The 70251-nt window shown below is 51.3% G+C and overlaps 1 protein-coding gene and 1 long non-coding RNA gene across 4 annotated transcripts; both read left to right on the top strand.

Moving 5' to 3' along the window:
• Nucleotides 1-21887: 21887 nt before the first annotated feature.
• LOC117015432 (uncharacterized) lies at nt 21888-32782 on the top strand. The gene is made up of 3 exons (XR_004421710.1): nt 21888-21950; nt 22584-22711; nt 32230-32782. It is a non-coding gene; the product is annotated as an uncharacterized LOC117015432 (long non-coding RNA).
• A 9111-nt stretch (nt 32783-41893) lies between these two features.
• Nucleotides 41894-66378, top strand: CDK18 (cyclin dependent kinase 18). 3 transcript variants are annotated; one of them, XM_033092973.1, is made up of 17 exons: nt 41894-42069; nt 46167-46286; nt 57593-57729; nt 57965-58041; nt 58629-58754; nt 59555-59611; nt 60448-60562; nt 60735-60829; nt 61075-61137; nt 61860-61983; nt 62084-62204; nt 62945-63042; nt 63269-63374; nt 63499-63541; nt 64237-64327; nt 64683-64760; nt 65386-66378. In XM_033092973.1, the coding sequence occupies exons 3-17, from the start codon at nt 57618-57620 to the stop codon at nt 65418-65420; spliced, it is 1341 nt and encodes a 446-aa protein (XP_032948864.1). In that variant the 5' UTR covers nt 41894-42069; nt 46167-46286; nt 57593-57617; the 3' UTR covers nt 65421-66378. The 3 variants fall into 3 exon arrangements, with proteins under 3 accessions (XP_032948864.1, XP_032948862.1, XP_032948863.1); XM_033092971.1 differs by having other exon boundaries at nt 41895-42069; nt 57902-58041; XM_033092972.1 differs by lacking the exon at nt 46167-46286 and having other exon boundaries at nt 41895-42069; nt 57902-58041.
• The last annotated feature ends 3873 nt before the right edge of the window (nt 66379-70251 follow it).

The following is a 70251-nucleotide window of genomic DNA, read 5'->3' as shown; positions in this document are numbered from 1 at the left end:
CAGCGCGTCGGAGAGGCAACTTCGCGCCCAGGCGCCCGCGCCTCGCAGCCGGGCGGGCGGGAGACAAAAGCTGCGGCGCCGCCGGAGGCCGCGCGGCCAAGGTGTGCTCGCTAATTGTCAGGAAATGTGTGTGTGCGCGCCGGGAGCCGGGGGGCGGGGAGGGGGCGGCGGGCGGGAGGGGGAGAGCAGAAGAGGAGACCCACCCCCCAGCCCCACCACTCGCCCGCGCGGGGCACCCGAACCCGGATTAGAGAATAAATTATCTGCTCTCTTCTCATTGGGCTGTGGCTGAAGCCGCCGTCTGGGAGCCCGCCCGGCTCTTTGCATTCACCGCACAGCTCCGGCTCGCCTCGCTTCGCGAGGGCCGAGAGCCCAGGGCCTTGGCTCCAGACCCCAGAGGACATCAGCCGGCTTCCCGCGCCGCCCCTCGCCCCCACCGGCCGGCTCAGCCGCACCCTTCGCCCCTCCCAATTCTGGCTCGTGTCTTGAAGAAGAGACTGGGAAAAGGGACCCCAGAGAATGGAGATCTCAAACTCCCTCCCCTCCACCCCCCTTATTTCATCCACTCTCCAAGAAGGAGGCGGGGGAGGGGGGTTTGGGGAGGCATCTGGGGTCAGTCACCTGAGCCAATACCACCTTTGAGAGCCCTTGGAGAGGATCCCTTTAGTGACCAAGACCCCTTCGTCCGGGACCATCCCCTGCCCTCCACACAGCAGCAATAACAAAGAGTAGATGGCACTAAGGCTCTTTGCTTTCTCTGACCCCATCAGCTCTAGCCCAATCTTATTCCCCATTTCCTGGACCTTTCCATGGCCCACCTGGAGACAGCTCCTTAACTGTCTGCAAAGGAAATGTCCTCGGGTCCAAAACAACTTCCTGCCAAGAATTCATTCATTCATATATTAAGTAAGTAAGTAATATGCAGGACCACCCTTATGCCAGGACATGGGCTGGGTACCAGGAATACAAAGGGAAAAGATTCATATGAGGCAGTCATGAAATAAATAAAATAAAATAAAATTACAACTGTGTGACAGGTCCTACACCAAGGTACAGGTAAGTTTTGAATGGAAAGGCAGGAGTAACTAACTTTAGCAATTCATTCAACAAATGATTTAGCATGTCTTAGGTGCCAGGCTCTGTGCTGGGTATTAGGATGCATAGGTGACTCAGTGGACATAGTGCCCACTTCCCTGGAGTGGACAGTGTGCTGACAAGATGGACACTGACTGGTGTGAAAAGAGCTAAGCGGTAGACATGTGGCGTGATGGGGAATAGCAGGAGTTCTACTCTGGGGGGCCCAGGAAGGCTTCTCTGAGGAAAGGAAATCTAAGTGGAGGCCTAAAGGATATAAAAGAGATAGCTGGTGAAGGTGGACTGGAGAAGGGCAAGACAAGAATTCTGGGCGGAAGGAACTTGTAGAAAGGTTTGTTGAGCTGCTGGTAACTGCCTTTAGAAGACAAGTAAACATCTACCTTGCAGGGAGCAAGGTGGGTCTGGGAAGGTCCAGGCCCTTGCTACCTGGGGAACTAAAAGAACTGCCCAGAGTAGTATTTACAGGTATAACCCAAGGTAGACTTTTCCAGGTCCTACAGCCTAATATTTTGGAAGAGGCTCACTTGTGTGTTGTTATCTCTTATTTGAGGCCAACACCACACCCTATCCCATTTTACTTCTAGTCACTGTCTGTTGCAACGAGACCAAATCTGTGCCTGCTAAAGAAAACCCTAAAATAAAGAACATAGTTGATGACATTCCTGCTTCATCTTATCACTTCCCAGAGGTGTGCATCACTCTGTTTAAGTCTTCATTAAGTGACACTTGGCCCTCACATGTGGAAGCTGTCCCTAGGACCAGGCGAGACTCCTTTCTACATACTGTGATTGTACGCTTTCCAAGCACTTCCACATTTATTATCCCTAGATTCTCACAACAACCCTGTAAGTTAAGTTTATCTCCATCCAACAGATGGGAAAACTGAGAGTCAGAAAGGGGGTGTGGCCTATCTAGTGCCACATACAAATTCCCTAGCCAAGCAGAGTTTATGGCTCCCTGACTTCTCTCTACTAGACTTCAAGTATTTGCCGTCCTCCCCAACTCATTGGTGAGCCCCATGAGGGTCGGGGCTAAACCATCCCCTGCCTCTATGAAAGCCTTCAGCACCTAGGACAGGGCCCTGCACACCCAGGTTCTCCAGCCAACGGTTGAGTGAGTGGCTGTGGTGGAAGGGAAGGAAATGATTAAATGGCAGAAACTGCATGGACTTTGGATTTACACACACCTCAATTGGAACTGTTACGGCTACTAACACATTCTGTGCACTCTACTCAGACGTTCTGAGCCATAGTTTTCTCATCTTCCAAACAGTATTCACATTACCCACCTGAGAAGGCTATTGGGAAGATTAAGTGAAATGACATGTGTGTAGAATATCTGTGGAAAAATACACAAGACATTGGTAACAGCAATTACGGCTGGGAAGGGGAACTGATTGGATGGGGCACTGGAGTTAAAAAAAGAAACTCACTTTTCATGGTTTACCCTCTAGTAGTTGTGATACTGTACCATGTGCATGTATTACCTGTCCAAAAAATAATGAAATATTTTAATGAGATAATGTGTGTAGCAACATAACAACAAGAACCAAATACGGACTCTATACACAGTTATTGAACTGAATTGAGTTTTGCAGTTTGAAACACAAGAATGTGTTATCAAAGAAAATTGTAGTCTCCTTCAGAAATGAGTCTGGCCTGAAGGTTTGCATACGGCCCTGTCTACAGGCAAAGGTGAAGATGTTTTACAGCCCAGAAATTTTACAGTTCAAACCCTCTGTCACAGAGGGAAACAGCATCCCAGCAGACTCATTGTTCTATTGAGAGACCAAATCCCTAGAAGTAACATGAGATGGGTGGGGATGGAGCAGAGGCGATGGGGAGGAAAGGCCATGAGGTCTGGGCAACCCCTCGGCAGGCCCCATTCTGTCCGGAGAAGACAGGGCAGGAAGGACTCCTGGACCTACTTCCTTAGTGTCTCTCTTCTAAGGTTTAGCAAGTGAGCTACTCGCCTTGGGCTCCCTGTGGCCCCCGAGGGAAGCTGAGAGCAGCAGGTGCAGAGCCTAAGGCGGGGAGTGGGCTTTCTCCTGTTACCCCCCAGGTATTGAGGTCCAGGAGAGGACAGGGCAGCCGTTCATCAGCCACACAGACACCAGGCCAGGTCACCTCAGACACTGGTGCACAACATCACTTGGAACTTTAGAGGCCTCTTTAAAAAAGCTTTGGACATCTAGTGCTATTGGGGGAAGGGTTGAGACAGGAAGCATTTTCTGGGAGATTCTGGGGAGGAAAAGACAGAGATAGTGGCCCCAGCCTCAGTGAAACAAAGGGGAGGGCAAACAGGATCAGAAAGGCTAGAAAAATAGGAATCAAGAGAAATAGAAATGATTTCTTCTGGAGGAGCCGCAGCTAAAGGAGAAAAGGAAGGAAAGTCAAATACCAGGGCTGGAGTAGCCACTTTCAGTCTAAAGGAGGATGTGGCGGCTCCTTTTCCTGCTGAGTTTTCAGAGAAGGGCCTGGAATGAGGGTGTGGGGATTTTTCAGTCTGAGGTAGGGGCTGGGGCACAGGGATGTCCTGCAACTCCAACCTTCAAGACGTCACCTTCCTGGCTCCCACCTTTGCCTACTGTCTACTTCTTCCTAATTAAGGCAGAACACAATTACAGTCCAGTCCCTGGACTGGACCTTCATCAGAAGGGACAAAGTGCAAAAATATTTCCATATTAAGCAATCAAAGGTAGTTAGAGATTATCATAACCCACCCACAAATTCTGAGACCTGTTGTACGCCGTGTGCTGGGTTATGGCTCGCTCCTAATACACTTATCAGAGCATCACATACACGCCGTTTTAACCAATCAGTGAATACACCATGTACCTGGCAGAGCACTAGACATATCAAGGATGCAGGATTCGTTTCATTCACCCTTTTCTTTGGTAGACTTCTCGCACTTGCCAGCTAAATACCGTGGACTGTGTGTAGCTTTAACCAAACACCCACCTTCCTCAATGACAATGTCAGGACATGCCCCATCATGCCTCATATCACAAATCCTTACCACACACATCATCCACAGTCCCATAGACTGGACTCCAAACCAGCTACTAATTGAACTTCATCTACCACGTCTCCCCTCCCTCCAAACCTTTCCACTGTATCCCCCGGAACGCAATCTGCCACCAGCCAGTGCCTCTCTATCCTTAAACCGTTAAACCCTTCCCAAGCATTCCCTTCACTGTCTTGCTCTACTGACATTTGGCTGTCCCCTGAAGACACTGCCTCCCCTGCAGCCCTGCCTGCAGGCAAAGATGAAGGGTGAAGACTCACAGATCTCAGGGTCTACAGATGGGCTTCCAAACTGTTTCTCCTTCCTTCTGAAAAAACTCCAGCCTCTTTGATATGAGTGGGGTTAGACCCCATCTCTTGCTACCTTAGTAGCAAGTAGGTAGGTCTTCTCTACCTACTCACATGATCATACCCTAAATTTTTTCCTCACCAGTATCTGCACCTCCAATGATATTATTTTCAAGCATCTCAGTGACTGATGCCTTCTATCCTTCCCATTAACTTTCTTTGGGACCCCCATTTAAACTATTCTTTGATCTCATAGGGACCTAATCCCCTGAACCCATTTTTATCGTCCACCATGTCCTACATGGGACCACATCTCCCTTTCTCTAGCTTAATTTTTATATTTCATTACTATGATCTCTCTTTTACAAACACCCTCTTCTTCTTTGTCTCTCTTTTCCTTTGTTGTACTTATCTGGCAAAACTCCAATCCTATTTAAACCCAGCTAGACACCTACCCAAGCAGCTGAACATTACTGAAGAAAACCATACAACCATGCTTATTGACTGGTCTCACTCTAAACTTATGACTTTAAATCTCAAAACAGCACTCAAATTTACCCCACAAACCTTCTATATTTCCATGGTGTTCCCCTCAAAGGACTACTTCATACCGTTCTCTCTCTCTCTTCAAACCTCTAGCACCACCCCTCCATATGACTCTACCCCATACTCCACTGATACAAGAAATACAAAGAAATGCAAACAAATGAGAAATGCTTTGTCTTCCCACCAACCCATATGCATGATCTCTACTCATATTCTCTGCAATCCCTGAACTTCTAACAAATGAAGAGGCGCTGTTCCTACCTGGGGCCAGTTCCCCCTTTTGGGTACTAACCCCATCCACTCTTGCTTCTTCCATTATATTGCAGATGACAATTCTTCTATCTTCTGAATTACTGGTCTCCCCTTAGGTCATACCCGCTGACATGAAAATATGCCTTGGCCTCACATCTTTTTCTAGGTAAGGCCCCATTTCTCTGTCATTTTACAGCAAAACTCAAAACTGTTCTCTGTAATTACACTTCTTTACCTACTTTCTCTCCTCAACTCACTCCAGTTTGACTTTCTGTCTCCATCGCCTGCTGACATCTTCTTATCAGGATCATCAGTAACTTCCCTCTTTTTTTTTTTTTTAAAGCCTCCCTCTTACCAAATCAAAAGGCCAAACAAAGCCAGTGTGACTTGATCTATCATCAGTGTTTGACAGGAATGACTATTCTCTTCTCCTTGAAACACTCTCTTCCCTAGAAACGCCTCCCACCCTACCTCACTGGCCACCCTCGTCTCTGCACGGGTTCTCTTCTCTCAATTCTGACTCACTTTCTAGTTAAGCTCATCTAGTCCTTTGGCTTTAAAAAGCAACCTCTCCCCTGAACTTCAGGCCTGCGTATCCAATGCCCACTTGACCTCTCCATTTGGATGCTGTGTCCGTTTCCTAGGACTGCTATAACAAAGTACCACAAATTGGATGGCTTGAAACAACAGAACTTTATTGTCTCTTAGTCTGGAGGCCAGAAGTCCGAAATCAAGGTGTTGGCAGGGACACACTCCCTCTGCCCCCTCTAGAGGAGGATCCTTCCTTGCCTCTTCTGTCCTGTAGTCCCAGACATCCCTGGGCTTGTAGCGGCACCACTCCTATCTCTGCCTCCATCTTCACATGGTTGTCTTCCCTCTGTATCTGTGTTTTCATGTGGTGTTCTCCTCTGTGATGTTCTCCTTTATATATGTGTCCCCAGTTTTCTTTTTCTTTTAAGGACACTAGTAAGATTGGATTAGGGCCATTCTAATGACTTCATCTTAACTTGATTACATCTGCAAAGATGCTATTTCCAAATAAGGTCACATTCACAGGTATTGGAGATTAAGATTTCAATTTATCTTTTTGTGGGACACAAATCAACCCAGTATTTCAAATCTAACATGTCCGTCATGGAATCCTTCATTTCTATGCCTCTGGCCCCCAACCTGTTCCTCTTCCACTTTTCCCCCATCTCAGTAAAGAGCATCATCAGCTCTGTCCAAAAGCCTAGAGAACATTGTTGGTTCCTCTCTTTTCCTCACCCTCTACATAGAATCTATCAGCAAGCCCCATCGCCCAAATCCAACCTCTCTCTTCCTCTCCCCTGCCACCACTTGAGTCTAGTAATCTCACCTCTGTCTGCACCAGCCTCTTAACTGGTCTCCCTGTTTCTCCCTTCCCACTACAGTCACGTTCCATCTAAAAGCCAGAGTGATCGTTTTAGAGCATAAATCAGATCACATCCCTCGCACTGCTTAAAATCTTCCAAAGACTTCTTACTGGAATTAGAATAAAATCCAAGCTTCTGAACTTGTCTTATGAGATTTTATATGATCCAACCCCTCTTGTCTCATTTCCTACAACTCTCCCCACACTCACCTTCTCACCAATTGCACAGCTTTCCTTCTGTGCCCCTTGAACTTTCTGAGCTTATTCCTGCTTCTGGGTTTTGCACTTGCTCTTCCTTTTGCCTACAGCACTCCTCCCCCATCTTGGCATGAATAGCTTGTTCTCCCATTCCAGTCATACCTCAGTGTCGCCTCCTGAGAAAAACCGTCCACTACAATAGGCACTCTCTCTCCCATGACTCTATTTTTTCTGTTCCGACATTTATTGCTATCTGAGATTGTTTTATTTGTTTTATGTATTTCTGTGTTTATAATCTGTTTCTCCTATTAGACCATGAATGTCATAAGGGCAAGGTCCAATTTGCTGGCTCCCCAGCACCTACAACAGAGCCAGGGCATGGTAGGTGCTCCAGGATATGTATTAAATAAACATTACTACTATATGCCAGGCACTGTGCTAGGGTCTGGGGATTCAGGGATGAGCACAAAACAAAATCTGTGCCTTCTTCATGAATTGGACAGTGACCCTCCCCCTGAGGAGCATGTCACAGAGATAACCAACTCTTGACAACACTCTCTCTGAGGATGGCTAGGCGCCCCCCTCTGTACCCAAAGAAGCTTCTTCCAATGTACACCACTGCTGACGCTTCCGGGCCTCCTTGTCTCCGTGGATGATCTTTTTCTTTATCTCACAGAGAAAACTGAGGCTAGACCAGGAACTCATGCCCTCTCCTCCTCTTCCCTTCCCTTTTGTCCTTTCTGCTTACCTTTCTGGGAAGAGTGTGGGCTTTGCATTCAGGCAGACATGAGTGCCAACTCCGGGTCTGTGAGTGACTTTGGACAAATTACTTAACTTCTGAGTCTCAGTTTCCTCGTCTGTAAAATGGCCATGATAACACTTCCCTCTTTGATTGTCCTGAGAATTAAACAAGATACCCTATGTCACATGCCTGCCTTTTCACGGATGCTCAGTAAATGTTTCATTTCCTTCCCTGCTCTTCTCTGTCCTCACCACCTTATAAGTGTCATCATTCCTGTTTCACAGATGGGAAAACTGAAGGCAAGTCTACTGATGTTCAAGTCTACTGGTTAATTTACCCAAAGTCACACCCTGCTGAGTAGCAGACCCCAAATTAAATCCCGGATCTCAGCCTCCAGGCCCAGGGCTTTTTGCACTGCTGCAAAAAAAGAAACATAAATATAATCTAGTGACTTTTTAATAAAACCAAATTAATTCAAGTTAAAGGATTGCCCTTCATTCAGTCTGACATTTTGTTCTCTTTGTCTTTCTCTCTCCTTTAGTGTTAGAATGTCCTTTATTTTAATAAATGATTGTTGTATTTTTTCCTCATTTGGAAAGAAAATTAACTATACAACATCCATCCCCACTGTTACAAAACTGCCTCAACTATCCCAATGGGCTGCTACTCTTCCCCCTCTGGCAGAGGGCTGGCCCCAGGATTTCTGCGTTACAGGGGCTAACAGTGGAGGTTTGGTTGGAAGAAAGAGGTTGAGGAATTGATGAGAAGCTGGTTGCATAACTATTAACCTTGGTTTGGAAGGATTAGTGGAGACTTCGGAGACATTAGGACCCCAGCCCAGTCACCTCCATCATTGCAGTGTCCTAGCACACAGCTACAGCCTCTTCTGAGAAGGACCATAAACTCCTCGGGCATGCTGCACGCTCCCAGTAGTCCTTCTTCCCTAGCCAGTTCTATGATGGTCTCTCCCTTTTTCCTCTGAATAATTCTGAGCACACCCCATGAGGAAAATTTTGGATTTGAGTGAAGAGTATAAAAATGTAACCAGCATATTGACCCTGATATTTTATTATTTTTTTCTTTGCAACTGGTCCCAGGAGGTGACTGACAAGTTGGCCAAGTGAACTGAAAGCCCCGTTCCTGTGCACCATAACTCTTGAGCCACACAGACCCCCGAGGACCCCGCAAGACGGCAGAGAGCCATAAATCCGGCCAGCTGGAGGCTGGGAGCTCACTAACTGCACTGGGGAAACAGCGGCCTGATTTGATTGCTACATGAGCTGGAGAGAGAAAGGGTGGTAACTGGAGTGCTAGAAATACAACCACTTTGGAACAAAATGAAGCAACAGAGGGGTGGCAGGAGGGACTCTGGCTTTTTCATCTGTACAACAAAGGGACCAGATTAGACTGAATCTAAGGCCCTTTCATCACAGAAATTCTGGGTTCTACTTTGCAACAAAGGGCAAGCGTGATGTAGCAGATGTGAGAGATGTCAGGGCAGGAAAGTAGGATTGGGGGACCCAGAGAAGCCAGAAGGAGGCAAGGAGGAGAAGGAGACATTCACTGACCAGTTATCATCACATTTACTCTTCGAAATAACAAGTAAGGTTGATAAAGTAATTCTCGTTTTATAGGGAAGAACAGAGGCACAGAGGCTAAATTAATTTCCCAAGGTCACAGAGCCAGGAGCTCAGGCTGGGATTCTAGCCCAGGAAGTCTGACCCACAGCCTGCCCTCTTGGGGATGAAACCGTCTTGCCTGACTCTGAGATGTGACCAGGAGAACACTGGAAGAAGCAGGTCACAACTCCTCTTTCTCCACTTTGTAGAAAAGGAATGGAAAACAGATGGTCCCCAAGGAGTGCGCTGTCCAAAATATATACCTGTGTTCCAGAGGAGAGAAGTGTATGTGAGTGTGTGTCTGTCTGTAGGGAATGTGGCAGACAGAACCACAAAGCACACTGGTGAAAATATCAGATGAATGAAAACTCCTATACCTGGGCACAGAATCCCCATTATATAGAATAGGATGGGGACATTAAGACCAAAAAGCATCCATTTAGGGTTTCACCTGACAGCAAGCTCAAGTTGAGTCACAGGTGTGATGAGGTTTCCAGAAAAGCCCACCACAGAGCTGCGTCAACAGAAGGGTAGTGCCTTGAGTGAGAGTGGTGAGAATCCCCCGGGACCCCCACGTTGGATTCAGTTCCAGGCCCCTTCCTATAAGAAGGGCAGGGACAGGCTACAGAGGACACAGAGAGTGGCACCTGGGGAAAAGGTAAAACACTCGCCAGTTGAAAGAACTAGGTGGCTTTGTGCAAGTTATGCAACATTAGACAGTCTCAGTTTCCTCATCTGTAGAAGAGGTTTAATAGTAGAGTTGGCATAAAGAATAAATGAGATAATGTGTGTAAAGAACTTAGCTCAGGGCATGACACAATAAATATTACTGCAGTAGCCGTTATTAAATGCTGAGCAAGATCACCGTAGATAAGGGGAGCCATCAGAGACACGCTGGATAGTCAAGGACAGGGCTTTCCATGTCATCAATCTGTCCAGAACCTCTAGCTTTGTGAAGTGCATCCAAAGGCCCTGGGACCATCCTCTGGCCTTAGTCCCGTTAAACTTTAACAGCACACTCGTCTTGGTGAGCCCTCTTGGTGATCAAAGCAGAGAGGTGTCTATTTAGCAGCATTACCTTCTTCCCTGGCAGGCTGGTTGGGCGGGCAGGACAGTGAGAGGCCTGGGACCAGCAGGGACCCAGTGACTGCCCGGTCCAAGTGCATCTCCTGCTGGCCCACGCAGCTCCTTCCCGTCCTGGTCTCTCCCTCTCCCCAGTCCATGGCCCCATCTCAGGCTTTCCTCCACCTCCCTGCTTTCTGGCTGGGAGCAGGATCAATGATGCTAGTCTCTTCTTTGGCTATTTCTCTGATCCCTGGCTGTGTTTCAATTTCTTATGCTGGCAAGAGTGAGATGCACAGTAAGCTTTTCATGACTGGGGAAATGCACATTACAGGCTGTCAGGATTGGGAAGCACCTGTGGACCATCTAGTTTAATCCTTAGCCTCAGTGGTTTTCTAACTATACTGAGCACAGAGTTACTTGGAGAGCTTGTTAAAATGCAGATTGCTGGCTCCCACCCCAGACCCACTGAAATATGACCCATACAAGAAATTATAATCTATATGATCCATACAAGGCATCTTCCACACAGATTTCTGAGCTACCTGGGAATAGCATTTGTAACCAGCTCCAGCAGGTGATGGTCCATGCAGAAGGTCTGGGCCGACACTTTGAGAAATATTGTTCTGACTAGCGACCGTCTCTACACATCTGCTGTACACCTGGACCTATGGGCAGACCGTAAGAAGCTTACAAAATGCCCTGCCCTCAAATATTTTACAGTCCAGCTGAGAAAGAAGGCATCCAGAGGAGTGATTAGTGCTCGGGTCCTGACTGATGACGTGCTGTGAGAGTTCAGAAGAGGGCTGGTCCAGTCGGAGAACACTCCTGGGAGGAGGCAAGGTTTGAGGACAACCAGAGACAGTTTTCCTTCCACAAGAAGCTAAGCTACGCTGCACTGTAGAGGGGCTCAGGAATTCTGCATGTCTAACTGACTTTCCGTCCCCATCTCCTCCTCCCTTCAGATAGAGCCCCCTGCTCCCTGGGACATGATTGCAATATCCAGTCTATTTTAATGAAGGCAAACATATTCAGTATTTTCATGTGGCCTCTCCTGTGTTGGAGACGATTGGAGGGGGCAGGGTTGGGAGGCAGTTCTGGGGAGAATGAAAGAGTAATAACCTCACGTCACACTTCATCAAGCATCTCAGTTCAAAAGGCCCGTTCATATATATTTTCTCATCGATTTTACCACATTATCACAGGACCGTGCATTTTAGAACCGCTTGTGCCAGCAAGGTGTGCCTACGTTGTTTTTACAAAGGTGTTGACATTATTTAAGTTCAAGTAAATCAGTATTTCCGTTTCAGCCAACTCACTTGGCTGCAAGTTCACATACGAGGATATGGGTTAACTCACGTGATCCCACCGTCAAAAATGTTTCATTAGGGGTTGGTGTCATTTCTTGTTCATACTGATACTCACTACCCTCTGCCCAGCACTACACAAAATTTGGACCATTGATTGTAATAAGCACAATCATTTTACAAAGTGCATTGTCAATTACTATACAACCACGGGCTGTACAATGTGTGCTCATTTCAAAGACACTAAAATTTGAAAACTAATGCGTGTTAAATTTGGTGAAATGGTATAAATGGCAGAGAACACAACAATATATACCAGTCTACCTGGCTTTGGCATATGAATCTTTTTATTGAATGTTTATGCCAAATTCAGTAGCAAATGGGAAGAGGGTACAGAGAGGTGAGAGGCACTTTCCAGTTTATCAAGCTGGAGGAGCATAGCTTATTTTCCTTATGCTCAAGGCCACATAGGTAAGAATGCTGTGGAACCCAGTGCCAGGGCTTCTGTTTCAGAATTCAGTGCCTCCACAAATGTCCATCAGTTGATGAACGGATAAACATGGTGGAATGTATAAACCATATGGTGGAATATTATTCAGCCAGAAAAAGGAATGAAGTACTGATACACGCTACAACACAGATGAACCTTTATAACATTATGCTAAGTGAAAGAAGCCAGACACAAACGGCCACATATTGTATGATTCCATTTCTATTTAGTGTCCGGAATAGGCAAGTCTATAGCCACAGACAGCAGATTCCTGGTTGCCAGGGGCTGGGGGGGCGAGAGAGATTGTTAATGAGTATGGGGCTTCCTTTTGGGGGGAAATGTGCTAGGACCAAACAGTGGTGATGGTGCACAGTCTTGTGAATGTACTAAAAGTCACTAATGGTGAATCGTATGTTATGTGTATTTTACCACAATTAGAGAGAAAGAAAGAATCAGGCACACACACAAAAAAAAATTCCAGCGGGCATTCAATAAATTGTTGAGAGAATGGGCAGAAGGGATGGCTGCTGTTTCGAGAGTTGCCAGAGGACAGGAAATCCCCCAGAGGAAGGACTGTTTGCTGCTCTAGATGTCAGAGTCAGGACAGCTGGGGGTGAAGAAGGGCAAAGAAACAGAGAAATGAGAAGGGAGGGCTGCAGAAATGAGCAAAGGGAGAAAAGAGGAAGAGAAAAGAAAGAAAAGCAGAGAAAGGGGAAAGGGCCTTGTCCCAAGAGAAAGCAGGGTGGGAAGGAGAGAAGAGGGAGGACTAAGGTAAGAGGAGGGAGGAGCGGTGGCAAGAGAGGAGGAGAGAGGATGGGGGTGCCAGTAGCAGCTGGAGAGCCATTGTGCCAGAGCAGAAGACACCCAGGCACTTGGCAGGCCCGCCCCCGCCCCCCACACCCCATTGTGACTCTCCTCCAGCAGGAAGATGAACAGAGCTGGCCGGGGATCATCTGTCTTCATTATACAACCCCCACCACCTTCGTCACTTCTTGCCAGAAAACTCATCAATATTCCCCTGTGGCTGGGCAGACCCAGCCCTGCCCCCACCCAGTTCCGCCTCCTCCCAGGCTCTGTGCCTGGTCCCTCTGATGAGCACCCCCCAGGCCTCTATTCCGGGGTCTTGCGCTCCTTTTCCTGGCTGCAGGGTCCCTGCACACATTACCTGGAGGTGGAGAGGCAGCTTCCCAGAGCCAGTCAGGATGAGAGGTGCTGTCTCAGTGTTGTCAGCCCCTTTGAGAAGCCACCTGACCCTTCTATTTGAAATTTCTAAGCATCCCCTAGCACTCTGTACTTAATTGTGTCAACTTCATGTTTTTTGTAGTGTAAAGCATTAATCATTTCCTAATATGAGTTATACATTTATAATCCATAGTACATATTATGTTGTTTACTTGCCTCCTCCTGTGAGAATGTGCGCTCCCTCAGGGCAGAGCTCCTATCAGATGTGCTCAGTGCTGCACACCCAGCGCTTAGACGAGTGCCTGCGACTGATAAGTGGAGTGAATGATGTGGGGGGTCGGGACTGAATGCCCGCAGCAAGGTTTTAGCACTTCTGGGGGCCTAACGGGCTCACTAAATGGTGGGTTAGGGAGTTTCGGTACTTCCGGAACGCAGTGGCTTTGATAGCAAGAAACAGAAGTGTAAATCAGATAGGAATTCCCCTGCTCCCACCCACCCAGTGGCCTCCTTGGAACAAGATCCAGACTTATTTCCAGCTTGGCTCCTGGCCGTCTCTCTGCTCCTTCCTACTGCTGTCTGCCTCAGTCACTTCACTAACGCCACTCTAGACCTCATCTAGTTCCTCCAGCGCACCAAAGACATCCCCATTCAGGGCCTTAGCGCTCGCTGCCCCCACGGCCCAGAATCCATTGCTGTTTCCCATGGGACAGTCAGCTGGCCTTCAGAGAGCCTGTCCCTTGCTTCATTCGCGGCTCAGCGGAAATTCGTCTCCTCCAAATGTCTGCCCTGATGGCATCCCTCAGTCCCTCCATCCGCTTTCTCTGCTTTATCTTCCTTACGGTACTACTTGGCTATATACTACGAATATTTTCTCTCTCTCTCATTAGAGTGTAAGCTCGCTTAGGGCAGGAACTTTGGTTCATCCAAGGTAGCAGGCGCTGTTGGTGCGCAGGCTCACCTCCTCTACCCTTTGGCAATCAGAACACACAGGCCAGACTCCAGCTGCCAACATCTGCATTTCTTCTCGTGATGGCTTTCTCCTGCTGTGCCTGCTTTACTTGCAACTATATCAAGCAAAACAAAAAAAAAGGTAATGGGAAATTCACACACACACACACACACACACACACACACACTCACACACACAGAGTGTATGCATCTCCCTTCTCCCTTGCTCCTAAAGTGGGATGATTCTGAAGTGCACGTTCTATACTGGCACCGAGAGCCTTAAGCTTCACTCACTCTCAGTGGTAATTCGCTTGGTAATGAGCCTTTATTGGCTGCTTTCCCTTCTCTTTCTTCCTCTCCTGTTCTCCTACTGGTGTTTCCTGGGATCATTTCCCAAATAAAACCCTACAGTTAAAATCTGATCTCAGGCTGGAATGCTCATACATTGCTGGTGGGGATGTCAAATGGTACAGCTGCTTTAGAAAACAGTTTGGCATTTTCTCAAAATGTTAAACAGAGAGTTACCACATGACCAGCAATTCCATTCCTAGGTATATATCCAAAAGAATTGAAAACATGGGTCCACACAAAAACTTGTACATGAATGTTCAGAGCAGCATAGTTTGAGACAGCCAAAATGTGGAAACAACCTAAATATCCATCAACTGAGGAAGGGGTAAGCAAAACTGGTACATGCATGCAATGGAGTCTTATTCAGCCATAAAAAGGAATGAAGTGCTGATAGATGATACAGCATGGGTGAAGCTTGAAAGCATTATGCTAAGTGAGAGAAGCCAGTCATAAAGGGGCACACAGTGTGTGATTCCATTTATACAAAATGTCTAGAATAGAGAACCCTATAGACAAAAAATAGATTCATGGTTGCTGGTGGGTGAAAAAAAGACTTCTAATGGGTATAGGTTTCTTTACAGGTGAGGAAAATGTTGTGAAGTTGATGGTGGTGATGGCAGCACAACCCTGTGAAATACTAAAGATCACCGAATTATACACTTTGAATGGGTGAATTGTGTGGCATGTGAATGATATCTCAATAAAACCTTTATTTTTTAAAACTCTTATCTCAAGATCCACTTCTTAGGGAATGTAAACTAAGATCCACAGAACCTAGAATTGTGCCGAGTACATAGTAAGTGTTCGGTCAAAATGGAAATACATGTTGAATGACTAAATGAATGGAAAATAACTGCGAACACAGGCTTGATGATAGTTTCACAAACAACGTCAAGCAGAACTACAACCCGCCATTCCTCCAAGCTTGTCTTCAGCCACCACCTCATTCCCCACCAAAAACAAATCACAAATATTACAGGCATGTCTTTTTGTAATTGTCTTAGAGTGTGAAGGGAGCACAGTGGTGTGCGTATATGCATCAGAGAGATGGTGAGGGTGAGAAAGGTGTGTGTGTGTGTTTGTGTGTGCATATGCTTGTGCAAGCATGTGAGTGTGTATGTGTTTGTGTGTGAGTGGGGGGTGCGTTTGTGTATGTGTGAGAATATGTGTGTGTTTGTATGTATGGTGTGTGAGGGTGTGTGTGTCTACATGCAGGAGTCATCAGGAGTCTAACTAACAACAGAGCTGTCGGTGGTGGTGAGGGCAGTGTCGAGCAGCAGGACACCACCTCCCGGTATCTTAGAGCAGCCAGCACCCTCCCAGCCCCCTTCACATCTCCCTCTGGCCCATGCAGCCCCTCCTATTGGAGTCTCTGACCACTGGGGTCCCTGCAGCAGATCACTGTCACTTCTGCATGATGTTACCACCTGTGGTGGCTTGGCCAACATTCTCAGCTATTCATTGCTTGCCTGGTCACATCTACAGGGTTGAGGGCTGACAGGAGGAAAAGGAGCCCAACTCCAAGAGGATTTAGAGAGCAGAGGGATGCCCCCCTCACGTAACCCAACATCCCAGCCCTTTGCTTGTCTGCTAGGAATAAAACCAGTTCTTAATGATTTAGAACATAGTCATCATTAGAATGTATTTCCCATTATCTTGACTCATCATCCCACTGAAGTGAGTGAGGGTGCCAGGCTCCCTGCCCCACCTGCTGTGCCGCTTCTGCAGAGCTTCAAGGGCTGGGATTCAAGGCGCCCTTGTGCGTCCTGTGAGGCTGTGCAAAGGGTGGGAAACACACCGGTGATGGGTGTGAGGCCTGGCACTACCCTGACCCCTGAGCAGGACCCCCATTTCTTCCATCTTGTCGACCACCAGGACCACCTTCTGTCCTCACACCCCCGCAGTTTCAGGGGTACATGACCAGCTGTCCCATCCATTCTGCAGGACCACATGGACCCTTCCACTAGCTGTTCCAGTCTAGGAGCTCAGTGGCAGAAGAGTAAATCCTCTGGGCTGGCTCTGGACTCTACCTCCCTGGTCACCTGCCCTTCCCGCTTACAGGGCCCTTGGGAGCTGCAAGCAGGAAAAGAAAAAGCATGGCACCCATACCAGGCATTCCCCTGATATTGCCTCCTGCAACCCTGGCATCTTCCTTCAGACCCTTTCCCAAGCAGAAAGCCCCACCCACGTGTGGGCAGTGCTGGCTGTCTGCCCCAGCCCATCCCATGCTCCTACTGACCGTTTAGTCAGTCGTCACTAAACAAATATTCTTGGCCTGTTTGCTCTATGCCAGGCCCTGGGGATACCAAGATGAATGAGGAAATCGGAGGGTTGCGGTCCTCAAGGACCCCCTGGGAGAGGCAGACAAGAAGCACAGTGGTAAAAGTAAGAATAGTGTTCATAAAACAAGAGAGCTCACCGTGTGCAATCACTGTGTGCTTGTTTAGTTTTGTGCAATTACTATTTTAATCACTTTACTTATATTAAGTCATGTAATCTCACAACAACCCTCTAGTGTGGATATTACAAATATAGTAGCTAAGGTTCAGCAAGTTTAGGCAAGTTGTCCAAAATCACCCAGCTGCTAAAGGAGCTGAGGAGAAATTTTAGATTGCTTCCAGATGGGTACAAGAGACAGAAACGCAGGGTCCAGGGCATCTCAGCTGCTTGGAGGGGTAGTGAGGGATTGCTGGGCCGTCCACCTTCTCTTCACAGACACTGAACTACCCTCAACTTGGCTGTAAACACAAGGGACTGGCAAGGGTCTTTGAGCCTCACTATTACCTCCTTAATGGTCAAAGCCCTTTGATGTACTGCAGAGCAGCAATGTCGGTCCTTGGCAGGGAGAGAGTGGGGTCATGGTGCCAGGAATCTGTGACCACAAGGGACCACAAGATACCATGTCTTTGGCACCTGGGACCACTGCATGGGCAGAGGGCAGTCCTAGGGGCCCCAATGAAGCCGGTATCTCCTTTATTTCATTCACTCCCATTATACTCTACACTTTCTTGGTCATGACTCCCCATACTTCAACTTCAGGTTTCACTGTCTGTGTGTCTCATAACTCTCCAAGTTCCCCGGGAACAAGGGCTGTGTGTGTCTTAACCAAGGTCATGCCCCCTGCAACCAGTGCCATGCCAGGCATGAAAGACACTTACTAAAGTTATTGAATGAATGGATGGAGGGGTGAACGATGGGCAAGTGGATGAATCTGAGCCTCACAGTCGCCCTGGGAAGGTAGAAGAGGTATTATTATCCCACTTACAGGGCTCAGGATGTTGGCATGGCAGAACGATGGGAGTAGATCCAGCCCAGGGAACTTTGTTGGGTCACATAGGGGCAGGTCTCCAGGGTCACAAGAATCACTGAAGACCCAAGGAGTGCTGGGGAACAGCAGACTTCTCACAGCAGGTCCATTTTCCTTCTTCTTTGCCTCTCCTCTCTGCTGGTCCCCTCCAGCAGTGGGTCCATCAACCCCATGAGGCTCCAGTCCCTTCCCCTGCCTTGGCCATCATTGTGTTATTGATACCTATTGTAGGGGACCAGACATGTGCCCGGGAGAGGGACATGGATATTAATTTATCCCTGGAACCATAGCGACACCTATCAAATCTTCTGTGGGGACAGAGCCCCAAAAAGCAGTTTCCAGGCTCTCGGCCTCACATAGAAAGGTGCTGGCTCAGGTAGTAAATGGCCGTCGACTGTGATCAAATGGCCATCAGCTGTGGCTAGTTGGCCGTCAGCTGTAACCAGTGAGCCATTGGGCACTAATATAACTGCCATGGCTAGGCTAGCAGAAAAAGGGGGGCTAGCAAGAAGATGGTGGCTGAGCCTGCAAGCACTGCAGATTGCAGCTAGCAAGTGAGGTTGGTTGGCAGAGTGTGGATTGTGGATCGTGTGGCTCCTGCTTCCTGTGTCTCCAACACAGCCGCCAGCGAGAGTATAGTGGTGTGACTCCCCTACCTATGGCTCCGTGGGTGTTCCTTTTTGGCCTAGCCATATCCTGCGTTCTTGTGCGGGGAGCGGGAGCAGAGACCCCACAGACCCCAGCAGGCCGCCCTGCATGACACTTGGTGTAGTCGGCAGGATCCCCTGCACGACAAATGGCGCAGCGAGCAGGATATGGTGTCGGCCAAAGCTCCCCAAAAGGCAGTGGAGCAGTTTGTGCATATGAACACTCAGTTGCAGGAAGACCAGGAGGAGCAGCTGCCTGAGAGCTGGAACCCCGTGGAGGGGTGGAAAGACGTGGACGGTTCCCCAACCAGCAAAGGCCGGAGAAAGCGAAGGTCGTTGCGGCCCCATGGGCTGGAAAGTGCTTGCTGAGGCAGATACAGGACTTGTAGTCCCAGGAGGAATGGCTTGCTGAGTCCTCTGTGGGAGCTGAGGGTGAGGTCAAGGTCACCCCTCACCCCCAGGACAGCCCTGGCAAATGACTATGGACTATGGGGAATTGCCTTCCATCCCTAATTTAATGGACAGCTTGACTATTTGTTTGGGAACATACCACCATGTAGTGGAACTGGTGGATGTTTGCTTTTGTGTCTTGACCGGCCACCATTGAGAATATGCAAGCACCTTGACTGTGAGCCGCTGTTGTTCCAGCACGGTACCCTAAGAGGCCCAGAGAGAGTGGCAGTGCCCTGGGAGCCCTGGCTGAGCCCAGGAAGTCTGGCTGAGCCCAGAGAGAGTGGCAGTGCCCTGAGAGCCCTGGCTGAGTCCAGGAGGTCTGGCTGTGTCCAGAGAGAGTGGCAGTGCCCTGAGAGGCCCTCGTGTGCCCGGGGAGACTAGTGGTACCCTAAGAAGTCCAGGAAGTCTGGCTGTGCCCAGAAGTACTGGTGGTGCCCTGAGAAACCCTGGCTGTGCCCGGGGAGACTAGTGGTACCCTAAGAAGTCCAGGAAGTCTGGCTGTGCCCAGAAGTACTGGTGGTGCCCTGAGAAACCCTGGCTGTGACCAGAGAGCTTGGCTGTGTCCAGGAAATAGCATTCACCTCCAGGCTCCTCGCACAGGGCCCCTCGCGGAAGACGCTTGTCGCGTAGATTGTGAGGCGAGACCCTGTAGGGGTGGAGTGTGGGGACAGAGCCCCAAAAAGCAGTTTCCAGGCTCTCGGCCTCACATAGAAAGGTGCTGGCTCAGGTAGTAAATGGCCGTCGACTGTGATCAAATGGCCATCAGCGGGGGCTAGTTGGCCGTCAGCTGTAACCAGTGAGCCATTGGGCACTAATATAACTGCCGTGGCTAGGCTAGCAGAAAAAAACAAGGGGGGGGGGGGGGGTTAGCAAGAAGATGGTGGCTGAGTCTGCAAGCAGCGCAGTGAGGGTTGAGAATTGTGTGGCTCCTGTTTCCTGTGTCTCCAACCCAGCTGCCAGTGAGAGTATAGTGGTATGACTCCCCTACCTATGGCTCCGTGGGTGTTCCTTTTTGGCCTAGCCATATCCTGCGTTCTTGTGTGGGGAGCGGGACCAGAGACCCCACAGACCCCAGCAGGCCGCCCTGCATGACATCTTCCCACATAAGCACCCCCCACTGCAGTGAAGACCCAAACCCAGCACTCTCAGGGGAAACATTCATTCATTCTTTATTCATTCAACACATTTACCGAGGGCATGCTGTGTACCATGCAGAGTTCTAGGCACCAGGGACTCAGGCCTGCCCTTAAGGGGCTTTCAGTCTAGCTGGGAAGACAGATAAGAAATCAAGCAGCCGCAAGCCAGGGACACACCATAATTGTCGGGCACATGAGAAAGGTAAGAGGACGTTACCTCTTTGAGGGACCCAGACACTGAGGTGAAAAATAACACAATTTGCGGGAGATGGGGGGAATCACAAGAAAAGCCAAGGTGCTGAAGCAAATATGTGAGGCAGGAGAGGAAGCAGGAAGAGGAGGTAGTACCAATACCAATTCTAACTGCTGCGCACAGAAAAACTCATTTAATCCTCACAAGTGTATGAAGCATGTACTCTTAAAATTCTGATTTCATAGTTGAGGAAATAGTGGCACAGAGAGGTTCATTAACTTGCCCTTGGTCACCCAGCTAGAAAGTAGCTGTAGGCAGGATTTGAATCCAGGACATCGGGTTCCAGCATCTGTGTTTCTGATTACACACTACACTGCCTTGGCAAGGAGGAGTCAAACCATAGACAGCTTTTTGGTCATGCTAAGGATCTCAAGATGATCCCACAGAGATTGGGCGGCCCTGCAGATTTAATAAAATGGGAGAGCGCTACTCAGACTGGCCCTTTTGAAGGACCAGCCTGGAGGCCCCGTGGAGGATGGCTTTCGGGGGCAAAGCAGGGAAAGCTGTTAGGAGGCTGTTATTGCAGCCCCGATGAGAAGAGGGAAGAAGGAGCTGCTTGGAGAGGAGGAGGTGGGTTTGAGGAAAAACCGAGAATGTAAACTTGGCAAAAATGTGCTGGCTGGCAGGAAGTGAAAAGTTGGAAAGAGTGGGGTATGAAGGGGGGCTTCCCAGTTTCTGGTTGCATGCTTGGGGCGTGTTCTTCACCAGCCATCATACAGAACCCAGGAGAAGGTTGCTGGGAGGAAAAATAAGTTCTGGTTGGGACATGTTGCCTTGGAGGTGCCTGTGGGACACCCACATGAAGAAATGCGGCTGCCTCCAGGTCCCACTTCCTCCTGCCCATCCTGCCTTCTCACCCAGCCAACCTCCACCCAGCCCTATCTTCCACAATCACCCCAGAGCCACCAGCCAATGGAAAGTTCCAATGCTCACTCTGGATTCCCAAGGCCCGAGGTTCCCAGGTCCCTCTATGCAGCAGTGGTTTGCCTCCTATAGATGGGCCATCTCAGACCCTCCCGATTTCCAACCTGCCCTTACAGAAGGATGGGCTTTTTCTCTGGTTTCCCCTGCCAAGTGTGGGATGTTATCTCCCTCTCTGATGTGAGCTGACCTATGACTCCACCCCCGATAAATGAACCAGCGCCAAATTGAAGAAGACCCCATGCCAATCCACACAAGGGATGGGTGCAAGTCACCCATCAGGGCTCCCAGAGGGCAGCCCCAGGTCTGTGGTGAGGAGGGGGAGTGTGGCGGTCACTGCTTGGGACGGGAGGGGATGCGAGGTGCACAGGAGTGACCTCTCACAGGGGGTCAGGAGACCTAGACGCTAGTCCTGGCCCTGCTGCTGACTTGCTGTGTGACCTTGGGCAACTGACTCACTTGCGCGGGTCTCCTCTATAATATTTGGCTGAATGACACAAGCTTTCAGGGGTACATTTCAGCCCTCCTCCTTCTGAAGGGCAGCATTAGGAGGGGAGACGCCCACAGGGCCATCGAGTGCAGTTCTGGAGGAGGGAGGGACACTTGGCAGAAAAGTCAGCCAGGTGTTTTAGCAACAAGCAGGACAATAGAGAGGCTTAGTGCTGGGAGCTTATTCTGCTCATTCTCCCATCTGTGTGCGTCAGGACATGCCAGGGCTGTGTGTCTACATTTCGGTAAGCCTCTTGCTACAATAGCATTCTTGGCAGCTTCAGTCACTTAGACCACAACGGTAATCTGCTCAGGAAGAGCCGGGCCCTGCCTCAGCCTGAGGGGCCGCGTTTGGGGCAGGGCACCCTCCTGCCTCTGCAACCACTCCCACCTGCCTGCCTCCCTCTCTCCCCTTGTCCAGTGTGTCCACCAACCAGCTCTAGTCCACGAGTGGGCTAACGAGTCACTCTCAACTGAAAGGATCAAGTTAGACACTAGGAAGAACCGTTCCAGGGCTGGGTGGTTGAGTAAGAAGGAATGTGGTCTCTTTTTATCTAAAGAATTTTGAAAATATGAGATATTTTCTTGTCTGAGGTAGAAGTAAGATGAGTGATTTGGCACGAGGGTTTTAAACCTCCAGTACTTTTTGGAAAGGAGTTGAGTGGGGGCTGAGGGAGTGGGGCACTACACCAAAGCCACGGGTCTGGAAGACACCCCCTCCAAGAATCGCTCTCCAAGACACAGCTCCCCTTTCCCCTTTGCGGTAATGAATTTGTGAATCCTCAGTCTGAATTTTGCTGTGATTTCTGAGTCCTGGGTGTGGGGCTGTCTGACTATAGGAACCTCTCTGATCCACTGTTTCCTCTTCTGTTGCACAGTTTTTGGACAATAAAACATCTTGGACCCAACCTCTCAGCACTTGATACTCTTCAACCCTCCCTCCATTTTGAAATTTTCTCCCTCAATTACCAAAAAGTGGCGTTCTTCAGGTTTTCCTTCTTCCTCGGTAAGAGTTAAGAATCTTCCACTGCAGGAAACAGAAAACTCTGTCCACCTGCATTACAAAATGGTTCCCGGATTTATGGAGCAAGTCTGGGACGTCACTGAGGGCCAAGTGTCTTTCCATCTCCCAGTTTGTCTTCCTTAGCCTCAGACCGGCTCTCCTTGGGGTCCCAGGTGGGGTCAAAGGCTCTTTGCCCCACCTGCCTCTTTGCTCACATACTGATGGGAAGATTGTCTTCGTCCCAGTATGGCCATCAAAAGTGCTGTCATTCTCTGATTGGCCTGAATTGAGGCAAATGTCCCCCCCTGAACCAATCATGGTTGCTAGGGGGTGTCATGGGCTCCACCCAGGAGCCATTGGGTGGTGGAGAGGCTTGACTCCTTGGGAGGCCCCTCTACACACCCTCCCCTGGGCCCACCCCTGCTAGTCCTTTCCCTGCCTCATCTCAGTCCCTCTCTATCTGCTGTGCTGGCGTCCACACATCCTCTCGCGGCTTCAGAGATCATGTCCTTGTGGCTGAGTTTTTCCTCTTCTTCATCTCAAACTCTGATTCTCTTCCAGCATCCCACCCTGTATCCTGATGTATCCCTGTATCCTGTATTGACAGAGCATTTCTACTTCATGTCCTCAAATTCATCCTCATATAAAAAGAGTTAGTCATCTTTTCCCTAACATTACCCATCTCACACAGACACACTTCCCTGGACTCTTCAGGTAGTCCCAATCTGGGCTACTTCCTCTGCTTTATCATTCACATCACGTCAGGCCTGACACCCCTGCTGTTCTTCCAGAATCCATGCCCTCGCCATTGTGTCTACTTTTACCTTAAGCCTGGACCATGGAAACATCCTCCTCTACTTCCTTCCCAGTGCTCCCAGTCTCCTCATCACTTTCCTATCAGCCTTCCTAAGGGCAAGAAACACCATTGCTTCCTGTCACACTCACCCTCAAAAGTCTTCGCTGTCCCTCCATTGCCCGTATGACCAAATCTCCCTCCCTGAGCCTGGCTTTCGAGGCTAGTTGTGAAGCAGCCTCGTCTGACTTTATGGACTCCCATTTCGCCCTCTGCTCTGTTGTCTGTTACAGGCCCCTGTCTGGTTCTATAGACAGACCCTGAAAGACTTCGAGCATTCCTGCCTCTTCACTCTCCTTCCTGCAGCTTCCCAAAGGCCTTCCTCCCTGCGGCCTTCCCTGACCACTTCTGCCTGGCAACCTCTTTGTCCCTGTCATAGCTGCATGTGTGTGTGTGCCTGTCTGCTCTTGAGTTCGCAACAGCATCAAAAGCCTGTGGACAGAATAGTTGCTGCCCTCAGATATCCTGGGGAAGCCAGTTCCCAGTAGAATTGAGCTCACCTGTGTGGAAGCACTGGGAACAGTGAGTTCTGTAGGGATAGAGGGGTGGTATTTCACGAGCTGGGAAGGCAGGGGTAGGAATGCTGAAAGAAGCTGCAGAAGGTGGAACCTCAGGGAGATGGGGTTGTTAAGGACCAGGAGAGAGCTGCACCTGGCATCAGAAGATAGAATACGAGCTACAATCTCAGCCACCATGTTAACCAGCTGTGGGACCTAGGGCAAGTCACTTAACTTCTCTGGGCTTTGGTTCCCTCACCGGGATGAGGGCCATTATCCCACCTGCTCTGCCAGCATCCAGGGTCATTGGAGGATGACTTGAGGTGATGTGCAAATTGATGGAATAGGAGTGTGTACCCAGTGACCTGGACTCAGCCTGGCCTGCCTCTGGGAGACAGAAAAAGGATAAAAAGGAAGTCTGGCCCTCTCCCAACGGGAAGCTCTGCACCAGTCTGGCCCCCAGCAGGCTGCAGGGAGAACAGGAGCTGATCAAAGGCCAGGGTGGTAAACAGCAGGGCGGTACCTCCCTGGAGGGAACCTGCAGACCAACTCTATCAGACCCCCTTGTGGCCTCCAGCAGGGCCTTCCTGCCCTCTAGTGGGCACAGTTAGGAGGTGCACCCACTTCTGTAACAGCAGCAAGGATTTCAGAATGCCATCGGGCACCAAGAACTGTGCTATGAAATGTGTCATTTTACAGAATTCTCAACAGTCCTTCAAGGTCTGTGTTAGCATCCTCATCTTACAGATCGCGGCCCTCAGGTGTAGAGGTTATGGGATTGCACAAGCTCACACAGTTCATAATGGTGGAGCCAGGACTCCCAGGCCAGAGGGTGTGTGGAGAGGTTTGGGTCCCTTTAGGATCATCCCTGGGAGCTAGTTCAAGGCTGAAAAGATGGAGGTTCATTGTTGGGAGAGTTTTGTCATGGGAAAACCAAGGCAGCTGGCTCTGGCAAAGGCCTCTGGAGATCCCACCCCCTCCTTCTGCTCCTTTGAACTTCCCCTAGGCTGCTTCCCCTCCAACACGGGGACTGATCCTGTGGCCCAGGGCCCTTTTCCTCTAAGGTAGGGGTCTGCAAACTTTTACACAAAGCGCCAGATAATACTTTAAGCTTTGTATGATCTCTGTTGCAACGACTCGACTCCGCCATTGTAGCAGGAAGCAGTCAGACAATGCATAAGAGAATGAGCATGTGTTCCAAGAAAACTTTATTTATAGATATTGACATTTGAATTGCATATAATTTTCAGATGTCATGAAATATTCTCTTCTTTTGAATTTTTCAACCATTTAAAAGTGTAAAAACCATTCTGAGATTGTGGACAGTACAAAAATAGGTGGGTACTGCGCTGTCATGTCCCAACCCCTTCTCTAAGATGTAGAGTATTCAGGCTTCAACTTCTTGGTCTGACTGCTCCTTCTTTGTCCCTTGTTCTGTTTCTTCTTCCACTGCCCTCAATGAGGTCAGAACCCAAGGTCGCACCCTCAGCCCTGTCTTCTCCTCTTCCAATACCCCGGGGCGCTCATTTGTTCAGTTTCCCTAGTCTGGTGCAGGGAGTCCCAGCATGTACTCTCTTCACACCACTCCTCAGCCTCAAAGCCTTTGTCCAGCCACCCCAGACGGCTCACCAACCCTTATCTGTGTGTTTTAGAAGCCACCTCCCTTCTCCAAACCCCAGGAGGGACATGACATGCTCCAGAAAGCATACTGGCGTTGCTGCCACTCCAACTTGTGTCTAAATCCTGACTCTGGCCAGCACACGATCTTTATCTCGTCCTTCTCCAGACATTCATTTGGTCCATGTTTTATGCTACGTCATTGGGGAAGCAGTGTGGTGCTGTGACATGAGAACTGAGTTAGGAGCCAGGACACCAGGGTTCTGATTCCAGCTCTGAACTTATGGGAGTTATGCGGTGCTGGGGTATGAAAGCCATTTACATGGGGATACACAGACCAGGATCTCAGAAGAGATAAAGATGGACAGAGACTTATCACCACCAAAAAATCCCACCTATGTTAGGTGATGAATGTGTTAACTAAACTTATTGTGGTGATCATTTGACAATATATACATACAGAGGGTGCCAAAAAAATGTATACACATTTTAAGAAAGGAAAACTGTATTAAAATTGTAATACTCAATATATACTGGTAACAAAAGATGAATACAAATCACGTTTGACTTCTGCAATTACAAGAGGTGCTCAAAGTGGTTACCATCAGCATCCAGACGCTTCTGTTTATGGCGAACTACTGCTTGAGCTGTGTTGACCAAAGTGTCCACTTTTATAAACCGTAGTGTATTTTTTTGTCACTCCTGGCATATCAAATCTTCACATTGTACACCTGAAACTTACACAATGTTATATTTCAATTACTTCTCAATAAAACTGGAAAAAAACCTGAAATAACAAAAATATGTATATAGGGATCAACAGCGTGTTGATGGTCACATAGCCTTGGGAAATGATGATGATGTCGCTGAGAGGGAATGTAGAGTAAAAGGGGGAAGAGTCCTGCAGAACACCCACAGGGCCAGTGTTAAGCCTCTGTGGCCAGGAGGTGGCAGCACAGGCCATTCAGGGGTTTTCTGATGGACAGGAAAGATGCTCAGGAGAGAGAGGTAGTTCTCCAAACCTTAGATTACCTCCTGCTTGGGCAACAGTGCGTGGCACCAAGTGTGGGAGGGGAGGGGAGCTGAATTAGATGGTACATGGGTATGGGTGGATATATATATATATATATATATATATATATATATATATATATCCTCTTCTAACTAAAAGCTCACTAGAAGGGAATCAAGCATGTTTTGTGCTTCCAAGAGCACTAAACTAGGAGCCCAAAGCGAAGGACTGATTTGGGGAGAGGTGGAGGAACACAGGTTACCCACTCCCAGGATGCCTAGATTCAAATCCTAGCTCTACTGTTTACTAGCTGTGTGACCTTGGGCAAGTTACTTAACCTCTCTGTTTCAGTTTCTTCAACTACAAAATAGGGACAATGATAGTATCTACTTCCATAGGATTGTGTGAGTATTGTATGAATTGATACATGGAAAGCTCTTAGAACAGTGTTTGGCATATGGAAAGTGCTTAATAAATATTAGCAATTAATGCTATTATCTTTAAGATCCCACACTGAATGGGAAACCCTCCAGGTCCCTCCATCCCATGAAGAGCCCCTAGGATCTCAATCTGAGGACTCAGAAAGGTAGCTGCCACATTAAGCCATTGGGAAAAGGGTCCTGGCAGGAGTATAGCACATCAAGCCATCCCAAGAGCCTCAGATTTCAGAAGCCATGCCAATTTTAGGGTCAGAGGGTACGTACCTCCTTACCCTGAGGCCCTTTTTACCTGACTGGGATCTAATACCTCCCTTTACCAGTGTCAAGATGAATCAGAGCTGGAACAGATCCAATAGTGTGTGTGTGTGTGTGTGTAGAAGTGGGGAGGAGTGAGGAGAGCTGTCTCTCTTTGCCCCACTACCCCAGTTTGTATCTGATCCTGAACTCAGATGATGAGCTAGAAAGATCCCAGGGCTGGGCTTTAGGTGACTCAGGTTCCAGTCCTGACTTATTTCCCTCTTTGACCTCAGTTTCTCAAAGGTCGCTTCTCGCTCTGATATTTCTTGGTCTTTGGGTAAGCCTGTGATTCCTCTCTGCCATGCTGCAGCTCTACCCCAGACCCCTGTTCCGCTGTCTTCTCCCTCATCCTCCCCCATGACACTCCAACATCCTTGTAAAAGGCTCCTACACCTAGAAGTGAGTTAAGTCTGTTTTTAAGAGTAAATAAGAGAAAACAGACAGCCTTCCAGCCTATCAGTTTCCATTTCCCCTGCAGGATGCTTCTTAGGGTTCAGTAGGTGGGCCCAGACTACCGATTTAGTGAGCAGCTGGGCCCCTGGGAACTGGAGTCTAAAAATGGTGAAGGGGCAGACGCTCTGGAGGTCAGATGCCTGCGAGCAGTCTGCATGGGAGGGAGGGCATGGCGTCCAGCTCCGCCTCGGGTTCCAGTCCTGGAACATGTGGCACCTGAAGCGCCTGTCCTGGCCATCATTTCCTGACCAGGGCTCAGAGTCCTGCCTCTGCTCTGGCCTGCTGCCCTCACCCTAGTGGTCAGGACACTGCTGGGCCCCGATGGAGGAAGTGGAGGCAGGGATTGGAGGCTCCCAACCTGGTGAGGCATTGAATACCTAAGGGAGCTGGTGCCATCAAGGAGACCACCCTGAATTGCCAATAGCCAGGGCTCACGGTTCTCCCCCAAAAAGTGCGTCTCCTCAGAACCAGCAGGAGTGTGACCCTCTCCCGCCGCCCTGGAGGTGCTGAAAGCTGTGGCTCTGTCTAGCTGTCTCTGATTTCTTATAAGCAACAAAATATAGGATGGATGGGCAGAGAACATTTCCTGGGCATAGATAATCATGAAATGATGAAATGGTGGCTTGTTCCACAGTGTAGGGCACAGTTAATCCTTTCTGGTCAGGGAACTGAACCAGAACCAATAAGCAGGACTGGTGAGATAGTATGCAGGACCCAGTGCAAAATGAAAACGCAGGGCTCCTGTTCAAAAAGTATTCAGAATTTCAAGAAGGCAACAATAAAACATCAAACGCAGTGTGGGGCTTTCTGAATGTGGGGCCGTTCCGAGCACAGGGCCCTGTGAGACTGTACAATCGGATGCCCATGAAGTCAGCCCCGCCTAGAGCTATTGTTTATTAAGCACATACTATGGGCCAGGCACTTTATGTGCATTATCTCATTTAATTCTCGAACAACTCTATGAAATAGGCATGATTAGGTTCTCTTTATGGATGAGGAAACCTTAAGTAGTTAAGCCCTTTGCCCAAGGTCACATATGAGGTCTGACAATTAAGTTCGCGAACTCATCCTAGAAAAAGTGCTACATACCTCATTGCTGAATAGCACTACGGTCACCTTCAAAGTACGATGCCAGCACCTAGTCCACCCTTCAAAGCAATTTCGGAACTTTTTCTGGAATGGCCATCGGAGCTGTCATCGTATTACTCTTGATGTCTTTAATGTCATCCATATGTCTTCCTTTCAATATTTCCTTTATCTTCGGGTAGCGAAAAAAGTCACTGGGGGCCAGAGCAGGTGAGTAGGGAGGGTGTTCCAATACAGTCGTTTGTTTACTGGCTAAAAACTCCCTCACAGACAGTGCTGTGTGAGCTGGTGCATTGTCATGGTGCAAGAGCCATGAATTGTTGGCAAAAAGTTCAGCGTGTCTAACTTTTTCATGCAGCCTTTTCAGCACTTCCAAATAGTAAACTTGATGAATTGTTTATCTAGTTAGTACAAATTCATAATGAATAATCCTTCTGATATCAAAAAAGTTTAGCAACATCGTTGCAACAAGTTCGGGAACTTAATTGGCAGATCTTGTATTCTACTGAATAGTATCTGAATCCAGATTCTTTTGAGGCCAATGTCTCTGATCTCCAGTCCAAGGGGGTGGCAGGAAACATGGCAGCTGAGCGTGGGCACTCAGAGGGTGTAGCAGAGACTCTCGCCCCAGTTTGACCTGACCTGTGCTGGGTCCTGGGCATGGGGAGGGGGACTGGAGCCACTTGATCATCCAGGCGTTGCAGAAAGCACGCATGCTCTGGACTCAGACAGACCTGGACTTGTGTTCAGCTCTGCCTCTCACTAAGTGGCTAGGAAAGTCACTTAACCTCAGTAAGCCTCAGTTTCCTCATCTGTAAACTGGGATAACAGTATCTACTTCATTTTATCATGAGGATTAACTATGATCTCTATAAAGTGTCTGACACATAACAGTGAAGAAGCCAAGTAGAGTCCATTCTCATCAGGAAAACATGCGCTTCCACTCCCACGCTGCACCGGTTCTCTCTTCTTCGGCAAGCTCCACTCTTCACCTGCTCTCTGCCCTTCTTTGAAATCAGTCAATTTCCCTCTCTCCCTACAGCTTCTCCTTCAGGCCTGGCTGGTAAGGGAGCTCCCCCAGCTGCCTTTCCCTTAAATAACGTGGCAGGATACATTGGATTTCAAGGTTTATTGCTAATTTGATGCCATATGTGGGGAAATTACAAAGTTTCTGGATTCTTACAGAGTCTTGGTGGGTCTGACTCCTTTCTGAGGTGGCAGCCGCTAGCCCTGACGCTCATGCTCCTCCTACTTTCTCATCCCTTCCTACTGGAAGGCCTCCTGCCCCTGAGGTGTCTGGGCAGGACCTGGTACCTTCTTATTTCAAGGGAGGGCTGTGGGTTTCTGACCACTCCTGGCTGATGTCCCTCTACTCGACTTTCACCCCTCTCAGGGACAGTTCCCTGGGGACAAAGTCCCCTTCCAGTCCCTCCCAGCCCATGCCAGAAAGCCGAGGTAAATGGTTGGGTGGGGGGATAACAAAGGTCTGAGAAACCCTCTGGTATTTGAGAAAAGAGAGCAAATTCTCCCTTTCCCTCCCCACCCCTCCCCCAGAACCCAGCCAACTGCAGCTTCAGGCTGCCTGGTGTGACGCGTGCCCCTTTGCCCTCTCTCCAGGAGTAAATATTGGATCAGGTTCAGTCGCCAGCTGTTTAACTAAGAGCGAAGCTGTGGGTTCATGAATGGTTGAGATCCTGGGGAAGAAATGCTGAGCAGCATTAATGCCCCAGAGGGACGCGGGGCAAGCTCCCTGGGCAAACAGTACGCCTGGGGTCCAGACTCTGTTCCCTTCCTTCCCCTGCCTACACCAGGCATTCACAACCTGTGAGGCTGGGCTGTCACCCGGAGTAGCTGGTCCCCTGGAATGGGTCTTTCTTGCCAGGCCATTTGGCAAGATGATCTGATTTGGGACAGCCTGGTGTATTCAGGAATTGTACCCGGCCCTACCTGTTCCCTCAGGTAGACCTACCACCACTGCCTGGATGCTCAGGTGCTTTTTGTCCAGTAGTATCTGACACATTCAGATGCATTTTAATTGGGCATACCTGTTCATTCAGGTGTAGGGTCCCTGGACTTAGCTGATCATTCAGGTATGTCTGAGCTGAGTAGGTCCGGTATCTGCTCCATCATTCAGACGGGCTATGTTCCTGGGAGGCCCTGGTAATCCACACCATTCTGGTCCCAGGCTCACCTCAGAGAAAAGGGATTGTAAATATACCCCCTGCTTCTTCCTCAGCCCTCCAGATGTCCCCCAATCCTGGACCTGTTCAGATTGCTCTGATTCCTGACCCCTCCTATCCGCCAGGCCCCACTTCCATCCCTCAGGCCACACCTGGCTGCTCTGGGGCCCCAGCAGGCTGCAGGAAAAGGGGAAGCTGGTCTGGGAGGAGGCCCCAGGGAATCAGCTGTGACTCCAGGGAACAATGGTTCCCAGAGCTGAGTTCAGAAGTCGTGATGGCACAGTGCTCCTTGCTGGTCCCAACAGGCCATAGATCTGGGCCCAGAACTTGCGCCTTCCAGGCTGAGGTGGGTGAGGGACAGCTGCTTTCCCACTGCCCTAGACACATACCCCAAGCTTGGCCAAGGGCTACTGAAGAGCTGAGATTTTGAGAGAGGGTGAGAGGAGCACAGCCTGCCCAGGCATTTCTCAGGACGGTGCTAACCTCAGAGGCCAGGGCTGTGAGTCACCATTGCCAGCTGTCTTCACCCCTCCTCCCTCCCTCCCTGGACTGGAGGAGGCTGGAGGGGGAGCAGTGTTGGCCTGGGGCCAATCAGGGCCAGGATAACCATTAGGGGAGAGGGGCAGGAGCCAGAGGGGTTTCTGTGTACTTTCTTGACTCTGTCAGCAGAGCTAGTATTCTGGGCTCTAGCGGGGAGCTGACCACCAAACCAACTGCTCAGTTTTAATATAAAATGCCTTGCAAATGTATACCAAACAGCATGCACATCGTCTGTCCAGTGTCCTGGTTTCAGAGGCTTTGGGTCTCCCCGCCTCTGCCCCCAGTGAACTTGCCTTCTTATCTATGGCTCTGTCTTTCTCCATCAAGATCCAGCTGCTAGAGCTGGAGCTGGGAGAATCGCCTCTTCCAGACCTAAGCTGCTCACACAGGGGATGCGGGTACACACAGGGGATGCGGGTACCAGAGAACTCTGGAATGGCATGGTGCCTCTATAGGCGATTCCGTTCCTATACACCTCTTGACCCCTCCTGCACCTCCCCAGCTGCCTTCTCTCTAATCTCCTCCCTTCTTCTGCTTCATCCTCAGTCTGGACCCTGGGCAGCAGCAGTGAGAGAGGATGAAGAAGACCTGGAGCATCTTCTCTATCCTTTGGCCAGTGGTCATGGTTGGCTGGAGATATGTGGGCATCCAGGGCAGGCCAATCACTTGGCATCTCTTCAGCAGGATATCTTTTCAGTATTTGTTCAAAGTGGATTTAGAAGCGTGGTCAAGGGCTTTGTTGGGGTGGGTAGAGAACTGCTGGGGCCAGCCTCGGCCCCTCTTGCCTTCCCAATTGATTTGTGTTCCCCACTTGACAAAGCAAAAGTTCTACTGTTTAGCCAACCTCAGCATCTTGTCACTAGAGTAGTCTTGACCGTGAAGGGAGTTCACTTTTCCCCTAAGAGGTTTGCCAAATAATTTCTCCTACACACATCTCCTTACATTTCCACCTGCCAGCTAGCCCAACCCTTACTCAAATTCTGGCTACAAGAGCCTCTGTCAAATATATGGTGATGGAAGGAGAACTGACTCTGGGTGGTGAACACACAATGGGATTTACAGATGATGTAACACCGAATTGTACACTTGAAATCTGTGTAATTTTACTAACAATTGTCACCTCAATAAATTAAAATAAATAAATAAATAAATGATAGGTGGGAAAAAACAAGAGCCTCTGGGGGCGGTCTTGTCCAACACCCTGACTGCTCCCCTACCTCACCATCCATCCCTGTCAGCTCCCATCTGGTTGCAAATTAATGGTGTGTGTGGTGGGGACGGGGGGATGTTTAGATGTTCTCAGACAAACCTGGGGCAAGGACTTTATAACTCCCCTTTCCAGGACCTCACTTCCTGAAGTACAGTTTTGAATCTCCCGTAGAAGCCAGTTTGGACCATTTGCTCTCAGTAGCTCCTGAGTGTCAAGGTGAGGAGAAAGTGGGGTCCCTCTTCTCATTCCATGCCCTTTTATTAAGGGCTTCCCAATACTCCTCCCAAGGTCATGGGACGGCTCTGGGGCTCCTCACTCACAACTCATAGTTTCTCTTCCCCCTAGAAGGGCCTAGAGCAAGGCCTTACCTTGCTCTGGCCCTCCCCACTGTGTCCCAATCCCCCAAGGAGGGGCAGGAGGGTCCCTTAAAGAGACTGGGATTTCGTGTTTAACTATGGAGCAGACACTTGGCAATGAGGCAGCTCCCGGCAGGGTGTGCAGTGTCTCTCCGCACCTACCTAATGAGATAGTGCAGAGCCAGCCGACAGAGCAGGCTCTGTCATTTACGGGTGCCTAATTGCTGTGGAGGCTATTGCTTTTTAATGCAAGCAAGGGCAAAAGCTATCTTCTCCTCCTCCTTCTTTTTTTCTTGAATCCATCCAACTGGGAGAAATGGAGTTCTGGTCTCTCCTAACATGCTATTCAAAGCTGGACATGCTACTCTGTGGCAGTGGGGGACCCATTCAAATACTCATTACTCCTGAGCAACTTGTTTAGAACAAGGTCCTCATCCACTTGGTGCTTTGGAGATGCAGAGAGGAATTTCAAGGTGCCCTGACTGCATCTCAGACTAACTCCCCTGTAGCACCTGTCTCAGTACACTACCGGTTAGTATACAGTTCGGTCCCACCCACTGGGCCAATGGGTCTTCATCTTCTCTGGATCGCAGAACGCTTTGAGAATCTCACAAAATCTCATATCTATCTGTCTATCTATCATCTATCTATCAATCTGTCTGTCTGTCTATCTGTCTATCTATCTATCTATCTATCTTTGTCTTTGTGTCAGTCCCCATCTCTGTCTCTTTCAAAAAGAATAATAGCTAACACTAACTATCCTCTAATTATGTTCCAAGCACTGTGCTAAGTTATTTACATATACTTAACCTCACTATGACCTTATGAGAAAGGTGCGATATTATCCCCATTTTATAGATTACGAAATTGAGGCACAGAGTGGTGAATAATTTGCCTATATCACACAGATAGTACACGAATCCAACAGATTGAGGCCCCTTGAACATGGTCATTTGTAGAGATTCTGTCTTTAGAAACATGTGCTCTCTCTCTCTCTCTCTCTTTCTCTCTCTCTCTCTCTCTCTCTCTCTCTCTCTTTCTCTCACACACACACACACAGAGTCAATATTGGCATATAATGTTATGGGTTTTCACAGATTCGCTGAATCCCTCTCTCTGCTCAGGGGTATAAAACCCCGCATGTTTAAGAGGCCTGGACCCAGATCTGAGATACCTGAGGGCAGGAAATGTGCCCGCCATCATGACCACTGAATAAATAGCACTTAATTAGTGTTTACTGAAGGAAAGACCAGGAAAGCATGGGGAAAGAGGGAGACAAGGCATGATCCCTGCCTTCAAGAAGTTCAGAATCTAATTAATTGGACAAGATTTACAAGCTAAAAGACTTTTTTTTTAAGGAGGGAGCAGCTCACAGTGGCCCATGTGGGGATCGAACCGGCAACCTTGGCGCTATCAGCACCACGCTCTAACCAACTGAACTAACTGGCTGCCCCTAAAAGACTTTTAAATAATAGCTCAAAAGAAGAGAAGAGCGGCTGCCAGTTTGAGCAGAACCCATTGTGCTTACTGGACAAGATACACAGAAGACGAAAGGTCAGTGGTGCCACAGGGATTGGGATGGTGAGAAGACCAGGCAGATGACAGAGGTGGCAGGCTTGGAGCCCTTTAGGGAAAAGTCACCAAGGTGTACATGGTGTTCCTGATGCCAGCTTTGTTTACTTCCTCTCCAGGGCAGTGGGGGCAGGAAAGACTATCTGGGAGGCTGGCACAATCCTGAAGCTCCTGCCTGCTCTGCCTTTTGCCGGCACCGCTCTGCAGTCCCTGGTACTCCCAGTCACCTTTCCCATGTTCCCCGCCCTCAGCCCCACACAGTCAGGCTTCTGACCCCAGCCCCACCTCCAGAACTGCCCTTGTTAAGCTCACCAATCTCAGCTGACCAATCATCTCTGTTTGCCTAGGACTTTCAATTCTAGAACTGGGAGAGTCCCAGGAAAACCAGAGCCGTTGGTCACTCTACCAATGGCTTCCTAGTTGCCAGATTCAATGATGTCTTTCAGTACTTAACCATCTTGACTTCTAGGCTCCTGGCGCCTCTTTCCTTCTTGACACCCTCTCATCTCCTGGCTCCTGCCCTATATTCCAGTCTGTTCGTTGGCCTCCTTCTTTGTCAGTTCTTTCTTCTGCCAATTCAGTTCTGCCATTTTGGTTCTCCAGACCTATTATATGCTGGGTACTGTGGATACAAAGGCTAAAGATGTGGTCTCTGGCCTCAGAAAACTCAGATCCCAGTACAGAAGACAGACATTTATTGCAAGACATGCAAGGAGAGAAGTGTGTAGATAGAACGGAGGTGCGTCAGGTTGCAGAGTGATCGAGTCAGTCCAGACAGCGTCAAGGGCAAGGACAGAAGATGGAGACTTTTGAGCTGGGCTTCGAAGAATGAATAGGAGCTTCCCATGTACCAAGTGAGGGAGGACGCCTCTTCAGTTGGTTAGAAAAACATGTGCAAAGGCATGAGCAGTGAAACACATTGGTGTTCATGAGGGCAGTACATGTCGTTTGATGTGGCCAGGCACATAGCAACTGGGGGCAGGAACCAAGACGAGCTGATGAGGGAGGCGGAGGCCAGGTCACAAGGGCCTCACATGCCACGTCTCCACAAGTGAGTCCATGAATGAGCTTGAAGCGGCCCATCTGTCTTGAAAAGGAATGGGAAATGTGCATATATATTTGATACTAGGGAGTGACTTCCTCAGTTTTCCTCAGATTCTGAAGGGAGGTCTTGGGGCCCCAAAGGTCCACTGTTGGGAAGATATCCGAAGCAGCTGGGCAGCGGATCCCATTGTCAAGTTTTCATTTTAAATGAAGATCTCTCTGGTAGCTGATTGAAGGGAGGACGAGGAGGTATGGAAGCTTGAAGCTAGTTTACCAGTGGGGCCCACGTGGTTAAAGCTTCAGAACTCTTCCTTGGCCCTGAGCAAAGTCTCCCCGAGGCAGTGTGCCATCTCTATAAACACTGGCCTCCAGGCCTGCTCAACAGGCATCCTGGACATTTCCAGATGTCTCCATCAACATGTTCCCAAGGCCCCTCAGTCCACCTGGCCACAACTGAAACCAGTGTCTGTTTCTGGCACATGGTAGATACCAACCAAGTAAATGTTTTCAAATTGAACTGAGGTCCAGCTCTACAATGAACTCAGGAGCTGGATTTTAGGCTTTGATTTTAGGTCTTTCTCGGGATCAATCAACTCTCTTTTACCCAGAAGTCTCAAAATTCTTAAGGTTTTCTGAAAAGAAACTCTAGAGTTCCTATCCTTATTTATTAGTTGAAAAGTAATTGTATACTCTGAGCACATACTATAATACAAGTAGGAGTCTTTGGCCCCATCTGTCTGTGAGTGAACTGAGGCCCAGGGCTAGAAAATAGACTTAGAAAACTCAAGTGAACCAGCTCACTCTCTTCTCCCCCAGCCTGCATGGGGACCCTCTCAGTGACCTAACCCAGCCAGTGTTGCGTGCATCCTCACCCCAATGACTGGTCCAGCCTTGTTGCTAAGGGCCACTTTTCCATTTTTTCCGCTCTGTGTTGTGGTTTCATTGCCGTGGCAATGCAGCAAAGGTTGTGTGTGTGTGTGTGTGTGTGTGTGTGTTATGTTTGGGAAGTACTGCTGGATGCAGGGGTGGCGTTCTAATTGGTTTGGTGGTTGCTAAGGTCAACAAGGCTGTGATTGGCTGCCTCTGTTTATGAGCCCATCTTGTTCCAGAACCTTCTGGGGATGCAGCTGTTGGTCCCCTGAGGTCTGGAGTGGTCATGCATGTTGTGTGTGTGTGTGTGTGTGTGTGTGTGTACACACACATGCATGAGTACACACATGCCTATATACTTGGCACAAATAGTAAAGAGAGGATGTGATGCTCGGTGCAGTGATAAAGTGGAATCACCCTGGTATCAGGTACATGACATTTTTCTCCTACTCATCCCCACTTCCCATAAATCCCTGGAAACAATGGTCTGGATTTATTCAGAGGAGGACTAAGAATTGGCTGAGTCCAGCCAAGTCCTGTTGTCCCTACTGACTTGTAGCCAAGCCATGGGGGTCAATCCATGGGCTCAGGTCACTGCTGCCATTCTCCCTCCTCCCTGCCAAGGACATACATGTCCTGAGGAGAGTTTCTTTCCATTCTTACTTAGTTTCCCATTTCCTTGTCTTTACTTGTCTCCTAGAACCCTAAGAAGGGCCTTTTGGCAGAACACTAATGAGCTCATACATATGCAGATCTTTTTACAGTTTGCAAAGCACTTTCACATTCACATTCTCATTTAATCCTCCTGAAAGGAAGGCATTCACATTATTCCCATTTTGCAGAGGAGGAAAACTGAGGCTCAGATAAATGAAATGACTCTTGCTCCTTAGAGGCAGAGTCAGGTCTTGGGCTTCCCAAGTGTCTCCGCATGGTGTGCCTGCATGGGTGTGGGTAGGGCTGGCAAGGTGCAGAAAAGAGGTCCCTGATGGCTGAACGCTCCCTGTCTTCATGCTGTGCCTTCCAGGGGAAAGTGAGCATGCTTGAGCTTTGGTTTTTCAGAAGCTATTCGAATACAATGCCCACACAGTATGTGAGGGAGAGCTGTTTCCAGCTTCCCCAGTCAGCCTTCAGGCACCCATGGACACCTGTCCTATCTGCAGAGCAGTGGCATGTCACTGTCAGCGGGGAGGAGAGACAGGATCAGAGCAGGGAGTAGGCTGGATTGTGGCTGGACCCGTTGTCATGCTGCTCAGGCCTGCCAGCAACCCGCTGCTAGGGGACCAGGGCCTCCCAGGATGCTACAGATCCTTTAGGCTAGCAGAGGGGAGGGGTCTGAGAGTCTATAGGGAAGGGGCCCCAGGAGCCAGGGTGCCAGGGGAGAAACCCCCAAGTGAGAGTCTCTTGTCTGACCCTGACAGAACACAGCTATTGGGCTGCAGAGAAGGAAAACAAGCATGGATTGTGTGCCAAGTGCACATCTCATTGAAACCTCACAACAGCCCCATGAGAGCGGGACTATTACCATCTCCATGTTGCAGACAGGAAACTGGAGATGTGAGTAACTGTCCAAGGTCACACAGTCTATGTGGCTTTAAAGCCCAAGGTCTTGCTTGGTGGTGCAGTAGGACAGGAGTCCCTCCTTAGTGGAGGACCCAGGTAGTGCTGCATCTTCTGAGCTGGGCTTGTTGACAGAATTATAGAAAGAAAACTGGCATGGGAGGAGGGCGGAGACACCAAACGGTTCAGAGGGAATTTTTAGAATGGCAGACAGTTCCCTCCTCTCCTCCCTGCTGCCACTGCTCTAGTCTAAGCCTGCATCGTTTTTCACCAGGATCCGCCTCCATTAGAATGGCCAAAATTAGGATGGCCCAAACAGCGTATACACACAGGCTTCCTATCCAACCAGTAAGCTCTGCCATGTGCCATGGTACCTCTTACCTGGTTCCCCTTTCTACCTGCCCATTTGTCAAGCCTTCCCCTGGGCCTGCCAAGGTTTCAATTGCCATTCTCTGGGCTCCATACCGGCACCATCTGCAGCCCATCCCCTTCCCCTGACCCTGAGGAACAAGATAATGCTTTCAAAACTGAAATTTCAGAGATTCTGAAACACAATTCCATGTCAGGGTTTGGGGGTTGGTGTGACAGGTTGCTGGCCCCACATCATTTAAGCTGTCACCTCTCCTCTGTCAGATTGTCCCTGATTCTCTTGGCCACAGCTAAGAGATTCCTCCTCTGTCTCAGCCCATATTGTCTTGTTATGTGACTGTTCCTTTGTATGTCCCTCTCCCACTTGTTGGTGACCTGCTTGAGAATAGGGATTGAAACTTAAAATCATCCTTATATCTCAAGGATCCAGTACAATCCTCAGCACTTGGCAGGTGCTCAATAAATGTTTGCTGAATGAGCAAACAATGGTACTTATATCTCTTATTTATTGAGTTCCTATGATGAGGCAAGCCCTATGCTTTGGCATACATTATCTTTAATATGCACAACAACCAAACAAGATTGATTTTAGTATTTTTGCTGCACAAATGGAAAAAACGAGTCTCAGGAAGGTTAAGTCACTTGCCCAAAGCTGTACAGCCAATCCAAGGAGGTTCTGGGAACCAAGGCGTCCCCAAGAAGCCCCCAGCTTGGCCTCGCATACCAGTGGTTCCAACTTTGACATCTCTTCGCTCCTTTATCTTCTAGACTTAAACAGCCACAAAGTTCTGTGTCCCTGTCTCCTGACTATCTTTCAAGTAATTTTCCTCCTCTCCTCCCTGCTACCACTGCTCTAGTCTAAGCCTGCATCCTTTTTCACCAGGATTGGCCTCCAAATTGGGGTTCCCATCTCCGGATTTGCTCCCATCATCGATCCTTCACACGGCTGCCAGAGAACTCATCCTAAATCACAGACCTGGTGATATCTCTTTCCTCTGAAAAGCTCCATGTTGCCATGTGTTTTGGGGTAAGATCCTGGCTCCTAGACATGGTGTAGTAAAAGGGTCTTCAGGACCCAGCACCTTCCTCCCTTTACAACGTCACCTCCAGCCTCACAGACTCTGAGCTCTGGCCTAACAAAACTGTGTGACCATATTCTCTTGCCCCTGCACTTTGCACATGGTGTTAACCCTTCTGGAAAAACAGAAAAACCCTTCCTCCCCTCCACGGTCCTCTCATCCCATAACCTTCAGTTCAAGCAGCAGAATCACCCCTCTAGGCAGCCACAGCTCTAATCTTGGTTCTACAGCATCAGAACTGTTTACTTACCTGCCCCATTAGACCGTGAGCTCCCGGGTAGGGACTGCGGTTCATTCATCTTTTGTGCCCAGTGATTAGTCTATTATTTGGCATATAAGAGATATGCAGAAAACTTTTGTTGAAACCTCTTGAGCTCATCCATCACCCTGGTTCCTTCAAACTCTACTCTTTGGCCCCATTCTTTCTAATCCTCTAAAACACAGTTCTTTAGCCATAGCGCCTCTCCCTGCTCTCCCTGCCTCGGTATGGCCTCCTTGCCCTCGGTATTCTTTTCACAGACATGGATTATGGAGCCAGGCCGGTTGCTTCCTCTCCCCAAAGCCTGGAAGCTCCATATCCATCCACTCTTTGCACCTCTTCAACACTCAGCAGTTTTATTTTTCTAAAGTATGTGTGTCAGAAAATCTACATGCCCTGGCAGAGAAAACAGAGGTAGCAAAGAGTTGGGAGGCCCTTTGTGGGATGACCTTGCAGACGACCCACAAGCCACACTCCTGCGTGGGCCCAGTGTCTTCCTTCTTCTCCTATGCTCAACCTCTGTGGAGTCTAGAGAGATCTTGTGTTGTAGGCTGCTGTTGGAGGACAGATGGTTGGCCTCAGCGTGAGACCTCAGTCCCACGTCTTCTAGAAAGGAAATTGTTCTTAACAACTCGTCCCCAGGGAAAGGCCCCAGGTTCAAAGCCCAGGATGTAAGGAGAGGCGATTACTTGAGATCAATCAAAGGAAAGGGTTCAGGCAGAAATACATCCACACCGTGGGCCCCGCCTCCTCAAGAGACCCACCACCACTACCACCACCTCCAGGGCCCCCAAACTAAAGAGGCCATGTCCACTGGCAGGGCAAAGGACATATACCTCTTTCATTTGGTGCCCATCAGATCTGAGGCACCACCCCCTCTCCTCAGAGCCCTCAGGAGGAAGCAGGGCTGGGAGGGACCCAGATGGGGCCACTGTGCCCTTCATCCCATCCCAGTTTTCCTTTGATCCCTGAAGTTGGATGGTGTGGGAGGAGTGGCTATTGGCCTGGGTCCTAATCATGGCTTGTCACTAACTCCTCATTGGACTTTGGGCCAGTTCAATCTCCTTCTGGGCATCAGTTTCCCCTCCTGTAAAATTAAAACTGGACTAGCCCTAGCTAGTCTGCAAGTCTTCTTGGATGATTCTCAGTTGGTCTGCAGCGTTTAATTCTAGAAGGACAAACTGAATTAGCCTTCAGGGTAGGAAGTGAGGGTGACGGTTAGTAGTGAGGCTTCATTCAAGCCCTGGAGAGGTGGGGCCAACCAGGTGGGAGCTTTGTCCCTAAAGGTAAGTGTCAAGCCCCACTGGACAGGGCAGAGGAAGAGCTCCAGGACTACTGTTGTTAAGAACTCTAAAGGCGAAAATGACCAACAGGACCCGCCCGTGCACGTTAGCTCCTGGGGTCAGGATCAGACTCAGAAGGTGGGAGAACTACATTTACAGATGGGCCCTCTCAGCAAATCATCCCGTGCCTTGGCCCCAGTCCTAGGGTACTCCAGTCCAGAGGGTCTCACCCCTTTAGTCAAGGCTCTCAGGGCCAGCTCCCAAAGGGCCGCAGAGACCAGGCCTAAGACCCAAACCGGAAGAGGTGCTTGGACTCGAGTTCCCAGAGTGGGAGAAAAGGGTGGGCAGCAGGGCAGAGGGAGCCCTGGGGATTGGCAGCGGCGATGGGCTGGGCGGGAGGGATGGGGAGGAGTCAACTTGTACACGTGAAAAACTCTGGCGGGGGCCGGGCTTTCCCCTTCCTCCTCCTCCTCCCCCTCCCTCCTCTTCCCCACCTTCCTCCTCCTCCCCTCTCCAACCCGCCCCTCCCTTTCTCCTTCCTCCTTCTTCCTTCTCCTCCTCCTCCTCCTCCTCCTCCTCCTCTTCCTCCTCCTCCTCCTCCTCTTCTTCCTCCTCCTCCTCCTCTTCCTCCTCCTCCTCCTCCTCCTCCTCCTCTTCCAGCTCAGGTTGCAGCTTCTCCCGGGAGCCGCTCACCTTTCCGGAGCAGGGGAAGCAGCCCCGAACCCGGGCAGGGACCCGGCAGGGCGCAGGACACGGTGCCCAGCCCCGCGGCCCCAGGACGCACGCGGTGAGTCCGGCTGACGGGGGCGCCGGGAGAGGAGGGTAGGTCGGAGCCGGGGGCACAGTGGCGCCGGCGAAACGGAGCAAAGGTAACCTGGGTGGCTCTTAAAGGCGCCGCTGCTTTGCCGGGGGGCGAGGGATTGGAGGCGACTGCCTGCGCGGCTGGGATATCGGGGATCGCGAGGCGTGTTGTGTGTGTGTGTGTGTGGGGGTGAAATCCTGCAGAGGCCACTCCCAAGTCCTAGGTGCTTAGGAGGGAGGGCTGTTTTGCATTCTCAGACCCCCACCCCCCAGGGAGTCTCCATCCGGACTCCCTTGGGCACCGAGCTCAGGTCTGAACCCTGGGAAGCAAAGTTTTCCACCAGTCGCGAACCTGGCGCTTTCCAAGCGCCCTTCCTTCTGGGAAGGGCAAGGGTCAGTGTCTCTGGGTGAGGTGGGAACCCGCGAGTGAGGGGCCAGATCGCCTCCTCGAAGGGCTTTCCAGGCTCTGGTGAACTTTGCAGAGCCGCAGGCCAGGGTGGGAGGCCAGAGCCCTGGGGTGAAGGTGGAAGATGAAGCCCTGCAGGTTCCAGCTCTGGGAGGTGGGGTGGGGGTGGGGGTGAGTGCGGACCTCTGGGGATTGCTGCCTCTTCTCTCTCTGCCCACCCGGGAACCTGGAGGGGCAGTGGCTCTCACCCCGCGGTAGCCACTGGCAAAGCGCTAATGAAGCCATGGGAAAGAGTGGGCGGCCTGCTGGACTAAGGAGATGTGGCTTGAGGATTCTGCTGTGTGTGGGGAGATGATCAGGAATCAGAAATCAGAATCTGGGGTCAGCTGGAGGCCTGTGTTCTCTCCGTGTTGGAGGCTGCGCAGGCCTTGTAGTGGGAGTGGGACTGTTGAGACTAATTTTCTGTGCTGTGGGGTCAACATCCTGCTAGGCACCAGTGGCCTCCTTCTAATTCTCTCTAAACCCCTTCCTAAGGTAGAGGTGGAAGAGTTGGGGCTATGAGGAGTGGGGGTCAGCTCCCCAGAATCTTAGCCCCACCTCCAGCCCAGCCCTCAACAGTTCCCCACCTGTGGCCTGGGCCCTGTGACTCACTAATACCACCCATCGGCCTGCCCCTCCTGTCAGCAGTCCTGTGAGATTCCGCATGTTTGCATGTTCGAGTGGCGTTTTTCTACTGGGGCTGGGCACACACACAGCACATTCCTGGACACTAGCCCGAGGGAGCAGAATCCTCGAGGACACCAGGGGAAGTCTGGCTGACAGGGCATCCTAGTCCTCAGAGATCCCCTACCTTTAGCCTGGCCTTGGCGGGGGACTGAGGCAATGTGGCTTAGGGTTGGGGACGGTGAGGATGGGTCCAGATAACACGGGCGGGCGGCTGCTCTTGGGTTTGGATCTGCATCCTGAAGGCTGCCCGAAGAAAGGGTCACCTTGCCACAGCAAAGCTACTGTCTCAGGTTACCCTACCCGAGCCACCTCCTGTGAGCTGATGAGCCTGTGAGCCTCTCCCCACCCCTGCAACCTCACTGCCCACTAGCTTCCTGGGAGTCTCCCTGCCGACTGCCCATGCCCTACCAGGAGAATGGACCCTTCGTTCTTCCCGAACTTACTGGGGTTTGCAGAGCCAGAGGAGGCTTCAGTAAATTACATCTGATTTCCGAATGCCATCGTGGCTGCCGATTACTGAGTATTTGTGGATGTCACGCAGTGTGTCACGCAGCTGTATGAAGGCGGTGTTATTATCCCCGTATTACAGGCAAGGGAGCAGAGACTCTGAGAGACCAACTTTCCCAAAGTCACAGAGGCCGGTGGGATCCAGCCCACTTCCATCTGACCCTCAGCCTCCTGCTCTCAGTCCCTGCCCCATCAAAGGCGATGGATCCCAGCCCACTCCAGAGTTCTCTGGTTTCACCTCAGGAGAGGAAAGGGTGGGGGTGGTGCTGTGAGTAAGAGGCTCCTGTTTGTCCTGTGGGTTGCCAGCTTCTGCGTGGGTCCCAGGAGAGAGGGCACCAGATCTGAGGAATAAGTGGGTTCCTGGTTTGAGATCTCATGGGTTCGGCTGGCTGCCTTGGAAGTCTCCCCCTGGTCGTCCAGGAGATGGAGCTGCCTCTACAGCTGCTTTTGTTTTCTCTCCAGACCCAGACTCTGTCCTCTGCCCACTTGGGCTTTCCTATGCCCAGACACATAGGCCCCATGCTGTGGGGCCGAGCCTGCCTTGGCTCCTCCTAGTTCGTATCTCAACCTTGCCTCTCCTTTCTGGGGTCACCTCGTTTTGGACTGCATTTCCATCTAGCCCTCCCCTGATTCCTTTTCTCCTTCCCTGAGTTTACCTAAAAGGGAGGGCAAACCCAGGGCCTTGATGGAGTCCAGCTCCAGCACATACTAACTCTGTGACTCCCCTCTCCCCAGCCAACTCCTGAGCTTCTCCCAGCCTTGGTTTCTTCATCTGTGAAATGGGGATCATAATAGGGAGAGTTGTTATGAATTAAGTGAAATAACACATAGTGCCTGGCACATAGCAGACGCTAAATAACTGGTAGCTGTACCAGTTGGTTATTTGGAAAGAAATTTCCTAGTTAGGGCGCTGTGCCTGGCTCTGGGGTAGAGACCGAGACAGGCTTTCCTGATCCCATCAGTCTGGGCCTTTAGACTGTATCTTTCCTGCACCTCCAGACTGGGGAGGAAGGTTCTGTGTAAGAGAAAGGGGGAGGTGGTTACAGGTTGGGTGGAAACCTGCCTGGAGGTGACCAGGAGTCTGTGCTCTGGGGACTCTACACTCTAGTTTCCAAAGGATGAGTGAGATAGGCACCGGGAGCTGGAAAACCCACAGCTTCCTGCTCTAGGAGCCTCTGGCAGAGCATCTCTTCTTTGGGGTAAGAAGACCCTCCCCGAGTACTTAATTAATTGCAGTCCCTGTTCTCTGCTGTCCACGAGGGAGTGGCTGGCCTGGATCCAGACTCACCTGATTAGCTTCACCCCTTTGGGAACAAGTCACATTGCTCTTCCCCAGGGCTATGCCCTACCATAACCCCTTCTCTCCTCCACCCTAGACCCTTCACCTTCACCCTCCTGGCATTAGCTGCTGAGTGGGCACTTGCCCATCTCTAGGGGATAGGAGGAGACCAAGGGTAGTCTTGTCCTGGTCCCCACAGCTGCAGACACACACACAGGACCCGCTCTGAGGCTGGGCTCACAGTAGCTCAGGCAGAGGTCTGGGACCCAGGATCACGACAGAGCCAGTGCTGGGACTGGCGGCAGCTGGCCAGTGGTGCAGCAGCAGATCGGCAAGGGGAGAGTTGTGGGGCATGTCTGCCAGACCTCTTGTCTGAAGGAGAGCCCATCTGTTCCTGAATTCTCTGCAGTTCCATCTGCAGAGGAGGGCTCGGGAGGCAAGTGTGAGGTTCGACTTTGAACTGAAAAGGGTCTTGATGCTGCCTGATCGCATGAGTGGCCCTAGTAAGACAAACACCCTGGTCTCAGAGACATTGGCCAGAACTTTTAAAGGGACAGTGGTGAGACCCCCCCTTTCTTGGAACTCTGGATGATGGTCTTACCTGTGCTCCTGCCCCACTCTAATGACATTAAATAGCCTTCCCTGGAAATGGAGGGGTGGGGATAGGTAAGGTGACTATTCTTTCTGTACATGTTGAGTGTGTTTCTCCTGTCCACCATGGGTGGAGGCCGTGTATGGACTTTGGGGTCAGTTCAAATCCTACTTCTGCCATTCAGTAAGTGGATGCATAGGTGAAGGAACTTGCTTCCCCATGTTTCAGTTTCCTCATTTAGAAAATGGGGAGAGTAATAGTGTTACTTCATGTGATTGTGAGGATTCCAATGAGATAATGCCCAGCTTTATCCTAGCTTTTTTCCTTACATGGTGTGATCATCGAGAGGTGGTGGCAAACGGAGTTAATAGGACACATTTGATAGTTCTCAGTACCCTGGCCTCTGCTCGATCCCTGTAGAAACCAGAGCTCGGGCCCCCAACTGGAAAGAACTGTGTTCTTAAACCGTTTCTACTCTTCCTCACTCTGAGCACCCTCTGCATTTTACCATTATCATGAGACATTCTGACAAAGCGCCAGAATGATCTATCCTCACTCCTTGCTTCCCTACAGAAGCCCTCCTTTCCTTGCCATTGGGGATCCCCTCAAGAACCAGGGCTGCTTCTCAAAGCCCAGGAGGTCAACATGGCTGTTCTTCCCTAGGTCTTGGCAAGATCCAGTACCTGGAAGCAGGTAGGTGATAGGTCCTGTGCTGGAAGGTATCACTCTTGAAATCGGCAGTTTTAGGTCTCCAGACCACCTTTGCTAGCAGAACATGGAATGAAGCCAAGAAAGGGACCCAGAGCCGTTCCCTGTTCCTGGCATGGAGGCCTTCCCCAGCCCCCACCCCCCACCACTGCTGGGCTGGGTGCCACATTCTGGACTGAGGTCAGATTTGATATGCTTCCTTCCCATATCAAACTCACTCAATACGCAGCTTGAGTGAGCTGCCTATTTTCCTGGTAATGGTGCCTGGTAGAGGAAATGCCATCTCTGGGCAGGTCCTTGCAATCCCCTCCAACCCTGGGGCAGCAGAAAGGGCACTGAACTCAAAGTCACAAGCCCTAGTCTCAGCTCTGCCCTGTCAACCCAAGTGGCCTTGGGCAGGTCACTCCTCTGTCTGAGTCTTGCCTTCCTCACCTGAAAAATAAGGGCAAAGACCAGGAGATTTCTAAAGCCCCGTCCATGACTGTTGGTTTGTAGTTTCAACTTTTGCTGATCCTACTGGCATGGTGAGCTGTGCTCTGAGACCTGGGGAGGGGCGACACCTTCTGTTCCTCTAAACTCTGCAGCACAGGGGCTCCCCTCAGCTGAGGCCTGAGTATCCAGTCCCGGCCATGGCTCAAATGGGCAAGGAAACCCTGGAAGGCCTCCCCCAAGTCAGATAGGAGGAGAAAAAGTACCTCCCAAAGGAGTGGGTGCTGGATTCAAATGCCATACGGCACTGGATGCTGGAGGGCAAGGTGAACTGTGGCTCCTGGCCAGATCCAGCCTGTTTTTAGTAGATGTCCTGTGCACTAAGAATGGTTTTACAGTTTTAAATGTCTGGGAAGAATTCCATAGAGGAAAATAATATTTTGTGACCCTTGAAAATTATATAAAATTCAAATTTTAGTGTCCAGAAGTAAAGGTTTACTGGAACGCAGCCACACTCGTTCGTTTCCATCCTGTCTGTGGGCATTTTCTACAAGGGTAGAATTGTGTGTTTGCTACAGAGACCGTATGACCCATAAAGCCTAAAATGTTGACTATCTGGCCTTTTACAGAAAACATTTGCCGACCCCTGCTCAAGATAATTATAGTTCTCCCAAGGCTTGCACTAAACAGTTCTGGAATCTCAATCTAAAAATGCTTTCTTTTCATTTAAAAAGAAGTGTTACGTTTTTCAGCATAAGCAGTGAATGTTCATTATGGAAATATTAGGTGATGCAAATAAGCAAGAAGACCTTAAAATTACCCATAATTCTGTCCCCGGGGACAACTACCATTAGTATATCTTTCTGGATTATATGCAGTATTTGTATGTATATGTGTATATCTATGACAGATGTATATCTAGTACACACACAGCTTTTGCTCAAACTATTTGCTATCTCCGCCTGTTCTAGGTCCAGTGGGGGTATTCTAGTATCTCAGACCCTTGGGAGACATCTAGACAGAGCTGCCCAACCAGCAGTTGGCCCTATGTGTGTGAGGCTCGGGCTCAGTGGGGCCAGAGTCATCAGCACATGGGTGGTGGTTTCCACCGCTGGATAGCATGAGGTCACCGGAAAGAATGTGTAGAGGGGCTAGGAACAAAAGGCTAAAAAGGGAACGCTGGGGATTGCCAACACTCAGGGACAGGTAGAGGAAGTAAGTCCACCAGAACAGAGGGAGAAAGAAGTATGAGGAGAAGGGGCCAAGGGAAGGGAAAACAAGGCGTAGAGCTTAGGACAGTGCCTGGTACCGAGCAGCTACTTGTGAAATGAGAGAGTGACTAGGAGAAATCAGCACCTCCCTTCAGGAAGCCTGAGCTCTGGGCAGCAGGTGCCACTGATGATGGGGGCATTTAGAGAACAGTTGAACAACTGGGAGATGTCCAGAGGCTTCCCAGAGGGGGCCTTGGAGACAGGGAGGAGTGGGGAGGTGACCCAGGCCGAGGCAGCTGCCTCGGCCCAGCCTCGTAGGAGGGAGGCATCGTGGAGAATGTAGGCCGGGGGTCCTGTTGGAATGCGGGCGTGAGGTAGTGTGGGCCAGACTGATGGGGTGGGAACTGGGAGTAGAGTATAAATAGGAATATGGTCTAGAGATGCTGGGAAACCCTCCCCTCCTGCCCGCCCTGCTCTTGAGACTGAGAGGTCCCCAGGGACACCAGCACTCGAAGGCCCCTGCAGTTCTGTTGCTAAAGTTGGGCCTGGTGAGAAAACCAGAGAGATGTTAACAGGGATCCCATGACAGGTCCGTACATCTGGAAAAAGGAAGGCCAAAGAGTGGGTGAACTTGATCTCTAATTCTCCTCCTACTGATTTGTAGAAGATGGTGAGCATCCGCATCTGTGCTTAAGCAAACAGAGAAGAAGCAGATGGAGCTCTTTCCTTTGGAATTTAAGGAAGACCTAAGAAAAGGTTCTGGACTTGGGAATTTGGAAAGCACTGGGTGGTAGCTGAGGGACCTTTCTTGGGGGCCTTTAATGGGGTTGCTAAAAAGAGTAGGAAAGGGTGTCCTTTGCCTGGGAAGTGAGGCTGGCTTTGCCTGGAAGCAGGAAGACGTGGGAAGGGAGGTCTTGCTTTGGCTTATGGTCTGGGATAGTCTGTGCAGCGAGGACCACAGCTGACAGAAGGGCGCCTTATCCCATTGTATCACTTGGAAATCCAGAGCCTCCCCAAACACTGCAGGCCAGCTTTAGCTGGCTCTCCAAAAAAGGTCACAAAGAAAATACTGGAAGATGATATATGTGCCTCTATTTCCTGAGCCTTAGGAAGCAGAGAGCAGTGGAGTGAGTATCAGCAGGGCTGCTATGGGGCCCACACAGAGGAGCTAGAAGTGGGGCAATCAGGAGATCAACTGGGGTCATCTGTAGGGGTCAAGGCCAAGGTCTGAGCTTGAGTAGTACACCTGACCTGTGGGTCTCTGGGAGTCTGCCACTGAGGAATGGGAGCCCATGAGGAAGGCCTTGGGGGCCTGCCAGCTCCCCTCCCCATGAGCCCTGGAGGCTCCTTAGTGCATGTTCGGTTGGAACCTCTCCTTAAGATTTTTCCCTTCCCTAGTCCATCCCTCACTGTGGTGTGGCACCTGCCAGCCCAGAGATCTCTATAGGCCTCTCTTAGGGAGTTACTGCCAGGCAGGAGGCTGCCCCCTCTGCCCCAGCCCACCATTTCCCCACTGTTGTCAGGGCCAATAGCTGGCTGGAAAAGGAGGGTTAGTTATGGCTGAGGCTTTGAGTCCAGTGGGCAACTGACGGTCTCCTGTCAGTCCTCTTGCCTCCAAACAGCTCCTGGAACTAGGACGTCACAGCATATATTTCATATATTCACTCACGACCACGTGAGGGCTCGCTCGGCGTCAGGCCCTGAGTCAGACACTGGGCATAATGATTCGTCGGACCCAGTCCTTGCCCTTAACAAGTTCACAGGTAAACTAGGGAAATAGACAAGTGAACAGGTACAGCACAGAGGGCCAAGGGCTCTGCTTGGGCGTGTCCAAATGCTATGGAAGCACAGAGAAGGGTCCGTGCCTGACTGGGGCCAGCAAGGTTTCATGCTAGAGAATACATGAGGGGCAGCAAAGAAGGTGTCTAGGAAGACGTCGTGCCTGGACTGAGCCTTGAAGATGTGAGCGCTTGGCTGGCTTTTCCCTAGTCCCTGACCCACCATCCCAGTGTTCCAGTTCCCACTGAGATCCAGGAGAGCCGAGGAGGAATCACATCCTGGGGAGCCTAGGGCTGGTTGGCTGTGCTGCCCAGGCTTGCTCTGATGTGCCCCAAAAGAGGGCAGGGCGAGTCCACCCCAGTGGTGCTCAAGTCCTACCTACAAAGAGAGGGGCTGGCCTCCCACGCAGAAGATAACCTAGAAACAGGTCCCTGGTCTGGCTGAAAGTGAAAGGAAGGGAGCCAGCATTTATTGCACACAGATTGACAGAGTGTCCTGGAGATTCAGGGGACTGAAGGTCTTTCTCCTTCATGAGCCTAATGTTTATACATCTGTAGAGAAAAGAGGCTTAAACAAATCATTATGATATTGTGGCTATGGTCTAATTGCGCCATTTATTCATTCATTCCGCAAACACTGACTGAGCAGCTGGGAGGTTCCTGACACCATGGAAGGCGCTGAGGAAACGATGCTGACTGCTCTTGTCTGAAGGACATCACACTCTAGTCACAAACATGCACTGGCTGCCCTGGAAGCGATGAGGAGGAAACATCTCATTTTACCTAGAAGAAGGAAGTGCTGTCATGTGCAGCTTCTCAGAGGAAGGACACCGAGTTTGGAAGTGGTTTTACCAAGGGGACAATGAGGAAGGGTGTCCCAGGCCAAATGAATGGCATGTGCAGGGATATGGGAGTAAGTGTGGTTTCCTTTGCAAACGCCCAGCACGTTCCATAAAACTAGACCCTCCCAGGAGGGGTGAGAGCTAAGACGAGAAGAATACAGGGATCACAACACAAGAGGCCTGGTCTGCTGGGCCCTGGAGTCTGGACCTTTTCCTGAGGGCAGTGTTATATTGAAGGATTTTGAACAGGGGAGTGACATCATCAGAAAGCCACTGAGAAAGTGAAGTCTCGCAGACTGGTGGCAGTTGGATGGGAGGTTAGGTATCATTCGTTTTTAGCAGACAAGGAAATGGAGGTGTGGGAGTCTTCCCAGATCACAGTGCTATAAGTGGGAGAACTGGGATTTCTTCCATACTCCAAACTGCTGAGAATTTTGGAGAGCAGGCCTGGATGGCATGTGGCCCTCACTATTGGACTTTCTGTCAGGTAGGACACTGCAAGGATGACCCTGAGCCCCAGATGCTCTGCCTCCTGACCAGTCTTCCTGCATCTTAGCCCTGCTTGCTCTCTGAAGGCCTTCCTCACCTGCTTCCTGCTCTCCAAACTGAGGCTATGGAAATCTTCTCTGAGCGCGATCACTGTGTCCAGAGCATCTGTTCATTGGCAAGGCAACTGCAGGCCTAGCTGGTCTTCCTCGATTCTGGCCACCCAGGAGGCCCCAGACTGGCAATCTCTCTCATCCAGGCCAGAGCCGGGGTGGAGCGAGGTCAGTGATGAGGGCTCAGCGCTTCTGTCCCTGCCTCCCAGCTCCAGGCAGCCATAAGGTGACTGGCTTCCCCTGAGGTTTGTTGCAAGCTAGGGAAACTAAAGCTTCAAGCTGTGCAGGGTCAGTTAGAGGATGAAGGAAGAGATGCTATCTGCAGGCTCCCTGGAGGCACAGTTCTCACTGGGAGGAGGGAGTGTCTGAAGTCTCAGCTCATGACGTCTGCAAACTTGGTCAGCCGTGGCCTCTGTTTTGAAACCTGCCTAAAGGCCTGACGTGGCTGAGTGACTGAGGTAGGGGCAGGGAGCGGGCAGCAGAAGGTATCATGAGTATCCTGGCTGGTGCTTAGCCTTTGGTACTGAGAGTCAGACTGTCTGGGCTTCAAAAAGTGGGCAGTTGAAAGTTATATCCTTCAGCCCCTGCCCCTGGGCCCACAGGGACTGAGATCTAAGACAAAATAAAACAAAACAAAAAGAGGGATTGGAGACACATCTTATGCATACCTGGACTGTAGTACATGTGCTCCATGGGCCGTGAAACAGACAGCCGTGCCTGCTGTATGTCATCAGCACAAGGCAGAACGATCAAAGCGCCCTGGTGAGGGAGGCACATGAAAAGTCGTCTCAGTGGTCCTGTGAGCTCCTGCACTTTGATGAAGTATGCTCATAGGACGGTCACTTAGTGGTCCTGAGGGGTCAGGGAAGCTTTTGAAGACCTGAGACCTGAACTGCATACAGGGGTGTGGCCCGGAACACAGCTAGAGTGGTGGGGAATAGGGAGAGCAAAGCCAGAGAGGAAGGGGGGGTCTGGATCTTGAGAGTCCTTGGGTACAGGTTGGGAATTGGGACTTTATTCAGGGGGCAGGCTTTATTCAGGGCTTGCTGATCTCCAAGCCAGCTCCCTGGCGATTGAGTGAAGCTGACGCACCACTCTCCACACTAGTCTGCAGCCAAACTTCTGTGAGGTGGAAGCTGCCGCCCGGCTTCCCTGGATGCTCTGCCAACCTCTTTCTCTGCCTCATGGTCTCCCGGTGAGGGTCCCCCCATGTGTCCCAGCCTCAGAGTAGGTGTTAGGTCTGGGGCCTGGCAGAGGTTGTCCTGGGAGTGGGGGCAGGAGACCAGGTCTACACTACCTGGTGAGGGACCCATGGGGCTGGACTGGCCTGCTGTGTGGAGCTTTCTCCCCTCCAAGGATGGCATGAGATCTGTCAGCCAGGAGGCTGGGTCCTCTGACCTGTGTGGCTCTGCCTAGTTGTTTCAGTATAAACTGGAGGACCTCACCTGCCTGGCCTTTCCCTCTGGTGGCTCAGGCCTGCCAATAGCTCACCATGTACCCCGCTTCCATGCCAGGGTCTCAAGGCACCTTATGGGCTGTAAGGAGGTCTGTGTCTGATGAGCTTTATATGAGGCCTCTTTTCTGGCACATCTTCACGTCTGAGCAGGCGCTTAAGAAAAGAAAAGAAGAGAAAGCTAACAATTTCTGGTGTCTTCCTTATACTAGTGCTATGTCGTGTCTGCTCACTCAGCATCTCCATTCAGATGTCCACTGGACATCAGACACTGGCTCCCAAACCCTACTCCACCCCAGGCCACCCCAACCTCCACTCCCAGCATTCCTCATCTCCATCCTTCCAGATGCTCAGGCCCAAACCTTCAGAGTCCTGCTTGACTCCCTTCTCATAGCCCATAGACAATCCTTCTGCAAATTCCTTTGGCTCCACCTTCCAGATACCTCTAGAATCCCCCTAATTCTCCCCAACTCCACTGCTCCCATGCTGGCCTCAGCCGCCACCATCTCTCTCCTGGACCTCTGAGTAGCCTCCAGCCCAGCTCCCTGCTTTTCCCCTTGCCCGCACAGTCTGTTATCAACAGCACAGCCAGAGGGAGCCTGTTAAAATCTAAGTGGGATCACATCACTCATCTGCTCCGACCCTCCCAAGTCCCACGGGGCCTCATGATCTGCTCCCCCCGGTGCTCCCCTCTGGCCCCCTCTCCAGCCACACTGCTGTTCTCGACCACACTCACTTCTGCCTCAGGAATTTTGCCCTACTGTTCCCTTGCTGACCAGCTTCCCCCAGATGCCACGTGACTAGCTTCCTCCCCACGCCTATTTGGAATTTTTCTAAGAAGATGTCACCTTCTCAGGGAGGCCATCCGACAACCCTATGTAAAATTGTAGTGCCCTTGCCTCTTACACTCTATCCCTCCTTCCTGCTTTATTTTCTTCATTACACCTGTCACCATCTAACATACTGTGTATTTTATTTATTTTATTGTCCGTGTTGCCCTCCCCCTGACCCCCTCACCTTCATTAGAACACAAGTGTGATGAGGGGCAGGAATGAATGTTTTGTTCACAAGATTTTCAGGGTCAATAACAGTTCCTGGTATGCAGCTGTTCAGTAATAATGGTCAAATGAATGACCAGAGCCAAAGGGAAGAGAGACTTTATAACTCAATCGCCATCATACAGCCTGCTAGTGGTGGTACCAGAATCTGAACTTGGATTTTTCTGGTTTTTTATTCAGGGTGGGGGTGGAGGAGACCTGGCAGAGAAAAGAGTACTTATAGCCTAGGCCACAGGTAGGGGTGGTGTGGGGAGCATTCCAGTTAGGAGAGACAAGGAGCAATGTGGTTGCGGAGTTTGACTATAGCAAATTGCTGCAAGATTTTGAGCAAGCCAGTTCCTCTCTGGGAGTCTCCACACCCTCCGTGGGGCAGCTAGGGATTGGAATAGTGGATCTGTAAGTGCCTTCTGCGAACCTTCCAGGACTCCAGCCTTTTCTTGCGGGGTGCACAGTGGCCTCGGGTATGTGTCAGTTTCCTCCTGGCCTGGCTCCTCCTTCCTCCTGTGCCACCCACTTCTCTGGCACCACCAGGAAGTTCTGGGCCGGCAGGTGTGTGCCCAGGTGGAACTGGCAGGAGGTAGGCTGAGAATTTTATGGACTTACCTGGGCCGGGGAGCAGGAGGGAAGACCTGAAGTTCCCAAGAGGGCTGTGCCCCTTTACCATCCCCCACCCACCCCAGCCAGGCCAGCATCCCTGGACGCCCATCTCCCTCTTCCCCTGGCACCAATTGCACGGGGACAGCCCCAGATGGCTCCCTGGCCTGGGGACAAAGGCCACACTGTCCCTGGCCCTGGACTGGCCTCAGGGTCACACTGAGCCCTTCTGTCCCCATATGGGGGTGGGGGCAGACAGCACAAGGTGACAGGCCATTTTCCTGCCTCCCTTCCCCCTCGGTCCCCAAATCTGAGGAGCTGACTCTTCCAAGGGAAAAGTGACAGAGGCATCTTGTGTCTTGAGCTAGGGAACAACAGACCATTCACTGCCCAGTCTGCCCTGACACACCCAAGACCCTGCCGGGTTCAATGCCCTGATTGTCCCCAGCAGAGAGGCATCCACTCTCTGCTGTGGTCACCGCCCCTGCCACCTGCTCCCCTGTCACCATCAGGAAGTCCATCCCTACATCTGACCTTCACTGCTCCTGCTACAGTGACAGCCACTTCCTCTTGGTCCTTCCCAGGCTGTGGAGAACAGCTGGCCCCCATCCCTCTCCAGCACGTGGTCCCACATTCCTGCTGCAGTCAGATGTCCCCGGTTTCACGCTCCCTTTCCGCCCCGTCCCAGACCCATTAAGCTAGTGGCTCCTTGCTCCTAACTGAACATGAGGAGAGCAGGTGAAATTCAGGGCCACGTCTCCTTTGCCTTGTACAAATTGGGGGTCTCTCCCCCAGACAGCTATTAATGAGCTCCTCTCCCCCCCAGGAAAGAGCAAGGGCGTGAGATTTTTGGCGACTATTGGTGGATTCCTGAGCCACAAACCCATCACTCCGTCCCATAAATCCCAGACTGCAGGGGGGCTTTATGCGGGAGCCCTGTTTTTAGAAGGAGATGTGGCTGGCCCCTCTTGGTAGAGATCAGACCTCAGGGACCCAAGTGCCTGACTCCCCCGATCCCCCATGGATAACCATGACCAAACCTGGGGCTTCAGTTTGTGCCCGGCAGACATTTCCTCCCCTTCTGGGGGGGGCGGGGCGTGTGTCTCCTGCTGCACTCAGCATGCCCTCCGCCCTCCTGCACCTCTGCAGGTCAGAGGAGTCCCTATCTCAGCCAGTCAGGCAGTCCAGAAACCTGGACAGATTACCATCCCTTAGTGGACCTTACATACTTCTCCAACATGTCTCCATGCCTCTAGACCCAAGCTGGTGGCTCCTAGCTCCTTGCTCCATTGGGGATGCTTTTTAAAACTGCGCTTTCCCTGGTGATGATGCTGATATTCAGACGACATTGTAAACGATTGATCGGTACAGTCTCCTGTCATGCTGGGAAATATGAGTCAACAGGTAGGGCATGTCTCGGTCCCCTTGTCACTGGAACCCATACGCCACCTCTATTATGAGTTCCCCTGGGCTGGCTGCAAACACAGTATGAGGCAGGTGGCTGCCCTCTGGGAGCTCCTGTCTGAGAATCCTGCAGACAGGTGGCCCGAGACATCGAGACATTGTATAGAGCCACAGAGGAGAGGCTGAATTTGGCCGGCAGGAATGAGCTTCAGATGGAGGATTGGGAAAGTCCATAGCCAGTGGGCTTTGCCAAGGCAGCTGGAATAAAAGGAGCTCTCAGCTACATTTTCATCAGAGGAGGCCTCACCAGCCCCTGAGTTCCTTGAGAATAGGGTCCACCCTTTATTCACCAGTATAACAATGCCTGGCACGTAGTAGGTATGCAATCCTCATTTGTTGAGCTGAACAGAGTGAGACTTCAGGGCCCGCTGCTAGAGGTAGGCTTAGCTGGCGGTGCAGACCTAAGGCCTATACTCTGAGAAGTGCCAGCCTGAGGAAGGAAGGCCTATCCATGCCTAATCTCAGGGCTCAGGGGAGCTGGAGGGCCACAACTTAGCTGCATTTGGGGGCAGCCAGCAGCCTTCAGGTCCAGGAAAAGGATCTTTTCCAGGCTGGCTGAGGACAGAAGGATGTGATCATTAAGCAAAGCAGACATGTTACTGACCCATAATTCCTTAAACCAGGAGGATTCAGGAGGGGCCTGGTTGCCTTAGCAACTGAGTATTGGCCAGTGACAGGGCTGAGAGCATCCTCTGGGAATGAGCTGTGCCTGGTGCATGGGTACAAGCTGGGAGAAGGTGCAGGGTGGCCCCTTTCCATCACAGGGTGGGCCCCTGATGCCTTCTAGACAGGTGTCGGTGGGGGCCCTTGTGGGACCTCTTGGTCCCAGCCCCACTGCAGCTGAGGGAGATGTAGGCAGAGCAGGATGAGGGGTGGTCACTTTGGGAGCTTATGGAACCATGAAGGGGAAGGGGAGAGGCCGAACAGCCCCAGTTTTCAAGGCAGGACAGAGGAGGGTCTTTGGGAAGAAGCAGTTGCACAAGTGTCTTTGGGAGGCCAGTAGGTGTCCCCTCACTCAGAGGATAAGAGGGCTGCAGAGCTGCAGGGAGAGAACCTTTCCTGGCTGGGTAAGGACCCTGGGGGTGAGCAGAGCAGCACACCCCTCCCCCATTGTGTTCTCTGCAGTGGACACCCCGCCTGCTCAGAACTCCCTGGGGACCCTCTCTGTTTCCTGCCAACTTCTGTTTCCCCTGAGACCTTCAGCTGTTCCTGACTTCCCACATTTTAACTGGAGAGATGGGGCTGGGCCAGCTAGGATACACACATCCCCTCCATCTCTTTCCTCTCTTTTTCCTGTCTACTGGGGACGCCAGAGAGGGACCTCCAGGTATTGGTATTAGGATGAAATGGGGTTTGGACCAGACTCTGTGTCACAAGGGCTCAGGTCAAGCTGATGGTCAGCTATGGGCATCAATCAGTGAGGCAGCAATCATGTTCGAGCTCGTACACACAAGTTGGTAAAGAGCTGCTGGCCCAAGGGACACCTGGTACTGGTGCCCTCCCTGCCATGCATCCCTCCTTCCAGAACTCTCTAGACTTCCATCTGGCCCTGGGGAGGCCTCCAGGATCCTCTTGGTACATCATACTGCTATTATGAGCAGTACTTTGCTGTTCTGTTTGATCCATATTGTGAATATCTCCCCAGGGGCAGGGAGTCCTGGGGCTGAGATTCACAGGGAGGCAGAGGGTTGGGACATCCCCTCTGGGAGCTCAAAGTTTGGTGGGGAAGACTCAACCCTGCATCCCAAGTGCAGGACGACAGCGCTTGATGGGAAAATGGAGACCAAGACCCGGAATTCACTTTTGGTGTCGACCAGCCCTGTTGCCTTGTTGTCACTGCTCTTCTCACTTCTCCGATCTCAGGACCTGCTGCCTGGTCCTGCTGACAATGAACATGATGAAGAACTTTAAGCGTCGCTTTTCCCTATCTGTGCCCCGCACCGAGACTATTGAGGAGTCCTTGACTGAGTTCACAGAGCAGTTCAACCAGCACAATGAGGGTGAGGGTCTGGGGCCCTCCCCCACCCCGGCATTGCTCCAAAGACCCTCTTTGTCCTGCCTGACCACACCTTCACTGTTGGCCTTGTGGGGGACAGAGGTGGAGGATTAAACCCCCTTCCTTCCCTCCGGGACAGAGAGGCAGGGATGGGAGCTGATGCCTCTCCCTCTCAGACCTGCAGCTTGGTCCTCTTGGCGGAGACCCCCAGCCAGAGTCCAGCACCTTCTCTCCCTCAGACAGTGGGGAGGAGCCCCGGCAGCCGTCCCCTGGCATGCAGTACCGGCGACAGAGCCAGCGCCGCTTCTCCATGGAGGTAAGGAGCTCTGGGCTCTACCCTGTGGACATGGCAGGACACATCCACCAATGTGTGCCCAGGAGAGTGGTTGCCTTGGAGCCAGACTTCATGGGTTCAAATCTCAGCTCTACCATTAATTAGCTCTGTGACCCTAAGCAAGTTTCTCAACCTCTATGTACCACAGTCTCGTTGTGTTAAAATAGTCATTATGAAGATTAGATGAGTTAATATATGCCAAGCGCTTACAGTGTTCCTGGTACATAGCAAGGGCTAGCCAATTTGACTATTGTTCTCATGACCTATATACATGTACCCAAGTATATGAAAAATAGGCGTAGAGAATCATAGTGTGTGCAGATGGTGATACAGGCCCAGAGAGGGGAAGGGACTGCCAAAGGTCTCACAGCAACCCCTGGGCATTCACATACTTGTGTTTCTGGGCACATCTTTGAAGCAGTTATGAGCCTGGAGTCACAGCTCGTGATTTGGCCCTGCTGGCGTTGCTCTACAGGGAAAGCCAGACCCAGGGTGCGAGGCAAGGGTCCCACAGCACCAGTTACCCTGGAGCAAACACTGGTGTCCCTGTCTCATCCCGGTCACTGCAGGACATCAGTAAGAGGCTCTCTCTGCCCATGGACATCCGGCTGCCCCAGGAATTCCTGCAGAAGCTACAGTTGGAGAACCCAGACCTGCCCAAACCGCTCAGTCGCACGTCCCGCCGAGCATCCCTGGTGAGTCCCAAGAGGGTCAGAGGTTCACCAGTGTGGAACACACTCTCCCCAGCATGGACACAGTTCTGGTTTGGCCTGTTCCTGCTGAGGCCTGTCGCAGTTTCCAGGGAGGTTCCCAAGCCTCTGGCGCCACCTACTGTCCACATCAGATTCATCTAGTCCAATGTCAACATTCATTCCTTGAGAGGGTCCCACCAGAGGTGGGGCTGAGCACCAAGCCCCCTCTGGGTCGGTCTCCACTGACATGAGATCAGTAGACTAGCTGGCACGTGTTTCCCAACCTGGGTGCCTATCATATTTCCTTGGGAGCATCTTCCAAAACACAAACTCTGGTCCCTACTCCAGATACCTACAGAATCAGACTCTCTGGGTAATGGAACCTAGGAATCTGTATTGTTAAGGGTTGAGCTATAGGAAGTGTGCTGATGAGAGAGGCTGTTGGGGAGGTGGGTTCTGAACTGGACACTCCAGGAGCAGTGGAGAAAAAGAAACAATTCCTGCCCTCAAGTAGTCCGAGCAAGACAAACAGGTGATGAAGGTGTAATGAGGCAATCCCAGGTGCCACAGCTCTGGGCTCCATACCTTTCACTGCCAGGGGAGGAAGGAACGCCCACTTCCATGGGCTAGAGGGAAGAGAAGAGGAAGGGTTTGTGGCTGCCCTCACCCCTGCTACCCGCAGTTGTTCCCTCTCCCCAGTGGGGGTCTCATTACCTTTCTTCCTGGAGGCTGGAGCGGGGAGGTGTAGTGTTGGGGATGCTGGGGCCTTCAAGCTCACAGGACCCTGTGTCTCTTCCTCTCAGTCAGATATCGGCTTTGGGAAACTGGAAACATATGTGAAACTGGACAAACTGGGGGAGGTAAGAGGCTGGGTTTGGTCTTCTCAGGGCAGCCAGGCAGGCTGGTTAGGAGGAGGGACAGGGTCCTCCCCAGCCTCCCTGATCGGTCCTCTCACTGCCCCTGCCCCGCAGAGGCTCATGATCTTGGCCTGGCAGTTGGGCCCAGCTTTGGGCCCAGGTCCTGCAGGAGGGCGTAAGGACAGAGTAGCCTGTGGGCTCTGGGCAGGATCGAGTTGGTTTTTGTGTGTGTGTGTGTTTTTTTTTCCTGCAAGTATTTCTTATCTGGGTTCGAATCCCAACTCTACCATTTACTATCTCTGTGGCCTTGGGTGTGTTATGTGACCTCTCTGTGCCTCTGTTTCTTCCTCTGTCAAGTGGAGATTGTAAGTGTTCTACCTCACAGGCTTGTGTGAGGACTGAATAAGTTACTATAATGAGCTTTTGTACGGCACTTAGCCAATGCCTGGATGTAGTAAGTGCTGTGTAACTGTTAGCTGTTTCTGTTACCACTGCACCAGGCTTTGTGTTTAAGGCTGGGGGTGGGCGAAGGTTCAGAGAGAGGAGGAAGAGGGCCCTTTCCCTGCAGAAACCCAAAGAGGAGACCTTCACAAACATCAACATCAAGAAGAACAAACTGGCATTGTGATAGAGGGGCACCTGCCTGTTGAGGGCTTAGGGGAAGGACAGCTCACTCTGCCAGGAGGAGTTAGGGACAGCTTCACAGAGAAGTGAAGGGAGAAGAAGGGGGAAGTGCATGCCAGCCAGTCACAGCCCCAGCAGAGGCACAAGGAGGGGGGCACTGATCAGAGGAGAGCAGTACCTGAGTCGGGCTGGGGCTATGGGGTTCTTGTTCCCAGGGTACCTATGCCACAGTCTTCAAGGGGCGCAGCAAACTGACAGAGAACCTCGTGGCCCTGAAGGAGATCCGGCTGGAGCATGAGGAGGGGGCGCCCTGCACTGCTATCCGAGAGGGTATAGCATCCTAGGGCTCCTGGGGGGAGAGGTTCATCAACGTGAGCCGTGGTGGGAGCCTGGGGACAGAAGGTCATTGCTGAAGTGGGGACTTGTTGGGCTGGTGCCAAGAAGAGAGGGTGTGAGGGGCCTGTGGGGCACAAGGGACCCAGGCAGGCCCATCTCCCCATAGTGTCTCTACTGAAGAACCTAAAGCACGCCAATATTGTCACCCTGCATGACCTCATCCATACGGAGCGGTCCCTCACCCTGGTGTTTGAGTACCTGGTGAGTTGGGAGCTTCTGCCCCTTTTAGGAGGGGGTCGGGTTGGGGAGGTGGTAGGGGTGCCCCGGGCCCTTTTCTACAATCAGGTTCTCAGATGCTCTCAGGCAGGAGTGGGCCAAAGGCCCAGGCCTACGAGCAGCTTTGAACCAGGGACCTGTGCCATACCTGGGCTTGGACCCTACCCAGGGAGGGCCTTCCAGCCGGGGCAGGACAGGGCAGGGCAGGGCTGAGCCAGGCTCTCTTCTAGGACAGTGACCTGAAGCAGTACCTGGACCATTGTGGAAGCCTCATGAGTATGCACAATGTCAAGGTGAGGGCTTCGGAGGCAGGGACCCCCTTCAGGACCCCTGTGCTCAAGCCCAGCGTGGGAACCCACTTACCACCAGGGTCTGGGCTGCTGAGGTTGCTCAGACCTTCAAATGTAGGAGGGAGGGAAGGGGCAGTGTCATTCAGCCCTAGGAGGGTATAGCATCCTAGGGCTCCTGGGGGGAGAGGTTCACTGGGGGGAAGGGGCAGTGTCATTCGGGAACTGTGCTGAGCACCTTACCCCACCACACAGACACACACCCTGTGCCACTGTCTAGCTGTTGATATAAACCCCCGTCTCTAACTCTGAGCATCAGTTTTTCCATCTGTCAGATGAGAGCATGAATTACCTGCCAGGATGAAGGGAGGCTTCTGGGGAAGCTCAGAGGGATGAATAACCTCTTCTGGTTTGTTAGAGAATCAAGCGCATACATCCCCCAAATAGTGGGTTTCCTGGTCCTTCATGGCCCCTGCAGCTCCTGGGCTGGAGAACTCTTCCTCTGCCTCCTCCGCACACCTGCTCTCCTGCCCTCTGGATAAGTTCCCTGGGGTGGATGGGGCCAAAGATGGGGTGCAGTGTGGGCAGGAGAGCCAGGTAGCTCTCTGGTACCTCACCCCTGTCCAATTCCTGTCCCCAACCCCATCCCAGCCATGGGCAGATGCACGGCTCTCCCAGAGGGGACACGTTCTCACGTTCTCACCTTCCACTGCTCCCTCCTGCCCCAGATTTTCATGTTCCAGCTGCTCCGGGGCCTTGCCTACTGCCACCGCCGCAAGATCCTACATCGGGACCTGAAACCCCAGAACCTGCTTATCAACGAGAGGGGGGAGCTGAAGCTGGCTGACTTTGGTGAGGGCCTGAGCCCCCAGGGCCAGGTGGGGGCACCAACAGTCTCCTTGGAATGAGGGTGCTGTGGTGGGAAGAAGTTCATTGACGTGTCTGTTCCTAGGACTGGCCCGGGCCAAGTCAGTCCCCACGAAGACCTACTCCAACGAGGTGGTGACTCTGTGGTACAGGCCCCCCGATGTTCTGCTGGGGTCCACAGAGTACTCCACCCCCATCGATATGTGGTGAGTGAACGCTGCGGGAGTGAGGGCAGGCTTTCCACACTCCAGACACCCTTTTGGTGCTCCAGGGGTCTCTCTGAAGAACTGTCTAACTTCCTTTGACTAGAAGCCCTGTGGCATCCTGTTGAATTGGATGTTAAAGGGTGAAATCTGAACCTCATTGGCTCTAAGTAGACCCTCCAAGCCGGGTGTCTGAAATACTACCCCAAGGGTACATAGGGGGTACAGGAGGGCCCCCACAGTAAATATGATGACTCTTCTCCAAGCATCAGTTCTACTGAAATTTTTGGAAAGGATATATTATTTTTATGTTGAAATTAACATGCACATTGTAGAATGAAAAATCAGCTCAATTTGAAAGCTAAAACAGGTTTCCAATGAATGGCCACTATGCCCTGTGCCCCAGGGTTCTTGAGGAGAACGATTCATGACTTTTCTCTTCCAGTGGGGGCACACAACGTGGAAAAAGTTTGTGACAACACTGCTTAAAGAACTGTCACATGGGTGCTGGCTGTGCAGACCCAAACCCTACAGAGTGAAAGGGAAGAGGTCAGAGTGTCCTAGAGCCCAGAGAAGCCCCCAGGGGCTGGGCCATGCTAGGAGTCTCCGTTGCCCTGGGCCACCCGCCAGAGCGGCAGGACCTGTCTGAGCCACTGTGGGGCAGTACATCGTGGTGGAGCAGCCCTCGGAACCCGGGCGCGAGGAGGCACAGTCTGACGCGCCGCTGCCCATTGCTCCCGCAGGGGCGTGGGCTGCATCCACTACGAGATGGCCACAGGGAGGCCCCTCTTCCCCGGCTCCACGGTCAAGGAGGAGCTGCACCTCATCTTCCGACTCCTCGGTCAGTCTCCTGCGCTCCCCCAGTACAACCACCAGGGGACGCCAGAACTCCGTCCAGCCTGGGCGCCTAAAGGGACTGGGAAGAGTGGCTGCGCCTGCTCACAACAGGGCGAGGACCCCTTTGGTCTCGGCGGTTCTCTGCCTCCACCCCCTATATTGCACCCCTCCAAGTCGCCCTTGGCCCTGGTTCCTCACAATGCTCTCCCCACCGCCTCTTGTCTCTCCAGGAACCCCTACAGAAGAGACGTGGCCCGGAGTGATGGCCCTGTCGGAGTTCCGTTCCTACAGCTTCCCGCAGTACCTACCCCAGCCTCTCATCAGCCACGCTCCCAGGTAACCTCACCTCCCCACATCTCCTCCTACTTGTGGTCCTGGCTGTCGCTCCTGGAAGTGGCCACATGCCCCACCCTCCCCACCCAACCCAGGCCAGGCCTCTGCCAGCTCCTTCCTCCTGCAGGTTGGACACTGATGGCATCAACCTCCTGACCAGCCTCCTCCTGGTGAGTGTGTCTTCAGCTGGGCCCAGGAATAGCCAGCCAAAGGCAGCGGAAGCCCCAAGACCCCACCCTGGTCCTCCGCCCACCTCTGTGTTCACAAAGTCTAAACTGTCAGTCCCTGCCACTCCCCCTCCCCACCCCCAGCACCAAGAGGAGCACTGGTTTCCCCACTGACTTCAAATGGGCCCACTGAACTCAAACCGCAGTTCAAACCCACTTACCAACTGTGTAGCTTTGGGGAAGTTACAGAACTTTTCTGTGCCTGTTTCCTCAACTGCAAAGTGGAATTAATCATTCATATTTTATGAGGTGGCCGTGAGGGTAAATTGAGATCATGACACACACTTAATACCGTGCCTGTCTTAAAGTAAGCACACAATAGGGTACTTGTTGGTATTACATATTAATATTGTGGTTATTAATGTTGTGATCGTGGTTGCTTTAGTATCTGCATTCCTATACCAGGAGGAGGTCATCCCAAAGTCCCGTTTCTGGTTTTTCTCCTGGCGGGAGCCTGAGCCCTGAGACTGCCTTAGGTTGGGTTGGAGGTGGGAGCTGGCACCTGACCCCAGGGGCTTCTGTGCTTAGACTCAGGTCCCTCTCATCGTAGCCACATAACTTAGGGTAGGAATGACACTGCCCAGAGGGGTCCCCGCAATCCCCCAGCCAAGGCCTAATAGACTCGCTGTGCCTTTCAGTATGAATGGAAGAGTCGCATGTCAGCAGAGGCAGCCCTGAACCACCCATACTTCCGGTCTCTGGGAGAGCGTGTACACCAGCTTGAAGACAGTGAGTGTTGGGGGAGTGTCGGGGAGGGGACAGGGCCAGCCCAGAACCAGGAAAGGGGGCAATAGGTGTGCTTTGAAGAACTAGAACAAAGAGGCCAGAGGCCCTTGGACCAGCTGAGCAGAATTGGGCACATGGTTTCCCATCCTTGAGTTCTCATTTATGACTAGGGGCCAACCTCTGTGGAACTGAGACATTGCCTGAAATGCCCAGTTAGGTCTCCTGGGCCAGTCCTAACTGAAAGGGTTCCCCAGCCAGGGGGTGCTCCCAGCTCCATGTATTCAATGGGTGTGGGGGCCGCAGGCTCTAGGGCGGCTCCACCCAGCTCTCTCCCTGCCTTTCTCCTCTCTCTTCCCAGCTGCCTCCATCTTCTCCCTGAAGGAGATCCAGCTCCAGAAGGACCCAGGCTACCGGGGCCTGGCCTTTCAACAGCCAGGTAGGGCCTTGTGCCTCCCCTACCTCCCCTTATGAGAGGAGACAGGGGCAGGCTGCTCCTCCCTCTCAAGGAACAGAGATGGGGTCTAGCAACATGGCGTCGCTGATGTTGGCTCCCTTCTGGGGGCCCCTGGGGAGCAGGTTTCCCTGTCTCCTGCCCAGGTTTCCTCCTCCAGTGTCTCCCTCCTCAACCCCCACCCAGACAGAACTGGGCTGCATCTGACATAGCTCTGACAAAAGTGCATGCCCTCTGCAAACTCTGAGCTGTCTAACTAGCCTTCACACTGGAGAAGTGTACTTGGTCTCTACAACAGCTGATGGCCTTGAAAGTGACAGGAACTTTCCATGCATTATCTCATTTAATCCTTAAAACACCCCTTGAAATTGGTACTATTAATGCTCCCCACTTCACAGTCAATGAAACTGAGGCTCTGAGAGATTCAGTCACAATGTCACACAGCTCCTAAGTGGCAGAGATGGGATTCAAACCCAGGACTGACTGGCTCCTGAGCATATGCTCTTGCTCACTCAATTAGCAGTTCTGGAGCATACCCTTCCCTCCTGATCTTGGGCCCCTCCAGCCCAGCCTCCTCCCTTCAGTCCCCCTCTTCCCCTCTGTGCTCCAGGACGAGGGAAGAGCCGAAGACAGAGCATCTTCTGAGCCATGCTCACCCTGCTTTGGCCAAAAGGAGGAGAGGACACACTGAGCACAACTGCAGGCAGGGCGTGGCCTGTGCGGCCCTCGGAGGACTGAGAAATGAGGGCTAAGGCCGGCTCAGAAGACCCCTTGCAGCCCTGCTGGCCACAGCTGTTTCCTGACCCTGCTTTCCACATGCCTCCCTGGTGGACTTGGCCTGGATTCCGACCCCTCCATCGCCTGCCCTGGGCTGGCCCTGAGCTCTTTCCCTGGGAGGAGGTGAGGGGGTAGGGAGGGACTTCGGACCCTTTTTCACCCTGAAGTCCTTGGGCACCAGTGTGGGACCGAAAGGGACAGGAGAATCCAGCCGCCAGGTTGAGCACTGTGCCCTGGACACAGGGACCACCATACCTCCCCCGGGGACCTGCCTGCCTCACTAGTCTGGTAGAGCCCCTGACAGGCACCTTTCACCTTCCCCTCTGTGAGCAGGAAGTGAAGTGACATGGCACCTTTTCCACGTCCTCGGAATCCTGGGTGCCAATGTATGTGCCAAAGCCCACCCCTTTCCTGAGGGGTGGGTGTCCCTGGAGCAACAGGGGGAATAGTAGTCACATCTCCTCTTCTCATCATCCCACCCTCTTCCCATTCCCCACTCCTCACCAGAGGCCCCACGTGCTGCTGGATGCCCAGCTGAGTCCAGAGGTGGCCTGGTACTGCCAGCTGTACTCCTTCCACCTCAGCTGGCTCCCACCATCTGAATGGTATTGCCTTAAGTTGGTAGGTGGTAGAGCACTCACTGCCCTTGGAGCTCTGACCCAAGCTCCTACCTGTCCACGCTTTCTGAGAGTGGCTCCTGCTTGTCACACCTGAGTACTGATAAGCTAGCTCTGGGCCAGGGCCCTGAGGACAGCACCCAGATATGCAGGGTCACCCTGACACGGGTGCCAGGCTGGCCTCAGCTCCTTGGGGCTGGTGCAGCCTCCCCAAAGGGTGGTCACAAGAGGGAGAGTATAAATGCCACAGCCTGAGGCATGAGGATGGGACAGGACAGGCTTTGATCCTCAGAGCCCCGCCCCAGAGGGCGGGAGTATGACGGGACACGGCCCCTGAAGACGGCGCTCCTCAGCACCCCTATGGATCATGCCTGTTATAATCCCAAGGGTGCCTCAACCCTTGGCTGAACCTTGAATGGCAACGCCAAGGGGAGGCCAGGCCCCGCCTTTCTATACCAGCCTCCTACCCAGCCCAACCCCCTCAGCCTGAGGAGCAGCCCTGGAGGGTCTCGGCCTCCCCAGGAGTCCCTCTGCTTTCTCCCCATTGTACTGTGAATGGCCTGTGATTCAGCACAAAGGCAGATGCTATATTTAATTCATGTTGTACAGAAAGGAGTAGGCAGTCTCGTGCAGAAAAGCTGAATTTGACAGATTGATGCCAAAGACAGGCCTTCTCCAGGCCTCAGGAGTGTGGGTGGGCATGTGTGTGTGCATGCGCATATGTGTATATACATATATATGTATATATAAAGTGGAGCGAGAGTTTGCTTTGTGTGTGTCTCTGAACCCACCTGGGCCGTAGGAGGGGTGCCCTGCACCCTCCCTGTTGTATTCTGGATGCTGCTGCATTTAGGGCCAGAAATCAACTCTGGGTGTTAGGGGTGGGAGTGGAGGAAACCTGGGACTCCAAGCTCCGTTTTAGGCCTTGGTCCAGGTTGGTTGGTGCCTGAGGGGATAAGCCCAGGGGTTAGGGCCCAGTACTGTTTTCTGCAGTGGGCAGATGCAAGGTTACCTTCAGCCACCTGTGACCTACACCTCTAGCCGAGTGCTGCACTTGGCAATGGAACTGGCTGCCCAGCTTCACAGTTCCAGGGGAAGGGGATGGTTGGGATCCCACAAGCAATAGAGGCAGTACAGTGTGGGGGTCAAGAGCAAAGCTCTAGTTCCAGGCTCCCTAGGCTGGAATCCTGGCTTCACCACTTCCTAGCTGTGGGACCATATAACATGGCTACTCTGTGCCTCAGTTTACCTTTCTGTAAAATGAGGTGGTCATAGGATTAGTGTGGAGATTAAGTTGATATTAGTGTGGAGGTAACACATGAAAAGCTCGCAGAATTTATTGCCCACATTGAAGGCGCCACGTAAGTGCTTGTTATGTCATCTGTCCAGGGTGGAAGCAGGCATCACTCACTGGAGGGGAAGGTTTGTATGGGGGCACAGGAGTGGAAAAAACCCTCTGTCTGTGGGGAGCCACCCATCTTCCCAAACTGCCACCAGAGTTTAGAATTCTCATATCCCGTATCCTAACATATATGTGTTAAGCAAAGTACTGTGAACTTAAGAAACATTATCTAAATTAAAAAAATTTTTTAAAAATTTGACAGACATTAAAAATCTTGGCCCAAACCACTGTGTGAAACACTAAAGATTCAGAAATAAGTAAACAGTGCTCTCTCCTCAAGGAACTCACAGTCTGGTCAGGGATAGATAAGCTGATTGCAGAAGTAATGGCTTTGAAGTGGGCTCTGTTATCTGTATTTCACAGATGCCCAGCCATAATCCCAGAGGGTGCGAGCAGCTGCCCCGGGGGCGGCTCTTTATGCCTATCTCCCCTCCCCTTCCTCATCCTCTGTAGTTCATTAGTCTTGCAAGCCTCAGAGAGTGAGTTTGGACCTCTGCCCTCTAGGCTCAGTTCATAGTTGTGAATGAAATGAATTAACCACAAAAATGAAACTTCTGGTACATTAGGAACCTGCTAGAACCTACCCTTCCCCAGTCCGTCCCTTCCCTTCCCCTCTGCCTTGGGCTCAGATCTCTTTAGATGTGAGTGTCCATTTATAGTCACATGGTCTTATTTCTGGGTGTTTCCAAACTTTACTCCCCTCACGCTCTTCCCATCTTCACCCCCATGGTCCTCGAAAGAATATGGCCCTGGGCTGCAAGGGGCTTCAGGACGTCTCATTGATGGGTCCCACTGTCATCTCTCAGGGGCTGTGCCACTCCCTAGCAAGGTGCTCGTGGCCCCTGTGCCCAGCCCTGACCCCCTCTTTCTCCAGCCTGTGTCTGACCACCCCCTGCACACTGTACTCTTCCACTAAACCAAGGACCCACCTTTCCCTAAGTGTGCCTTCTCCCTCTTGCCTTTGCTCCTCCATCTGTCCATGTTCCTCTACCCAGACTAACCCATCCACCTCCTTCTAGCTCCAGCTCAGTCAGACTCACTGGGCTTTGGGCAGATGCCTTCCCCTTGCTGAGACTTAGTACTCCTGTCTCTACAAGAAAGAGTGGCCCCAGATGCCCTCAGAGTATCCTCCCTGCCCCCAATTTTACCTCAGCCTGTCTGTCCCCATGTAGTGTCTGGTATGAGCCATTTCCCTTTCTTCTTTCAAGCACGCCTCGAACTCTCCTCCAGGAAGCCTTTCTTGATCAACCATATGAACGCTCTGTGGGCTCAGTTCTGTTGGCACAAAGTAGGCCTACACCAATGCTGATGCAAGGGGTTCATGGGGGTCTTAGTCCCTCATAACCTCCATCACCCCAAAATACACAACCTAACTAAAAGCGGTTTAGTATGGAAATGTTCTAAGGAAGCATATTTAAAATGCAGATTTTTAATATCCCTTACCCCCAAGCCTGACAATCTAGAAATTCTAATATCCTGTAGTCTACACTCAGGTTTTGCAACATCTATGAGGTGCCTTCCTTGGGTTTAGGTTGTAAACTACCACGCCCTCTTGAGTGTGATCTCCCCCAGGGGGGCCACCCAACGCCCCCAACTGCTTTGCTAGGATAATGACACCAGTTGGTGACCAAGTAATTCCTTTATAATTATTGAGGCATTTCCAAGCACAGTAGCCCATTTTGCTCTGAAAACACCCTGTGAGATAGACAGGGCAGGTACAATTACACTATTCATGGATATGGAAACTGAGGCCCTAGGAGGTTGAAAACCTTGCACTTTGTCAGTTAAGTGACAAAGCCAGGCCTCCCACCAGATAGGCCTACCTGCCTCACTGCCCTCTGAACTGCTTTGTTTGCCAGCTCAGGTTTTCATCTGTTCCAGTGTCATGGCTGTTGAGCGGTGGCCCTGGGGCTGGCAGAGCAGCCAGAATAAGCAGATCTGACTTCTAATCTGACTCTCCCAGCTGGTTCAGAATGCAGCCAAGCTGGGGATATTTGGTTGGGCTCCCACTCCTCCCCTTCCCTTCATCCACAGCTGCTCCTCCCCACTCTCCAGCTCTGGGAGCCATGGGGTGGGGTCCCACGAGGATGTGAGCCTATGGACAGGCGCGGGATGTTTTTCCTACTCAGCATTGTTCTACCTTGCCCATTGTGTGGGCTGAGGGCAGGACGTCACCAATGCGCCTGGGAGGCTTGCAGCAGGGCTGGGGACATTTCCGGAAGGAACTGAACTGCTTTGAATGGCTGAAGCTTTTCAAAAGCTTCTGCATTCCCTTGGATTGGCCAGAATGGGGGAGCCGAGGAAAGGAAGGACTTGGAGACTCCCCACTCCTGGCAGCAGCTACAAGGCTAAGGGTCCCAGGAACATTGGCAGATGTAGTTTGCCAAGAGGGACTTCCTTGCTCTTCAGCGTGAGGGGTTTGGCGATGTAAGGTGGAGGGGAAATGGGGGGTGGGAGGGGGAAGGTTTGGCTAGGGGATATGGAGCTAAAATAGAATGGTATTTTATTTACAACACCTGACCCCAACTTGAAATGGCTCACACCCGAGGATGGGAACCGACCTAGTCATCTTGAAACAGCTTCATTGAGCTCTCCCCAGAGGAAATGCAAGGTCAGAATAGTTATAAAGCAGCTCAGTGTTTGCCATGGGGTGAGTAATAGTCAATGTTCTCAATTCCCA

Source organism: Rhinolophus ferrumequinum, chromosome 22 (genome assembly GCF_004115265.2).
Source record: "Rhinolophus ferrumequinum isolate MPI-CBG mRhiFer1 chromosome 22, mRhiFer1_v1.p, whole genome shotgun sequence".
NCBI lineage: Eukaryota > Metazoa > Chordata > Mammalia > Chiroptera > Rhinolophidae > Rhinolophus > Rhinolophus ferrumequinum.
Note: the sequence above shows the minus strand (reverse complement) of the source record. Positions and strands in the feature narration are given on the sequence as shown.

What these genes read in the sequence shown, in the direction of transcription:
- CDK18 (XM_033092972.1), top strand. Translation starts at nt 57,618, where the DNA reads ATGAACATGATGAAGAACTTTAAGCGTCGCTTTTCCCTATCTGTGCCC. An exon ending in CCCTGGTGTTTGAGTACCTG is followed by an intron (nt 60,830 to 61,074) that starts GTGAGTTGGGAG and finishes GCTCTCTTCTAG; the next exon opens with GACAGTGACCTGAAGCAGTA. An exon ending in TGTACACCAGCTTGAAGACA is followed by an intron (nt 64,328 to 64,682) that starts GTGAGTGTTGGG and finishes CTCTCTTCCCAG; the next exon opens with CTGCCTCCATCTTCTCCCTG.